General features: G+C 41.3%; 2 protein-coding genes across 5 annotated transcripts; both read right to left on the bottom strand.

Moving 5' to 3' along the window:
- Nucleotides 1–1,478: 1,478 nt before the first annotated feature.
- On the bottom strand, nt 1,479–6,474 carry LOC120761957 (fmr1 neighbor protein-like). Its single transcript, XM_040083763.1, has 4 exons — nt 6,381–6,474; nt 4,722–4,856; nt 4,106–4,202; nt 1,479–1,607 (listed from the first exon to the last, which is right to left on the bottom strand). The coding sequence occupies exons 1-4, from the start codon at nt 6,430–6,432 to the stop codon at nt 1,493–1,495; spliced, it is 399 nt and encodes a 132-aa protein (XP_039939697.1). The 5' UTR covers nt 6,433–6,474; the 3' UTR covers nt 1,479–1,492.
- Nucleotides 6,475–12,595: 6,121 nt separating this feature from the next.
- Nucleotides 12,596–42,436, bottom strand: FMR1 (fragile X messenger ribonucleoprotein 1). 4 transcript variants are annotated; one of them, XM_040083943.2, is made up of 16 exons: nt 42,229–42,377; nt 38,519–38,574; nt 34,059–34,111; nt 33,165–33,258; nt 32,082–32,153; nt 31,656–31,804; nt 30,568–30,661; nt 30,363–30,479; nt 26,807–26,977; nt 26,625–26,703; nt 24,155–24,264; nt 20,789–20,875; nt 19,535–19,730; nt 18,101–18,280; nt 17,062–17,144; nt 12,596–15,357 (listed from the first exon to the last, which is right to left on the bottom strand). In XM_040083943.2, the coding sequence occupies exons 5-16, from the start codon at nt 32,094–32,096 to the stop codon at nt 15,196–15,198; spliced, it is 1,443 nt and encodes a 480-aa protein (XP_039939877.1). In that variant the 5' UTR covers nt 32,097–32,153; nt 33,165–33,258; nt 34,059–34,111; nt 38,519–38,574; nt 42,229–42,377; the 3' UTR covers nt 12,596–15,195. The 4 variants fall into 4 exon arrangements, with proteins under 4 accessions (XP_039939877.1, XP_039939875.1, XP_039939874.1 ...); XM_040083941.2 differs by lacking the exon at nt 38,519–38,574 and having other exon boundaries at nt 18,101–18,244; nt 42,229–42,436; XM_040083940.2 differs by lacking the exon at nt 38,519–38,574 and having other exon boundaries at nt 42,229–42,435.
- Between the last annotated feature and the right edge of the window lie 26,159 nt (nt 42,437–68,595).

The raw sequence follows: 68,595 nt of genomic DNA, 5'->3' as shown, positions 1-68,595 counted from the left end.
TACTGACTTCTACTGACATTCTTTTAGGTGCTCACGCTGCACTCAGCTGTCGAGAAGCGTTACACATTTGTTTCTTTTATTTTTGTTACACTGCAGAGAAATGGAAAGAAATTGCATTTTGGAATCACCTCCTTCGGGAGACAGGTCAATAAAAGATCAAAAAAAGTCTGGTGCAGTGATAGCCGGTGGAGAGAACAGCTCCAGGGACAACACTCACACAGTTTCCTTAAGTACTTTGTATTTCTGGCAAACATATCTTTAAAGCAATTGCCCAACAACAGCTTTCCCAAATCCTCTGTAGCCTGGTAAAGAATTAGCTGTTCCCCTCACTACTGTGCCATGGGGCCATCCGATATGGAACCCAGAGCAAGCTTCCTCTCAATCCCAATTTAATGGGTGTCAACACTCCCTTCATCTTTTTGTGAGACTGACCGCAAAGTTGAGGTGGACACGTAACTGCTATTTTTATATCCCTCCACAGGGGTGCTACTGTAAGAAAAGAACACTGAATTCACCACTCAGGGGTTGCCGTGAGCAGTTTGCCTTTCAGTGTTACCAGGGTTTTTTTGTTGTTGTGTTGGTTTTTGTTTTGTTTTTTTTGTACAGGAGGTATGGAATGAGTGCAAGAAACTAGAATGAAAAAAACTTTTACTGCAAAATCAATAGTATTATCGAGGGTTAACAGCTTTGTATTTCTTCAATGTTAAAATAAAGTGTGCCATTTTCTAGGAGATAGTCAAATAATCCTGGTGTCTTCTGCTCGATCTTCAGGATCAGGTGGATGTTCCTATACACCAAAGGGAGAAAAAAATCCCAAACATGAGTGTAACTTGATTTAGGGACACCTTTACATTTCTGCCCAATCAACACTCTCCCTGAAACATTTCTTTATTGCCTAACGACCTCCCTGACACTTTTTCTATTTCATTGTGACCTTTACTAGGCTATAGTTTGGCGTGGTCACGGGAAGTAAATAGCATTTCACTCTCAGATTAGATTTATTTCAGTAGTCTATCACAGCTCTTCAGCACTGAGGAAGAATGCCAAAGTGTGGAGCTACAGGAATGCCCCAGCTACAAACCACCCCTACCCAGAAAAGAGAGGATTTTCAGTGCCTGGAAATAGATCTGCCCCTCCTGAAAGCAGCAAACCCACTGTGTTTTCACTTTCTCACGCTACAATTTGCACAGGAGACAAGGAACACTCCCGTGGCAGAGGGCTTTAACCTCAGACTGGCTCTGCTGTCAGCTGGCAGCCCAGGACAGCAGCTGAATTCCTGCAGTCGTTACCTCTCCCACAACAGAAACTGAAGGTGATCCCTGACAGCAGCACCTTGGGACAACGCCTACTGCACTGGCAGGCAGCAGGTATTTGCTAGTGGATATCTCCAGAATTCTACACAGACTCAACAGAACAACCCTAAACTTAGAACAAAGGAAGACCCCAAAGATAATTTACCTTCTCTTTTGCATCCTTTTGGCTCTTTCTCAAGTCAGTCCAGCAAGTGGCGGATCTCTTCCTTGTGAATCCTTTCATCATGTGCTCTTTTTTCCCGCACAGCTTTCTGTACTTTTTTGCTTATCTTTCGTAAAGGATTGATACATGGACTGCAACATATTAAAACAGCTGAACTTGGTTGTGTTCCAAAGTATGAATTTAGAGAAGGTCACCTAGACTTCAGCCATGAAACCCTCGCTCCAGTGAAAAAAACTCAAAAAGCTAGAGCTGATTTCAGGGGCCATCATAAGATCCATGACCGGAAGAGGCATTAAGGTGAGGAGAAGCGTTTCAATGCTTTTCCCATTTCTTACATTTTCCTCATGGATTTCACCTTTCCATTCATACAGAATCACTCAGGATAGAAAATACCTGTAAGGTCATCAATCCCAACCATTAACCCAGCAGTGCCCAGTCCACACAAGGCACACCCAGGTCTGGGACACCCCTCACTGCCCAGCTCTTCCTGAGAGAGGAACTCCTGCAGTTCTGCTTGTCTCATCCCCAACACGCAAGGACGGGGACACAATGCAACCACCACCAGAAATCTCCCCAGTAACAAGTCAACAAAATTCTGTGAGCTTCTTACCACAGCTGTAGTAGGGATGTAGTGGGCAGGGATGAAGGCTTTTCTATTCTGTTTTTAAAATCTACACAACATTATTCAAAAGTAGCGCTGTTGAAGTGCACCTGCATTTTTCTAACCTTCAATGTTTTAACCTACCTGCCCTTGCATGTGGTTCTAAAAGAGGACCAACAAAAGTGAGAGGAATAAGATGGGCTGGCACAGTTATGGACACAGCAAAAGCATCAGGGCACAGCTCCAGACAGGAGATACTGTGCTGATAGCACATAAGGGGAATGGCCAATTGGCAGGGAACAGATGTCTAGATTCTGCTTCCTGCATGAAAAACACCATTGGAAGGAGGCAAACACACAGTTTGTCCATGGGGATGTGGAAAGTAACAAAGCCTCACTGGCTTGGGAAATCAGATCAGCTAGAATTGATCAAGTGTGGCAAGGAGAGGAGCACCCAGCTCCCTCTCAATTTCACAGGAATTTCATGTTCCTACTTTTTTTTTTTTTTGTCTGGTCATGGTATAGAAACCCTGCAATTTGCTCTAGAAGAGGCAACAGTGGAGTTAAACAATTATCCCAAATTTCATCAGCAAAAGTAATCTTGGTTTGGTTTTTTTTTGATAACTCTAGAGAACCACCTTTACTTTTGTCCACACCAGTTGCAGTACAGATTTGGCACTGTACCTAGGACTCTCTCAACAATGACTGTATAATGTTAAAAACAAAAGAATTTCTACCCAGAGAGGCTTTTGGCTTATTAAAGGAATGTTTCTCAAAGCTCCATCAACTGTCTCTAAAACTGGTAAAACTCAAAGTTACAGTGTGATAGGATTGCACCCTTCGTCGAACTTAAATACGTGATGTTGGAAATTTAAACCATTTAGCATCTGGTTAGTTACTGCATTAAAAAAACAAAGAAAAAAAAAAAGTCATAGCACAAGAGCAAAAATCCTAGTTTCACTGGCTATGAAAAAATACAGCAATGATCATTTAAACACTAATGTGAATTCTCCTGAAATGAACACATATTAATTCATTTTCCAGAAAATTTATGATAATTTCACATTGATTCTTTGCCTCCCGCTTTCAGAGCCACTGATGACTCAGTGCAGCTATCTGTATGCTGAGCATCAGCTGTTGAGCACAGTGTAAGATGTAATGTGGAGATTTTCACAGCAGGTTTTGTCAAAATGTGGAACTCCACAGCAAACAGCCATCTGCCAAGCAGGCTCATTAGTAAAGTCTATGTGTGTGTGTGCTCATGCACGTATACGATCCCACACAGACTACTACATCTTAGAAGAGCAAAAGTTTAACACTTGGAGAAAAAAAACCCCTCCACTAAAGAGACAATTCTGTCATATTAACCAAGCTGTAGCACCAGCCATTCAATGTGAACTACTACCTAAGCAGAATAAAGCAGGGTTATGTTAATTCATTCCATCAGTTTAATGACCCTGATGCTGTGGAGTTTACATTTTCCCTGCATCCTGAGAACACACACACACATGCTGAAACTCCTCACAGTATCAGACACCAAACTGCTTGCATAGAACAGGCAGGCTGTAAAGTGCCCTATACATTAAAACCCCACGCTGCATGTTAGAAATATTAGAGATAATTAATTCCCAACTCACAGCCCATCTCTCTTGCTCTATTCAGGCCTCATACTTTGCTCTTCCCTTCTGTGCCTTACTGCACAGCTCCAGGTCTATCCTGGAGGGAGTCTGCTTTGGTGTTTTATGTGCAAATTCCCAAGTAAGGGAAGTGAGATTAAGTCCAAGTCTTTTATATCCAGATCTTCAGAAAGAGTACTGGGGCATTAAATAACCTTTTTTTTTTCTTTAAGCCAAATTGACTCTCTGTTTCATGTAGCTTCAAAATAGGAGGACTCATCTTTTATGTTTGAATATTAGTTTCTTGCCCTTTTTTTTCCCCCTCACCTAGTTAAAAGATGTCAGTTCTCCATATTTTCAACATTTAGAAGCATTACTTCATAAATTTGGTCTGGTCTTGCTCTAACACTTACCTCCTCTGCAAAACAGCACAGCAAACGATTGGGAAAAATCCCAAAGACAAAAATCCTCCTCCCGTAAGCAAGATCACTCGAATGGCCAGCTGCACATCTGTAGAGCCAGCAGAAAACTGCATTAATTCTGAATAATTCTGATACAGACACTGAGGGTGAGGTGACAGGATCAGCCTCTAAGACAACTTTGCTGCCGTGAAGTCACAGCCATGCTGCCACTGAGATGTTTTGTCAGCAAGCTCTGACAGTACTCACACCTAAAGACTTCAGTAAATGCCAAGGAAAATTGTCATTTCCCTCAACCAGGACACCCCACTTTCAACAAAGCCTTTACTTCATTCTCTGTGCTGACGTATTTATTTGTATGGCACTTGTTCTTTGCTTGTGCTGGGCTTGACAATATCCTGAAAAATTTTCTATCAATTAATTGCTTCCTTTCTTAGTATGATGTAGAAATGAAGAAGATGAAGAAACAGTAGATGAAGAAATACATGCAAGCTGACAGTGACTTTGAAGAGAGGGGTGTCCTGGAAAGCACAAACAGCAAGAGAACTGGATTGTGTGAGCAGGATTTGCTGGGTTTGCTCTGAGCAGCAGCCCAGAGCAGCACACTCACCATCCCTCACCGGCATGTAGCACTGCTCATCATGGCCAATTCTGAAAGGACAGCAGCGAATTTTTGAGCATTCAGACATGTTCAGGCCTTCTACAGGACAAGGAGTTAAGAGTCGCTGAGTGCTGAGGCGACAAGCTTTAAAAACAAAACAAAAAACCCCAACATTAGGTAAGATTTCTGTCCTGGGAGCAATGTGAAACAGGAAGAAGTCATCACTTTGGTGTCTCTAGCATGTTTTGATTAATTAAATCTGCCAGAAAACAATATCATTGACGTTCATGTATGCTCTTTCCCAAAACCTAACCAATTTTTATATTGGAATTAGCAGAAAAGCTGAATCACCTCATAGAAAATCTTTTGTAATTTGCTTTGCTTCTGTAAGGATCTATTACAAAGCAGAATCTAAACACCATTGTGACACTTCTTTGTACTTAGGTTTGTAAAGTAAGTGAAAAAGACAAACTCAATTTTCTGACTATTCTGTTTCTAATGAAAAACCAGAAGAAATTTAAGGCCTTTTTTTTTTTTTTTTTTTTTTCCCCTGAAGGATTGTATTTCAACTAGCCATCTCTGTTTGGCACTTATTATTTGTTTCCACAAGCAGCTGAAAATCAGCTGCTAGGAAAAAAAAAAACCCAGCAAAACACGACATCCAGTTAATGAACAACATATTTAAGCAATTTTTGAGATTTCCCATTTTATAGCAGATTTATTGATAATCATGAGATGCCCTGCCTAAATGTGTAAGATAGTTATAAATAGTAGATGTCTCTGCATATTTAATTCCTATAAAACATCTTATCTCACCCCTTATGTTACACAGCAGCTGCAAAGCATCATTTGGTTCCAACAACTCCCCCAGGACTGGCTGTATTGTCAGTCTCACATTTATCAGAGACATTACTGGTAGCCAAATTCAGTTTATTAAAGGGGGGATCAGGATCTTCACCACTCCTCTGTGTTTATTTAGGGCTCCATGTGAGCAATAGTGGTGGAGGCACACTGATATTAATGCAGAAAGTAAAAAGTAGCATTTCTCCTTCCTGTTAGTCTATGGTCTGGTTATGGAACCAGGCTGGCAGTTTTAATATGTAACAAATCTTTTCTGTACTGGTATCATTTTGCTTTTTGATATTAGCAAGTAAGCATTGCGATTTCCAGCTCCATAACTGTATGAAATAATGTAGTTCCTGCAATTTCACTTCAGCAGTCCAAAGCTGATCCAATCTAACAGGCCTGAAGCCTTCCTTAGCCTTAGAAGTGGAGAGACACCAGTGTGGGACAAAATCCCTCTTCATTTTACACCAAATTCTCTTTTCTCTCTATGTGTACATGGGAAGATTGGAAAACCAGTTCAGATGTGACACAACAAAGCTCGGTGTGGTGGATCCCCTGCCAAACTTTCGGCGTAATTTCAGCATTTGCAGCACAATCACATCCCTGGTGATGGAGGGTTTCGCAGGAGGGTGGCAATGCAAACAAATCTGTGGTTGTCCCAAAGAGGCACTTAGCAACCCCAGTTTCAGGAGGTCTAGTGAGTTTTACAGCATTAGACCGAGGGTTTTAGACAAATGGAATGCTGACAGGTAGGGGAGGGAGGGTGGAAGTGAGGCAGAAGTGGGAAGGGAAGAGAGAAACAAGTGGTGATGGGACACTTACTCATTGGTCTGAAGAAGCTCAAGAAAGATTCGAATACACCCTTCGTTGTCATGTTGGGTTTGCTGGCTGCCTCTGTGTTCTGTGCTGAGCCAGGCTGAATCGGTGCTGCAAGCACTGAAAGCTCATAACGATTAGCTCATTACCATCAAAACTATCCGTAATTAATTAAAGCAATGACATTTTCATACTGATTATCACTCATTAGGAAGGCATTTACAGTCATCAGGAACTGTGTCTACTGATGGCTAGCAAGGTTAAGCACAGGTGTCTTTCTGTTGTATTCACTTATATTGCTTTAAATTGCTTCATGAACCACAATGAGTAAAGAACAAAAGCTGTAAAATTTAAATTAAAGAATCCATCCAGGTGGAAATTGTCAAGGATAAAAAGCCCTGCTGCTCACCTATGAGGTGCAGGTTACATGAAAATGCTTGCTGCATCTATAGTTGTATTTCTCCTATGCACACAAGCAGAACTTTCAGCTGTTTAGATAAAGATCAGAGCCCAGTTAAAACACAGAAACATGGTGAAAGGCACCTTTATCAGACACAACCGAACATGCACCTATCCCAGCTTCTTGTTTCAGACAGTGACTTGCTGCAGCTGCACAGAAAAGAGCAAAACAACCCTAAATATAGAGGTACTGCACTGTTTACACAGAAGCTCCTGATTCCTTACTCTGGGACTTCCCAATCACCTTTCATTTACACTACTCAAAAAAAAAAAAAAAAAAGGGGGGGGATGAGCAAACCTTGCTGCCTCCCTGCATCTTTTTTTCATTACACCAAAAGTGCAAAGCACAGGACTCCACTGACAACCAACCACTCCCCAGTGAGGGGGAAAAAGAGAGACCCAGTATTCCCACCTGCTTGCCTTTTTCCCTCTCCATGAGAGAAACTTACACCAATCACCACTCTGAAAGCTTTCAGTGATGGAGTTTGCTGAAAGCCATTTCACGGTGTTAGAGTCCTTGTGAACAGGAGTGAGATCAAAGCCTTACCAAAACCTAAAGTATTGAACAACTTCAGTCTTTTGGATGATTTTTCAGCTAACAGCATCGGGAGCATAAATTAGGGAATTAGGAAATTATTTGTCTTGGGGCACAACTTGCCTCTTCTGTGCCATACAAAACTCCTTTGGGGGAAAAAACCCCCCAAAACAAAAACCCCCAAAAAGCACACAAAAAAACCCTCTCAAAACCCCAAAAAACCACAAAACCAACCAAAGAAAACAAAAAAACACCCACAAAAAAACCCCACAAAACCCCACAAAAACCCAAAAAACCCCCAAAACAAACAAACAAACAAACAAACCAACCCCCCAAAACAGAGTAGAGAGAACTGAAAGTACTGTCAAAAGAGATAATCTGAAACTGTGGTGTAACAGAAATGTGACCACCAGAGCTCACACTGACAGTTATGTCATGGGCTCCCTCTCCCTGCTAGTGAACAAGACAGTACAGCAAAATTTAAAGACTTTGTAATGATTTCATGGGAAGTTCATGAGGTGAGGTTTCCAACATTCAGTTTGGTAAGAATGATCTGAAAACCATGGCTGCCCTACACATTACACTCTCATGTGAGGGCTTAAAGAGACACGAGCCATTTATACAGGTTTCATGGCCATTGCTGTATTAGATATTCGTATCTGTGCTAGAGCTCACACCACTCTGGAAACATTTTAAACAACACAACGACTGCCTTTCACCAAGAGCTGAAAAAGCTCTGAGTTCTGGTTTCTCAATGCATTAAGGATCAAATGCAAACATGTTTGGATGGATCCTTTATACATGTCAGATGACCAAACTCAACTTCTGTTAGTGCAAGTAATCAGATGGAAACCTTTCCAATTACTTTGAGTCATCTGCTGTAATAAGCAAATACATCAATTCTCAACAGACTATAAGAACACCTTTAACAGTATGCTGAAAAAAAAAAGTTGAAGTGAGGGAAAAATAGAAGAATCTATAATTAGCAAAAAAAAAAAAAAGAAAAATCTATGATCAACTGTGGAATAAAAGCAAGCTGCACTGACAGTGATGAAACAAGCAGCAAGTATTCCTTGTACAGATGCACAGAGGGAAATACAAACTATAGCTGCAGGGAAAAAAAAAAAAAAAATTCTCTATTTAAGTGTCAGAACAAATCAATCCAACCTGAAGTAATTGCTTGCAATATTTCTCAGTATTTTCCAATCATTTCCAAGACACTGCCTGCCACTTTGAGAGTGTTTCTGGCCTTGCCATACTCACATGAAGGGATGCTCCAAAGCAGGAGCAGGACCATGAAGACCCACGTTTGATGGGTGCCAAAGGGCAGCATTACTGCAATAAAACCAAGAGCAATAATGGGTACAGGGTCCTGCATAAAACAAATCATTGACCTTAATTTCGTATTTATGGATTTGAGCAAACCTGACAGTTGATTGCTGCACAGAGCAGGACTGCCTTTTTTTCCAAGAGGCCAAAACCCATTGAAAATATATGTGTATGTATTTGGGAATAAATGATTTTGAAGAAATTACTCATTTAAAGGGGGCAAAGAAAAACAAGATATAGAGAAAATTCTGATTTTTGCCATTACTTACCTCTTTTGCTGTCTCCTCCAGCCCTGCTGGAGGAGGGCATGAGCACCTCCCCAGGGTGCAGCAACAGCAGACTGGCCCCGACAACCGTGGAACCAAAGCACGTCACAGTCAGCACCCCCAGTTCAGGTGCACACAACAGAGGGGCCAGAAAAAGCTCAATGTTTTGGGAGAAATTGGCCCCTGCTCAGACTCTTGGAAAGCCTCTCAAATCCTCTAATTCACCAAGTTAAAAACAAGTTCATACTCCTACCAGTCACACTCCAGTGACACAAACATCACCTAAATCTGCAGACCAGGTAACAAGTAAGAGATCAAAATACACTGCTATCAAATTGGAAAGTTCAGTCAGAATGCTTAAATTAGAGCTTCTCACTAACCCATGAAAGGTGAATTAATTAGGCATTGCTTCACCAAATATTTGCACACTTGAAGCACAAATCTGACACGCATCTTTCTTAGACCCCAAAAGCCAATCGTGTCCTGGGCTGCACCAAAGGGAACATGGCCAGCAGGGCAAGGGAGGCAATTCTGCCCCTCTACTCCACCCTCTGGAGACCCCTCCTGGTGTCCTGCAACCAGCTCCGGAGATCTGACCTGATTTCAGCTGGGACAGAGTTAAATTTTCTTCTTTGTAGCTGGCACAGTGCTGTGCCTCAGATTTGGGATGAGAATAATGCTGGTAACACGCTGATGTTTAGCTGCTGCTAAGCAGTCCTTGCTCTCAATCAAGGACTTTGGAGTTCCCAAGCTCTAGCAGGCAGCAGGTACACCAGAAACCAGGAGGGAGCATGGCCAGGACAGCTGACCTGGGCTGGCCAAAGGGAAATTCCTCACCATGGCACAGCAGGCCCAGTGTACAAACTGCAGGAACGGCAGAGAGATGCCAGACACTGCCCAGGGATGGGCTGGGCATTGGTCAGTGTACTGAGCAACTGCATTGTGCAGCTCTTGCGTTTCATTACAATTATTATTATTATTGTATTCTATTATCTTTCAATTATTAAACTATTCTTGTATCAACCCATGGTTTTTACTCTTCTGTTTCCCCTGATTCCCATTCCCACTGGGAGGGTGGAGGGGGAAGAGGGTCAGAGTGAGCAGTTACCTGGTGCTGCTGGCTGCAGTTTCACCATATGAAGGACATGGACCTTTTCAAACTTGTCCAGAGGGTCATGAAGGTGACCAGAGGCCTGGAACAGCTCTGCTCTGAAGACAAGCTGAGACCTGGGGTGGTTCAGCCTGGAGAAGGCTCTGGGGACACATCAGGGCTTCTCCCAGGACTTAAAGGGGCTACACGAGAAAGATGGGGAAGCAGGGCCTGTGCAACAGGACAAAGAATAACAGTTTTAAATAAGAAGAGGTTCAAATTAGACTAAAGTTGAAGTTTTTTACAATGAGGGTGGTGAGGCCCTGGCACAGGTTGCCAAGAGAAGCTGTAGCTGCCCTGTGCCTGGAGGCATTCCAGGCCAGGCTGAATGGAGCTCTGGGCAACTACCAAAAGGTGTTCCTGCCCAAAGCAGAGGTTGGAACTAGAGGATCTTTAAGGTCCCTTCCAACCCAGACCATTCTAGGATTCTACCACTTACGTTCCTTTTATTAAGGAAAGCCTTTGAATAAACTGGGAGCAGTGTTTTTAAAATATTCAGCAGTCTAAAGTAAATGCAGATGCCATCAAAGCAGCAGTTCCCCTAACAGATGAGCTGCCTAAAGCAGTTGCAGTTTGCTACAACAGCCATCTGAACTGTTAACTGAGCCTGAAAAACTTATATATCCACTTTTTTCTCCCCCCTCCTCATTTCAGCTAATTGCAAAATGAGTTTAAAGGGTGGGTCTCTTTAACCTCGTTTGTATGCAGAACCAGCTTGCTAAAATAAGCAACAATGCACATTACCCTCAGATTCATGGTTTCACTTTATACCCAGACTAGCCCCAGCCACTCTCAGCAGTTCCAATACTTGGACATGTCTAATCCCCAAGCCTTCCTTTTCTGAAGCACATGATTTACATCAGAGTGAGATTTTCCACACTGGTTTATCTCATGGAACACCCCAGACAGCATGATGCATTTGTGACATGGGACTTTTCAGACTGCTAAGAATCACAGAAAATTGCCCCGTCCATTTCAAATAGAACACTTAATTGATTTGACTACATTTAGGAGCATTGATTTCTCTTGCTGTAGCTGTAGTCTACACCTGATGCTCAGCCTCAGTGCACCAGGCAAAAAAGCACATCCAAACCCCAAAGCACACCTAATGCCTGCTACACCACTTCTGCAACAGCCAACTTCTTAGCATTTACAGACTACATCCATGTGATCATTTTTTGCTTTAAATTAACTGCTTTTATTGGAAACCAGTTTCCTAAATTCAGTGCAAAACTGTCAGTAAACATATTCTCCAACTGAATTTTCAGCAGATACACAAAATTATCTATGATTGTTGCTCTTTCTTATAATCCAATTCCATACAGTACTCCAAGTGCACAAAAATTACCACTTTAAAGTCTATTGTAAAGTAACTTTTAAACAACGTAAAAAAAAAAGAGTAATTATGGCAAACTGACTCATCCAGGTTTAACAGCAATTATTTCTCTCTATCAAACTGTTTGAGATGATTGACCATCATAACTGTGAAAGCACAACTGACAGATGTGCAACACATTTTAAAAAATCGTTTATAGAAAACCAGATTCATCCCCTGATGCAGGCAAAAGATCCACAGTCCTCTGTTAGGGACTCACACTGCCAAAGAGTGAAGAGCTGTTCCTGTAAATCACAGCATAAAGATACAATGTGAAAACCACACTGCGCGTAAGTCTAATGAACCTCTGGCAAGGAAAACCCTGTGATCAAAGTGGAATCTATTCAGAACACAGCTCAGGAGGTCTAACCTCACTTTTCCTAACGTATATTAAGCTGCCTTAATACCTTTAACAGTGCAAACATCCCAGCCACCCCAGTTTTCATGGATACCCGGAAGAGACTCTTTGACAAGCATCTTTTAGGGTGAAAATCTGTCAAGTTCAAGTGAATGACAAACAAGCTTAGTGCACACTACTGTGGAAACAGCAAGCTCAGCCTTGAAGATTTTTAAAAAAGCTTTTTAAAGAATTCTTTTGAGTAGCCACAAGAACCAGCAACACATCTCCCCCACCCCTTAACACAGGTATTCCACTGCAAGTCTCGCTGCTTCTGTAAACAGACAAAGCCTTTAACAATACACAGGATAAAAATATTTGACACCCACCTTCTCTTGCAGATTAGCAGAGAACTAAACAGAACTGTACTGCAGAACTCCTGAAAGGAGGAATTCCAGTGAGGAATACTCACTGGAAGCTAAATGTTTCCCTTTTAATCTTCAGTACTGAAGGGTTTTGCAGGGAAACACACTGCAATTCAGGAAAACAAGCTGTAAGCACTCGTAGGAAGAAGCAGGGTCTGCACTCACAGCACTCAATGCCCTTCCTGGACATGGTACACAATATTTGATATTAGGGACAAAGAAGGGCTGAAAAAGCTCATCAGTAATTGAGTCAAATAATTTCTGTATGTACCAAACTAAACCCAGTATCATCTTGAACCTTATGAGTGCCCTTAAAGAGATTCTAAAAAAAGCTGAATAAAGAGATTTTTTCCTTGACAAAATTTTAATAACAACTCTGAAAATCTTAACTCCCCACCATCATTAACAAAAATGCATTCAGTAAACAACAGAAACACATACTTTCTATTTTTTTTTTTTTTTAAGCATTTGTTAATTCATAGGCTTTGAGCTTAACCTTACTGAATTTAGACTTTGGCATGATTCACAAATACCTCTCACTCTTTCAAAGAACTTTATTTTAAAAATAATTTTAATTCATTAGATGATACTTTATAATAGTTACCAATAGGACGGACCTGAACTCAAGCATCAGACATTTGTTGCACTTTCAAGTTTTGTAACAACATGACTTTTCAAAATAAAAGTATACATTTAGATTCACAGGTTAATCTGTTGAAATTTAATAACATTTAAAAATCACTGGAATACGAACTGAAAGGGATATATGTTAAGCACACAAATACTGGAAAAGGTCAGAGCCCCCAAACCCACTTGGAAATGGAATGCAGCCAATTAGTCCGACTGTGGTTTAGTGATTTCACATTTACCCGGGTTAGCACCTTAGTGAACTCAACCACTGATGTGAGAAATGAGTGCAGAAGTGTGACAGGTACTGTACCAGTCCATGAGGAGACTGTGTCTTCTTGAGCACTTTGTGCCGTATTTTTGAAGTGCGGTAATAGCTGAGACTTTTCTAAAACGTGTAAATAAACAACGGGTACAGTTAAAGTCTAAACAAAGAAATACTTTCTACTTTCTGTCAAGCTGAGATTTTTTTTAAAGCAATCATTCATAAGGATTGCATCAACATCAGTTAGCAGAGGAAGATCAAACTTTATTGAAACTGCTTGCATACAAAATATATTGCACTATAACCAAACAAATGTCAACATAAAATCCAATCTGTTGTAGCTAATATGTACAGAGAATATTGCCCAAGAGCAGTTACATTACAAGGTCAGTCTACCTTGGTTAATTATCTACAGTATTTTAAACCAAACAGCTTACAGATGATGTGTGCAAGGTACCAATTTCTGTTTTCAAATACTATACATTCCCAAAATAAATAACTAGAAATCAACATTAATGTTTGGCAATACTTTTTAAGACATTTTTATATTTGTTAAATCATGTGCAGTTCGTTGCCAGTTTTAGTATGCTCACCTGTATGCAAGGAAAAAAAAAAAGAATGAAGAAAGCAAAGAAACAAAACTCACAAAATACATCAGAGGCAAGGTCAAGTTTGTACAATTCTGTACATAAACAGTGGCTCTCCTTCTGGAGTAATCTGAACAAAAACAGACTAAAATGAAGGTCCTTAATGCAGTTGTGCCCAGTAAGTTTAACGTGAGATCAGAAATGAAAGAAAGCACAGCTCCTCCCACCACTTCCCACCCTTCCCTGGTGTACAGCTGTACTTTGGATCAAATCCTGACACCTTCATATTGGCTGGGAATTGGAATTAGGACCTTGCAGCTCAAAATATGAAGAACTTTTGTTTTACCTTCAATATTTTCAACTACTGTATCTGTACTTGCCAGGGCATGACACGTGGTGACTCTCTTCTTACCTCTCCTGAAATAGCCTCCAAATTAAAATAAGCAATTCAAATATTTTGGGAGGATGAAAACCATCAATGCTTTAGGCTGGTCATCTGGCCAAACAGCAGGCACACATTACTAGCTTGTGAACATGTTACACTTGTTCCCTCAGTAACAATGAGTTTTTTAGTTTTCCACAATGGAAAGATTTTTTTTTTTAAAGTTTCCTTTTTTTTTAAAAAAAAGCTTCCGTACTGCCTACAAAGAAAAAAATTACACCCCTTTTTCAATAACACTATTTGCCAAATCTTCAGTGCAAAATAAATTTCCTATTCTTATAACTGCCTAACTGAATGTTTATGTAAGGAAAAATTTATGGAAAGCATGCACTTGTCTATAAAGTACTAACATCTGACAAGGATTGCTACATATATTTTACATTTAGTGTTACCAACTCATCTTCCCTGATTTCTGCATCCAAATATAATATTCCTACCTGCCAAGATATAAAAAAGGCACAGATCATACAACTTTTTTGCTAATGAAAATGACAATTGTTACATCACACAGATTTCAGGGTCCACCAAAATATTGAAAAAGGTGGACCAGAATGTGAACTGACACAGGACATAAAACGACATAGCATTTCATGAAGAACTGGTAAGTTAGATTGAAAACAGAAGCCAATTTGATTACTGCAAACACTATTTATTCTGAAAATTGAAATTGAGCAGTGAATTTGACCCGATGTGTTAAAATGGTACAACTGAACAGAAAGTTTACCAATGCACAGCTCAGTATTTTTAAAACAAACAAAAAAGAATCTTCCATCGTTTGAACTGCAATATGTACTTGGAAGCGATTTTCAGAAGTTCAGGTATTTTTATGCAAATATTCGAATAACTTCTTATTCTGAAAACAACTGCATACTGTCGATGTTAAAAAAGGCTAACAGAGAACATATGTTCATTTCATGCCCTGCGCCATCTCGCCTACTATTTGTCTTTGGCCTAACAAGTTTCTCTAACATGGAATAGGAATTACTGAAACAGTATAGGAAATATGACTTCAGAGTTATGCAGTTTAGGGGACTCCGTTCACCAGGGGCTGTTGAGCGTCCGCGCCGTCCGTCTTCTCCTTCTTCGGGTTCCGCTCCTTGCCCGCGCGCAGCCGGCTGCCTTCGCTCGAGGTATTCTGTAAGGTTTTAGTGTGGACACTCCTTTCATTATTGCAGTCAATCCTGATCTGGAACAATTCAGAGTTATATAAAGCATTCTCCTCCTTTTTTCCACCCCTGGGTGTGAGAGGAGCAAACAGCGGCAGCCCCTCATGGTTTCGTTTAATTGTATCCAGCTGCAAGGCAGGGTGTAAAGTTCTTTTCTGTTCAAAAACGCCACATAGCTGTGACCTAAAAAAATTGCTCTCCCATCTACCTAGCCTTGGAAGCTAAGAGAAAAAATTCCAGTTTTGTCTGTGCACGAAAGAGTTGAATTAATATCAGATGGATCTCTGAAACATTATTTCAACTTCTAGTAATTTGACTTCCTACTCTTTGTATACAAAAAGTCCTCAAATGACATAGTGTCATTTCACAGCAGCTTTTCTGAATCTCAAAAAAATTCTACTCAGACCTTTTGTGAATCTGAAGAAAAAAGATACATTTAATACACCCAAAAAATTTCTGCAGCCTTTTTGAGTGGTCATAAAAACTTTCAAGACAGTATGCTGAAAGCATATTTTTATGCTTGTAAAGGGGGAAAATGCTTATTCATTGATATATAACAAGATTTTTACAACTTGATCAGCCAGATTTCAACAACATGCAAATACTTATTTTCTTGTAACATGTCATTGCATCCAAATCTTGGAGCAACAGATAAAGCCCCCCTTGATTTAAGTGCCTTATGGGTTTTCTTTCAGCACCACAATTCCTCACGGCCTACTTCAAACTTCGTAAGGTAATTACTAATTAATTATAAAACTCACGTGGCCATTATTTATTTTTTGTTTTGCCAAGTTAATTATTTGCATTTCGGATGCATATTCAATTATTACACCTTTAAGTTCAGCACTCCCATTTCAAAAACTAAGCATGTGGTCACTTGTTCTGTTTTATCCCTTCTTAACCAGGCTTTCAAAAATCCGAGCCAAAAGTCATGTCTGTGTCCCACTGGAACTGTGACTCCTGCTAACACCACACAGAGGCAGCAGATTGCAGCTGCTCTTTGTTTCTTCCTCCCCAATTAACTCATCCTATGCACACTAAGAGATAGTAGAAGGTTTGCAAGCTACCATTTGAAACAAGAACAGTTTCCACATGGGGAAAGGTAAAATATATATACATAAGGTATCAGCTTGATGATAACTTCATGAAATACAACATTTAAAAAAATGTAGAAATATCTTTATAAAAAGCTTAAAAATATTTAAGGTTACAAGGCATTTCAAATCTGTTACTTGAAAAAGTTTCTTGATGCTTATTTTTAACTTGCTTTCTAGACTGAATAGCCTTCAATTGCAAATGTTTCATTTAGTAGTGAAGGTAGCTTCTGAAGTTTAATCTTTCTTTCTCTGAGGATTCTGGCTACAAAACCCTTTTTATATAGTGTTAAGGATTTTCTTCCCTCAGGTACATAGAAGGTAGACAACAATACAGCAAGAAATAAAAGCTTAAGCACTAGGAAGAACAGACTGAAATCCAGCTGTTAGTAATCCTTGGGACTTGTCACCAGTTTTTCACCAGAGCTAAACGGCATTACAAAACTGCATCTTGACACAGCTGGATATATTCAGAGTCCTGAGCGTCTGTGTGATTTTGTAACACAACTTTTGCAGATGTGATTAGGGAGACAAAGAATATGGAATCACAAGGCTACTGCATCACTCACAACCTTAGTGTATGACAGGATGCAATTTGTAGAGGACACACTTCCCATATTCAAGAGTTACCTCAAGAGACCCGTCTGCTGTCCTCCCCTTCGCCTCTCTCGAGTTACGCTGACGGTTATCTGTTCGCGACTGTTCGTCATTGCCTGCAAGAGGAATTCAGCACCTCAGTTGATCAACAAAGACAAGACCTTCTGCCACTTAGATCTTACACGAGCACAGCAGGGAATTCAGAGTTTTCTGTATATTATTATTAACATATAACAACAGGTCTTAAACTGGAAGTGGGCCAGGAATCACTGAAGAAAATGTGATTCTCAGGGGATGATGCAGATAAAACCTCAGTGTTTAAAACCACCACAGTTTAAGAAAGACTGACTAATGACTGAAAAAAACCCCACTTCTCAAAATGATTAACCACAGAAGAGAAGTACACAATCAGCAGAGTTTAATACCTTCACATTTTTCAATGGCTTGTAAGCTTCCTAAATTATACATTACCTTCTCACAAAAAAAGACTTATTAAGCAGCACTCATACTATGAAAAAAAAAACCCATTTCAAGAAATAAGCAGAGCTGCAGAAGAAAGTATTTTAACAAATAAGTATAATGAAGCTACATACGTAAACAAATAAATATAATGAAGCTACATATGTTAGAGTGTATATAGACATTAAACTTTTTGAAGTTTTCCCATCTTACTTTTGCCTGGTCCTTTTCAATGAACACGTAAATTACAATATTATCCTGTTCTATGAAAATCAAATGTAAGATGTGCATACAGACAGCAGAATGAGTAATACAGATTTTTCTGTACCTACTAACAAACTAGAATTTGATTCCTTGATGTCCAAGTGTGATGGCACAGGCCACAGATTTGAGCCAAAGAGGCATTTTAGGAAAACAAATGATAGGAAAAACTCCCCCAACACAAGGCAGGTCAAAAGAAAGCTCAACACACCTGAAACAAACACTCCACTTAAGAGGCTGACAAAGAGAAGTCAGGAGAGGCCAGCAGGTGTGGAGTTGGAGCAGGTGAGAAAAGGAGCAGCAGTGAGTTTGCTTTAGGACTCCCACAGCCACGGAAAGGAGCCTGGTTTACCTTTGAATCCTCCGCGGCCCCTCCCGCCTTGTCCCCGGGTGCTGCCGCCGCGCCGCCGCCCGTCCCCCCTGCGCAGGTAATTGTCCCGCTCCTCCTCCGCCGGCGCCGCGGACCAATCGCTCAGCTCGTCTCTGTGATCAGACTCTGTTTCAGAAGCATTTGATGCTTCAGAATTAGTTCCTATCAAGAGGATGAAAAAAATCCAAACACGCCAGTGTAGCTTAGCATGAAATTACTATAGTAGAATGCAAAATGTATATATTTAGATTTTCTCTTCTTTTTTGTTGTTAATAGACCGTTTTGGGATGTTTTTGCCTCCCAAACTCTATAGTATACGTAATACAGAAAGATGCATAATATATATTACTTCTGCAAAAGTCAAGACAGACTAATAAAAGTTGTGTGTTTAAAGCTAAATAATTAAGTGTGCCACATGCTTAAAATTGGAGTTATCGGTATATCAACAGATTACTGAACATAGTACAAAATGTAAAAAAGTCTAGTGAAGCGTAAGTTTAATAGACTAGACTCCTTTGTATTTCTACAGCTGAAAGTTCTGAATATAACCTGTCCTGTCTCCTCTCACCACTGCAACTCATCTATGAAAAGAAAAAAAGTCCATCACGAAACAGCCTGTAACAGACTACAAAAGCAGAGAAAGTCAAAATGGTAGAAATGTATCAGATCAAATAAATGGCCATTGCGATTTTTCCAATTAACAGATCACCTTTATTGACTAAAGCTGGTTCTTTCCCCATTTTCCTCCCCCATAATCCATGTTATTAGCAAGGTGAGCATCTTCTAAAAATAGTAAGCATCACAAAAACATTAATTCTGTATTATGCAGAATGTAAGCAAAGATTTTCTTATAAAGCTCACACTACAGGCTTTTCAGTCAGGACAAACACCAGCTGACCTAGATTATGGATAATGAAGTAATAGATTGCTCTGAAGAAGCACAATCTGGAAAACTATTCATTAATGAATTATCCAAGGTTTCAAAGAGTAACATGCTATTTTGGTGCATACGGTCTTCTAGTAAAAACATAAAAGTTCAATTTAATATGAAGAAAATAGTTTTTCTGTAAATTGAACTACACAGTACTTCCAGCTATAAATATCTCTATTAGGATAGACTCACACAGGCTTAAATGAAAACTGAGACTTCACTATCAGGAATTGTTCAAAATATAGATAAAATAACAATCCTCACCCTAAGGATTTAGGGAATAACTAGATATGCCCCATAATGTAGAAGACAGAAGCAAGCTGAAAGAAGCAGGAGCACTTTGAAGGATATTCTTACAGCATAAAGCTCTGTATAATCTTCAGACATTAATACTCAATATTGACTGTATTTAACAGCTCTAATCCAGTCTTCTCCAAGAAATCACGAGCCCAGGAGGGCACTGTGAGAAGTGCAAGTGTCCCTACCTGAGGCATAGCCTGGCCCGCGCCGGCTGTGCCCGCGGTTCCGGTAGGGGCGGCTGCCGCGGCCCAGGCCCGGCCCATCGTCCGTCATGTACCCCTTGTCCTTGTCCGTACGGTTCGGGGGGGGCCTGGAAGTAGCTCCGATCTGTCGCAGTTGCTCATCAATCTGCAATCTTTCCAAACGCAGCTGGTCCACTTCCTGTGCAAACACAAGCCCAGCAAGTCACGAACAAGCACGGCTTAACCGCGTGCCTGCGTGACCGTGGAGGTACGACTGACACCGAAGGAGGCTCCAAGCATCAGCACCTTGTCATCTAAAATTCTCTCATACCTTTTCTGTGTAGCCTCCCATGGGCAGCTCCACGCGGCTCTGGCTCTTTTTCTCCTTCTTCTCTCTTCCTTCTGCAGTTCTGGCTCGCTCCTTCCTGTCCCTGGCACGGCCACCTTGCCCTGTCTGTCCCTTTCTGTCCCTCACACGACCTCCTGTCCCTTCCTCCTCCCAGCAGACTCCAGCTGACTCTCTCCCAGCTAACTCACTCTTTTTATCACACCCATAGCTGTGAGGGCAAGGCTGTTCCCATTCCTTGGTAATTAACACAGCTGCAATAGATCAGGGCAAGAGTGCCTTCAGCACTGTCTTCCCACACATGTGCACACGTGCAGGTCTCAGAAAGAAACAACACTGAAATATTGCAACTGATCATCTATTTAATACTCAAACAGCAACTCAGCTTTGAGAAGAACTTGTTTAACAGTGAGACTTTCAAATGTTCAAATCCATGTGCTACCAACACAAATCCTCCTGTGGCACCGTCGACAAGGTTAGGTTTGTTAAAAACACACATCAAGAAAAAGCACTCAGATCGGAGCACAAGCTCTTTACACTGCTGCACGTAACAAATATCAAAGTTATTAAAGAGTTGTGATGTAAGAGTACTGCTTCATAAAAAGGCACTCTGCTGTTAAACTCTACATAAAGACAATGAACAGTGTGGGGAATGGAGGAAGGATTAAAGCATGCAGAGAAGAGTGCTGTAACTCAGGCATAGAGGCACGAGCACACAGCATCCTCACCGTACACAATTAGGTAAAAGACACAGCAACACGTATTCATGGCATATCTTTGACAGGTTCAGATGTTATAATACTAATTTTTCAACAGCCTCAGAGCCTGAACAGATTATCAGCATCACACTGTTACTATCCTAAGTATTGATAGAAAAAAAATCAGAGGTAAAACAGCATTATTATACTCACCTTTAAATAATTAAGATGATAATCCAGAAGAACAGTTGCATTAGTGATGCTATCCTTGGTTCCTACAAACACAAATGGTACCATGCCCTAAAACAAAGTAACAATAGGCTTTGGTTATTGATAAGGCATTGAATTCTAAGGAGGACCACGCTTATTACTGTAAAACTTGAAAACAATTCTTACACCATGCATAAGCAAAAACGAAAAAGTGAGACAACAGTGTATTTTAATTCTGATATTGACTACACCATGTAGTCTTAGTCCCTTTATGCAAAGAGCTTTCTTAAATAAGTAGATATAGATAATTTGCATCACAAAGTCAGTATTTATTTCTCTAAACAAATGAAAAAGAGTCCATTTAGAACACATTATGTTTCCTCCCTTCAAAACAATACCACCTTTGCTGACTGCATCCATTCTCTCATACCAGCTGCTTTTGGTCTACCTGTGAGCTTTTAAAAAATAAATCAAATTAACATTGTGTCACAAAACAAAACCTGATCCTTCTTGAAGATCCACAGTTGGAAAAAAAAGCCAAAAAATATTCAAGAAAGAATTAGTACTTCAGGTGATGATTTCTAACTTACAGTTCTTCTACCCTTCAAGAATGTTAAGAGACCCAATAAATATGTGGCAAATATAAATCTGGAATTTTTAAATCTCTAATTATGACATCAGGAGACAAAACACAAAGATTAACTTGAGCAGCCAAAGGAGGTGAAAAAAAAATCTACCTAAAAGGGCGTCACTGAGTGTGGAGAACAAAGTAAACTTTAGCAACACAAGGATAATTTCTACACCAAACCTTCTGACACTAGGACAGGTCCATGCAGCATTTTGGGGGGGTGTGAGTGCAGCCCACACAGGACGAGGAGTGAACCTGACTGCTCCAGCAGCTGCAGCATCATCTGGGCAGGAGAAGCTTCACTGGGGACTGCAGACCTGAGCATCTCCAACACCCAGCTGCTGAAGGCCACGCCACTGCAGACCAGAGCCTGGCACACCTGCTGATTATCTCAAATATTGTTTTGCTGTCTCATCATTACCTCTAAAGAAGCCTTTAATTGTCACTCTACAGAACTGCATTCCAAAGGAAGGTTTGCTGCCGAAGTGAAATGATTTGAGACACAAATGTCTTAAAAATTAAAAGCAGATTATGCTGAGGTTGCCCAGGAGTTCCCAGTCTATAATTTGTTTCCACTTTCAAGGTTGTGCTTGGTTTTCTTCGCCCCTCTCTTTCTTTTGAAGACAAAAACCTTACAATTAGACCTTACACATCTACAGGAAAAATAATGTACACACAGTCCTCTGCTCCTAAGGAAGATCAACATTAACACTGACTTTCATGAGCATTAGAAATTCTTTAGCCACAGGCATTGTTGACTGAAATGTTTTATTATCTGGGGTATTTTAAGTTTCATAAATATTTTATACAACCTGATAAAGAGCAGCGAAATTTCTACTAAACTGGCATTAACTAGCTCACAGTATCAATTATTAAATGATGACAAGACAAATGATTTAAAAAGGCATTTAAGGAAATGCTTGCTGTTGCTTTTGGCAGCGGATTCAAGGTATAACAAAGCCAGCTATTAAGAATATGAGCTGGTAACCACGTCAAGCAATTTCAGCTGTACAAAAGCAGCAAAGTGCTTATTTATTGAACTTTATTTTTGTCTTCAAAGCAAAAGTACCTATGTTCAACTTAGCTGCAGCACGGAATACTGAGCAGTGCATAACAAATTTAGAGATAAAAGCAATATATATTGCTGTAACAAACAGCACCTATCTCATTTTAAAACATGAAAAGCCTGAAGATAGCCTATTATAAAACTATGGGATGTCTAAAACTGCACTTGAAACTAATGGGCAGTATTCTAGCATCTCAGTCGCATAAAAAGAACCAAATGCTGTATTCAAATTTAACTGAACTACTGTTCTACCACAAGAAGAGCTGCAATCTCCAAATTCACACATGGGAAGAGTATCTGGATTTTGTGGTTGAAATGGAGCTGCATTCAATTTACAAGTACTAACTCTTACCTGTTTAAGTCTGATCTCAGGTGTCTGTATTGCACCTGGCATGACACAACTAACACATGAAGCAGCGCAAGCAGTGCCAGTTTTAGAAATGTCATTAACAGGTGAAACAGAAGTATGAATGCTGAGCTTGACAGGTAAAAAAGACATTTAAAAAAAAAAAAAAAAAAAAGGCCAGACATACTCCCTGCAGCTATAAGTAGTGGCTCTTTTACCCTTCTGTGATTCTCCAGCCTGCAGCAATAGCAGCACCCTCTTGCTTATTAAATTAATTCCCTTTAATGCTGCAGGAATTTGTCTTCAGAAATGGAATATGACAGACAAGTGAAACTTTTAGGTCTAAATATTGACCATTTACCTTTTCAGACAGATGTAAAACCAGTAAAATAGTAAAAAAGCCGTCAGTTAATGGCTTAGCCATTCTGTACAGAAAAATGGAAATTGGATTGTGGATTTTCAGGAAGTCTTACAGTGATAAAACAGCAGAGGAAATAACTATTTAAGCAAGAACATAAGGGTTCCAGAAACCATATTTCATAGCTTACTGAAAGCAGCAAAGGTTCTTAGCTGGTACATATTTGGATTTTGAGGTAAACGAAAGGCAGTTCAGTTTGCTTTAAGCAGTTCAGTTTGCTTTAAGCACATTTCACATCTGAAATCGCAGGGAGTCTTTCTGCACTGAGATGCTGCAAAGTTTTCTGCACATTTCAACCTTGCCCCTCGATGCAGCCCCACACAGAAGTGCCTCAAATTACAACGTTTGAGACTTCATTCAGGCCCTTTACAAGGCTGACAGCCTTCCTGTGCAAACCTGGAGTTTCACAACGTTCATGCTTGGTTTTTTCATTGGGTTACAATTTACAGGCTCTTGTGAAGCTAGGTAATATTTTTTAAAAACAGAGATTTAACATAAAGCACAAGTTTTTCATTTCAACAGAAGAAATTGCTAATGAAAAATTAAACCAGGTAAAAAACCTAAGAAATCAAACTCAAAGCAGATCAAAGAATGAAACCAGCAAGTTTCATACATATGGATTTATGGCCTAGCACATGGCTGGGAAATGTCATTGCTTCCAACAGGAACAACATGAAATCTTTAAAGAAGGAGCACCACCAATAAATTTCACAAAGTGTTTTTCTAACATAGAGAAATTTATATAAAAATTCCCCTCAGCATTAATAGGAAAAGACAGAATCCATCAGAAAACATACATTAATCAACACTTTATCTTATTACCACTACAAAGATACAAGGAAGAATTTATTTTATCATTGCGTAGAATATAACCAATTAACAAAAAGAAAAAATATTAACTGAAAACCTACCTCTTCTTGTGGAATATTTTTATCATTTTCAGCCTCAATTCTCACTCTTACAACGCCAGATTTGTCCACTATCTCCTGAATCAGTTTTCCATTTTTTCCTATTACTTTTCCTAGAGGAAGAACACACAGAACATTCCACCTTTATGGTTTTTCCCCCAAACCTGAGAGTATTTCTTTGCTTTAATTAGACAAGTCTATTTAAGTACCAGAGCAAGAACTTGTCCAAAATGCCTTAATCCTGTAAAACAAAGATTTAGCTAACAAGCCACAAACTAAAATCATCACAAGCTTGTGGTGTTAACTTATGAAACACATTGATCACCGAAATATTCAAGTACCTTGAATGCTTATTTGGCTTTGCTTTGGTAAGTTTAAAATAACTTCAGGGCATTATAAACATTTCTATTTGCTTTTAAAATATCCAATCAAAACAAACAAAAAATTCTTAACATTTGCAGTAACTACTTCTTGTGTAAGCAAAACTCAGTTAATTTACAAAATTTTAGTTTTTTAATATTTACTACCAAAAATACTGTCTGAGGTAGATGCAAAATTCTCTAGAACTGAGGTTTTTGGACATTTTTGCCAATAGTTTATAAGTCACTAAAAATCCTAAGATAAAAAATAGAAATAAATTATACTCCAATGTCAGTAAGCAGACACATATCTTCTGAAGCAGACATTCTAGTGTGAGACAGGGAAAATGAAAATTTAGTTCTCTCCAATCTCAGCAAAACAGTGCGCTGTCTGCAAACTGGCAGGAAAACAAAGCTGCTTGGGATGTGATGAGGGAGGGCCACATCCTTCCATCACAGCTTTCAAGAAAAGCTTAAAAGAGTGATGCCAAAGATGCTTTCAGCACGTAACAAAAAAAATTATTTAACAAACTGCTGGAAAACTTAAAACATGATCTTTTTTCATTGGCATGTCACTAAAACAGAGGTAAAAAAACCCCAAGTGCATAACAGCTACTGTTTGTCTGACACAATTAATCCATGAAAAAGGAATTAAACACCACTTTTAGTCACAACAGACTCCTACTGCTCCTATCATGCAAAGCTATATAAATTTTCATTTTTCTTTCAACTTTTCTGACGTGAATACTTGCAGAAAACATGACAACATACGGCCAGTAAGTTCCTCAATGACAAAGACTCTTCTGAGTGTCAAAAGCTACTTCTGAGTACTTAATTTCATTCTATATTACTGGCAAATACAACAGCACCTGACTAATAAATGTAAAAAAGGCTTGGTAGTGATTTAAAAATGCAAATCACAACAAAATCTCCCAAACTTCTGCAGCTTACATCAGTTACTCCAATCAAAGTTTTTGTGAGGATGTGGATGTGGCAACACACACAAATATTTTCAAATAAAAATGTCCATACAGTCTTTAAAAAATAAATAACATCTTGGGTGGGTTTTTTCTTTGTTTGGGTATTTTGTTCAGTTTGAATTTTTAAAAATATAATTAAATAGAAGAAGGTTGTTTGCATTTTCTTTAGATTAAAAAAAAAATCAGTATATATATATCTATCTATCTACCTACCTATCTATCTATATATATATCTAAAAAAGTCTTCTGCATTTTTAAAGCAAATTACTAGGAATTTTAAAAGCCAAATTACTAAACATAGCTTATTTCAGACATAACATAGGGCTCAGCCAAAGTTATATTCTAAAGGATCCAGGTCAAGATTAAGAGCAGAAATGAAAACCTGCCAAAAAATATAATTGCTAAGTTCTAAAGAGAAACAGACTTTTAAGAACTCAAATTAAAATAATGATGGCAGGCTATCATTTTCACTTATCACCAGTAAAACCTGGAGGGAATAGGGAAGGGAAAACTACTGCTTTTAATCAATTCCAGAGCTGAGCTGCCACATGTCTTAGTACCTGTCCAACTGCAGAATTTCACACTGCTTCAGCACCAGCTTTCATACACTCCCTGACAGCCTATTAAAGCATTTGCTTTCAGGCCTATGTTATACCATGAAGTATTTTCTCTGCTCTTTTCTTATCTGCTGAATGAAATCATGTATTTTTATTTTGCTTTGTGGCATCAAAAGCTCATTAAAAGATTTCTCCATGTATACAAGGGCTGCATGTGCTCTTAAGGACTTTTTAAGTGTTTGGCAATGGAAGTATTTTAGATTTTCCTCATCACTGATGCCTAACTCCTAGTTCATCCCACAGTGCTGTTTCTAAAAACACTGTAAAAGGAAAAAAGGACAAACATAAATCAAAGAAATTATTCAAAATATACTAGGAAAATATGAGACTGCAGATTCATCTCTTGTTCAGCTGAGCTGAACACTTGACATGTTTGGGGGAAGCAAACAATTCTCTGGCTCAGTCCAGAAATTATTCTGCCTTGTACTTCAACATCAGCTTATTGCTTCTCTCTCAGCGCAGTTCTCAAAGGCAGTTTTCCTTACTAGCACAGAGGCAGCCTCCAAAACTGACATACCTACTAAATTCCTTGGGACTTGGATGACATCTTCAGCAAATTCAAGGTAACTTCTTGCCTTTTTCACCGCATCTTGATCCTACAATAAAAAGATGTGTAAGAAACAAGATTCATTTCCCCAAGGTTGTTGTTTGTTTGTTTCTTTCAGGTTATTTGCTGTAATGATAAAGAAGGGGACTCACCTCTCCATAAATATGGAATGTACAAGTATCTTCATCAAGATCAATGGCAGTCACTCCAGGGACTTTCCTGGCTTGCTGAATATTGGCACCATGAGTGCCAATGGCCAAACCCATTAGGTCTTCACGTACTACAAACTGTTCATGGAACCGTGATGCAAGTTGCCTAGAACTCTGAAGAAAAATCTAATGTCACTTTGATTGTCTCCCCAGTACACTGGAGAGAGAAATCAACAAAAATTCCAAGCCTATTTTTCAATCAGGTGCTTAGCCTACTTTTTATTTAATCAGTGCCTTTACTACACTTATTTTAGAATTCAAAAACACCATGGAGTCTCCTTCAGAAGTCTTTTAAATATTAACATAAGGCTGGCCTCTAGCTGTGTTGATACTTCTATTCTGAATTACCCTTTAATAGCTACAGCTATCAGGTGTTACTAGGTAAGACAGAACTCACAAAGTAGTAAAATAGTAACTGTGGTGACTATTAAAGCAAACCTTACGATCTGAGAAAAATCTGCACCAATTTCAACAGGTAGATGAAACCATAATAACTCAACCACTGACACAAAATTATATATAAAACAGAGCAACTGTGGATACCTACTGCACTTTAAAAATAATGAAGAATCCATGCCTATGCATGACAACACAAAAATTGTCTGAATTCAGAGAACAAATATGCTCAGAATTTAATCCAGGAATCACACATCTACTGAAACAGAAGGGTCATACTGAGCACGCACAAGCGTGAGCATAACAGAACCCAGGAAAGGAACAATAGTTTAATGCATTGTGGGTAGACAGAGAATCTCCAACTGTGATAATCTTTTAAGGAAAGAGTGTTTTCCAAGGAAGAAACAAAATAAAACCCAAGATATATAATCCTGTCCATGTTTCTGCATTGCAATCAAAGCTGTAACTACTGTCAAGACATACATGAGCACACTTCGAATTAGCAGTTTAATGTCAGCAAAATGAGACCCTACAGATGTTGAGAAAACATCAAGGACTTGCCACAACAAGCACTATACTGTTCCAGCTGAAGCGGTACTGCTTTCTGACCTGCTCCTGCTAAAGCTGTGGTAAATATCCTGTGCTACATCACTGTTTCAAAGAACTGGTTACAGTAGACAGTGGTGTAAGTATCCAAGTGTTATGAATACTCAGATACTCTGAGAGTCCTGCCAAGCACTTCAGTAGCTACATTACAGACAACGTGGAAAGCAAAAGTTATTCTTAATTGCTCACATTTCTACATTTCAACAGATAAACCAAATGCTGATTAACTCGTTGACAGTAATCTTTTACAGACAGCCAAACAAGAGGAGAGAACAGGATGACCAAGACAATGATCAGTTGCTAATTATCTATGACATGCGGAAAAAATGAAGCTACATCATCACTGAGGACCTTGGCTCTGACAGTCAGAGTTTTACTGCCTGCACGAAAACCTCATTATCTTTTCTGCAAATTATTACAGAGCGTGTTCTAGTTAAGCATCAGAAATTCAGTATTCTACTTCCCTCCAATACATTAATAAGAAACATCTATGCAAGTAATGTATTAATGCCTACACAGCAGCCATAACTGAATTCTACTTAGATACAGTAAAATACAAACCAGAATGCAAAACACTGGCTTTTTAGCATGTGAAAGACACCCCAAACAGCTAAGTCACACTCACTGGGAAAGAGAACGTAAACAATAAATAATGGGTTATTTTACTTGATGCTCTAAAAGCCATGTCTGAGAAGTAGAGCCATGCAGGTCAAGAAGATAATAGGCAAAAAGGTACAAAAAATAGAAAGAAAAAAAACTCCATTGAACGTAAGAAGCCGATCTAGTGATAACGACTCAGAGAAAAACTGCTAGAAGAAAAGAAGTGGCAGACTTTAAAAGTTCGGTGACTGTGAGACACATACAAAGGTTTATGTGATGAAAACAGTGAGCTGCTATTAATAATGCAATAAAGCCCACAGTGTTCACTCAATATTTTTTTCTGCAGATGGACATGTACAGTCTATTGGTATGCCAGTGTCTCAACAGTAATCAGCAGTATGATTTTTATTATCTGAAGCTCTTCCTTTCAACTTCGGATTAAACTGTTTTTATATTTATTCTAAGTACAAGAAACGCAAAAGCCAAAAAGAAAAATATCAGCCAAATTTGTCACACAAATTTTAACTGTATATACTTATCTCACAATCTTTATCTAAGTACTGCTTAGGTAGAAACTGAAGTTCAACAATGGTTTTCTAGTGAGAACCAAATCAAGTTTGAGACTCTCACAGCAGCAAAAAATCTCAGTGTTACAATGACAAGAAGAATCCAAGATCAGCCTGGGAAAAGAATCAATGACAGAGTTGTTGGGGCATGCATTTGTGGAGGCATGTAAAAGGAATTAGCTCTAAAGAGGCTGTTGTTCTTCCCACCTCCAAAATAATACTTTGCACTTAAGAGGTAAACTGCCCACACAACTGTCAGTTCTAGAGGATAAAGAAGAATTATTACTGAAGAGCTACAGTGGGGTGCTCAGTAAGGAACACAAATGAGGAAAAATTGGTCATCTTGAGAAAAAGCAAAACCCAAACAAACTGTGATTTCAGCTCTGAAACACAGAAATCAAGACACTAAACAGAGAACAACAGAAGTGAGAACCTCTTGTAACAGTGAGTATACCCACTGGATAAACGAGGCCTGAACATGACATCCACTGCAAACAGATGTAACCCCGGGGAAGGGGGGATGAAACCACTCTCTGCAGAAACACTGCCTGCATACACCCCTGTCAAACTGAGTTACAGTCCTTTAAGTGGTACCTCTGCTTCCTGACAATCAATTTAGAAAGTTTTTAGAAATACTGCTGTTTTTTCTCATTTGTAGATAGAAGAAAAACCATGAAGTAACGTTAGTTCTAATGTATAAAGAACCCCTTATTTCCTAGCCTACTCTTTTCCTTTTTTTTTCTTTTACCCATGGACAAGTATGACTCAAGCTCCTTGCCAGTCAACACCCACTCACCAGTCACAGGAGTATCAGAAGCTGTATCTGCTGTAAGATTATTTCCTAACATTTTATCTATAGACAAACTTATCCCTTCATACATTCTACCAACATGAGTTTTCACCCTTTCCATCTCATTTCCGCTGTGTTATTTTGCTAGATCCAGTTCTAGTCCTATCAGTATCATGATGTATTTACTCCCATTTATTTTTAAAGCTACTAAATATGTGGCATTATTTGTGCAATGACGGCTAACTACTTTATGCTTCAAAATATGAACGAAATACATGTGGTATATGTGTGTCTACATGTCTGTATTAAATCCCCCACAAAATCCTGCTGATAAAAATGAGTCTTTGAAAGAACAGGCCCTGTAACTGTAAATGTCTTTGTTGGATGACACTTCCATCTGCCTTTTTTACCACCTAGATTATTATCAGCACATCATTACTTTCACCTCAATGCAAGTCCTACCAGCTAAGAAACGCACGTGGGACTTTTTAAATTTTATTGTATTTCACTCAAATTACTTCAGGGAAAACAACCAACGTACCTCCAGCTGTTTGCTGGCTTCTTCATTCCTCAGGATCAGGGATAACTTGGTGCGAAGACTCCGAAAGTGCATGTCAATCAGCATGTTGGCCCGCTTTGTGGTTACATCGTTGATTGACTGAATTATTAACAAACAGAACAGAGCTTTACACGTGGACTCTGGAAACAAACCACTGCCAACGATACAGTAAAATGTCTGTACTTACCAAAATAATAAGCTGGTGGTTTTCAGAATCATATGTTACAGAAAAAGCTCCAACTGCCTTTTTGAAGTCCTTATGTGCAGATTCTTTGGCACACCTAGGAATAAAAATGTAACAAAGTTAAAAATAGCAACCACTGCATTTATGGTTAACAGCCAAAAAGTATAATTCCTTAACACAAAGAATGTAAATCAAGATTTCCAAGCTGTCCCTTTCAAAGCAGGTGTTATTTTATTCCATTATCACTTATTTTACTCATTTTTCTTTCGTTTACATGAGTAGGATTACAAATATTTCAGAAATTTTCTGTATGTATATCTGTGAAATGACAAGTTAAGCAAAACTACATTAAAAAGCTCAAATCACTGTAATCAGCAAGTTCAAGATTTCAAACACATCATGAACCATTAAAATGTGTGATTTCATCGTAACCCCTGCAGCATTCCAATGACCTTATGCTGATCTCAGGCCGCGCTTGGCTTCTCCAGGTTTCCTGTGTCCACTCACCACCAAGTGAACCTGTGTATGCTGTAACACTAACTTCAGCAAGTTTTAGTCTAACCTGAATTTATAACTCATTCCACACTGAGGCAGTAACATGCATCTCAAGGAAAGCAGAAAGTTACCCGAAGGTAAACAAGGGGAGTCAGTATTAATCTGATTCTTAGAGCTATATCTATATGAGAAAAATATGTCCAAGGTGTAGGAGAAAGCCAGCTGGTTTTGTATCATACTCTGGGAGGTTTCATTATTGTTTAACTATTCCCAGAACCATCACCAAATAATAAAAACTGATTAAGAATGGATTCAGATTAACCTGTGCACATCACTGAACAGCTCTAAGAGTAAAAATCTAAATCTGTACCACACACAAAACCTTAAAATTTTGAAGAAAGTGTTTCTTCCTCCAGGACTAAATGCTATTCGAAAATCATCTTTTCTATTTTTGAAGTACAACCATATCAATATTTGTATTTTTTACATTCTTATATTTCAGTTAAAGTAGTAAAAAGCATTTTAATTTCGCTTGTCTCAGGCTTAAGAAGTTACCCATATTCTGAAACAAGTTATAAAGAAACGCTTGTACTTACATTTGCCTTAAATCTTCAGGAACTGCCAGTTTGATTTTGTGAAAAGTATCTTTTGTTGCGGGTTTATTGGGGTTCACAGATCTCAAACGCTCAATTGTGACGATTTCGTTGTATGTAGCATCACAGGCTGCATATTCTATTACGTAGAACTGATATAAAAATAATAAAATCATCCAAGCCACATATTTTATGACATGAGTGAGCATTACACTATTAAGGAAAAGGCACTGGTGTTAACTGTACATGTCAAATTTAACTTCTCAGGCTCAGGTTAATGGTAATTGCAACTGTCCTACTCAAGAAATTCTTAAAAAATGAAGAGATATTAGTTCAAACCACAGTGAACATCAGTATATAAAAAGAAAACAAAGAAGAAAGTGTAAGTAAATACAAAATATATATATATGTATATATGCATACTCCTACCTCACCCTTTATCATTCTCACTTTAGCCAACCACCAACAGCAGGGTTCTTTTTCATTTGCCCTGGAATAAACCTGAACAAAATACATACATTATATTCTTAAAAGACATCACAAAAGCTGACACTAATATGATCAGGAACTCCACAGGAACAAAATGCAGCAAAGCACCTTAGTACATAAAGTATCTGGGCACAACACAGAAAGCATGGAACAGCAAGATTGTACAGATAAATAATAATAAATAGTACAGTGTCCAATCTACTGCTTCAGTCTTGCGTGCAGTCAAAAGAGATAATTCAGACTTTTACACCTATTAATATTAATAAACAGTATTTCTAATTGTGTGTAGGTCTGATGAGGTCCTACCTGTGGGTGACAGGGAGGTCACACATCTACACCTCTTTAGCACATATATGCTATCAGCCACATCCAATCACAGAAGTTTTGCCATTTTCTTATCTTTCAAATTAAAAACTTACGGAGCATGCAAGCAAAATGCAATCGTGAAATTTCTTTAAATTCATTACAAAAATAAATGTATACAATTTTACAAAATAAGGAGGTTTTAGGAACACGCTGCTTTCAAGTCCATCTCTTTGCATATATATTCAAGTATTTACATATACACGTATATTTCCATGCTTTTATGTATACACACATAAAATGCAAATTATCTGATTCAGCTTGAAGCTCTGGTAATAGAGACATTACCTTACAACTTAAGAACAACAGTTCATCACCTATTTCTGAACTAATCCAGCCCTACAAAGGACTGATCTGTAATCAATGCAACACTGATCATGTTTGTAAATCAGCCTATTTGTAACTCCCATGGAGGTCACGATACATGGAATTTTACAGGGCCTTTGGTGGCACATGGAATTTGCATGGTTTACTACTGCCAAACTCTGGGTTTGGTGATGTGCCTGATCTGTACTGATCTGTACTGATGTGTTTTCTGTAGTACTTGGAATCAAAAGGCTGGAAGCCAATGGAAGCAAACCTTCCAGTGGCTTGGCTGATGTTTTTCACCATGAGTTCTCTCACTTCCCGAGACAAGAGCTGTTAATGGAGCATACACACCTCTACTTCATCACTTTCATTGATGTCTTTATTATAGCCTGCAGGTGGTGGGAACCTCACATCATGGAATGGGATTTGTCTCTCTGGTTGCCAGCTGCAAACAAAACCACAGTGAACTGTCTAAATATTTTCATCTTCTCTGTAAGCAGAAATCAAACATTGTTAATTCATTAATTTTACAGTTTCAAATTCTGTGGAGCTTTTGTGCATGTATGTATTAAAGGTAATGTGATCCAATAGTAAGAAAAAAACACATCTAAATGACAATTAAGCATCTTCAGTGAAACCCTGATGCCACCTGCAGTCTTTTGAAACCTCTAGCAGAAGTTCTTCTTCAATTTATAGGTATGGTTTTTAACCCAACACTAGAAACAGAGATTTAAAAAACATGTCATAACACATTTTGAAGGAAGTGAAGGACATTTCCTTGAAAACAAGCCTGGTATCTTCTTTTTCTTTGGTTCTACTACAGGTTATGAAAAGTTGATCAGGATCCAGTCTGAATACAGTTTTAATTTTCAGTTCCTTTAATGGAGACTGGATAAATTTGGTTTCTAGATCAGAAAATTGGTATTCATGACTTATCTATAGAAGAAATTTTGTAATAATGTAATCTTCTAAAACTAAGGCAAGACATTTACACGAGAAAGAGTCAATGATGGTACAACTGTTGACTTACTCAAACATGGGTTGCACTTGAAAGTATTTAAGCCATTAAAAGCCTTTATATAGAAATGTCACTAAATAGTAGATACTAAATGTAACTTTAAAACATGCCAGCAGCATGTTTAGTGTATCTAATATACACTACTCCACACTAAGCCATATTTATGCCAATCAAATGCAAGGCTGATACTCTGTCATTTACAGGTACAACACCAGCAATACACTTACTTGTTTTCAAATGAAACTGTTATTGAATCTTCATGCACATCCTTTACAAATGCCTGTGAAGGAAACAAAGTATGATTATGGTATGCTTAGGGACACTTTCAAAAATAATTTTAAGGCTGTAAAACCTCTCCTTTTCACAAATATTAACGAATCTCACAATAAAAGTACGTTTTAAAGTCAGCCTTTTTAATTTTGCAGTAGACTTATATAAAGCACATACTGAAAGCTGATAACCTCCTTGGGCTCATGACCACCAGTGCACTGATAACATAACCAGAAAGCCTCAGATACGAAGATGTTATTTCTACTTTTTAGAAGCAACAGGGAAGGTTAATAAGAAATGACCAGATAGTTCAAGAGTGTGAAACGTTTAATTTTATAATCACAATTAATGTATAGACAAGCATAGAAATTAAGCATCAGTATTCCTCAAAAAACAAATGAAACCAAAGCCCATAAAATGCCCAGGTCCTGTCTCTTCCCTTTACCTCAAAGTCCATTTGAACATTGCACTAACAAAAACACACCTATATCCATTTCAGCAGAATCTTCCCCATACTTACTTCACCACACTAAGTCTGCAGAGCACAAACCTGCCCTGGGGTCTTCTTTTCCTTTTTTCCTGGGGAATGGACAGCAGTTGTGCTCTCCATGCCACCACAAAGCAGAAGCCAGAACCAGAATTCAGCACTGAGGGTTCCTCCTGCCTTATGCACTCCACTGACTGATTTTGATTTGATCAACATTCAGCTTAAAACCCTAAATGTGTCCCCATTCCCCATCTACAAAACAGCAAGACCAGTACTCAAACATTTTGCCATTTACCAATGAAAATATTTTTCTTAGCCTGAAACAATGGAGGTCACAGGTTAACCAGGGATGAAAAGATTGTGGTGGTTTTTTTTTTTTTTTTTTTTTTTTTTTTTTTGTTTTTTAAAATACCTCTATGAACTTCTGAAACAAGCTGCTAAAGTTCTGAGTATACCACTAATATTAGTCCACAGATAGTATCACGGCAAGGTAGGTAGATAAAAGCCCAAGAACAAGAAAGAATAGAGAAGTTTGTTCTACTAATGGAGATCCACCTTAGTAGATTAAAAAAAATTGCCTTTTAATTTATGGCCTCAGTAAATTGAAAATAATTTAGGAGCAACTGCCACTTCTGTAGAAGAATTAGTTAATGAAGTATGGAACATTTTATTATTATACATTTTATTATTCTTGCCCTTGCAGGTTTCCAAGACAAGAAGAGATCTTATCTCTCACAAGAAGGAAAGAGTCTCTCTTATATAGAACCCAAATGGTTTTCAAAAAAATCCTTTTGCTATTTTTGCTTTATAAAGTATTCCAAACTCTTTCCTGAGTTGCAGCAGTATCTGAGTATCAAAGGTGAGCAACACCTGACGACTAATCCAGAGCTCCAAGAAGTGGCTATACTAAAATTAAGCGGTACATGCACATGAATGTCATCACTCAGAGTCATTCAGTACGAGGAAGAAACCATCCCAGTTGATAACTGAAACACAACCGATGTCACTGTGAATAGAAGTCAAAGGAAAGCCACAGTGACAACAGCAAGAAGTTATTTTGCACCTTGCTCACCCCTCAGTATTCTTAAGAACAGGACTTTATTATTGCCAGCAAGCCAAGGAGACTTAAAAAAGCCTCCAAATGTATTTGCATAATTATGAATTTCAAAATTCCATATTCCTTCAAAGGGGATTACAAGCACAGCTGATGCTTTTCAATGACATGGTATAAAGAGGACTTAAGACCACATCTCAAGATCATGCTCATAGCAGTAAAGAAATGGTATTTACAGAAAGAGGCAACAGAGCTCTCAGTTGATCATTATGGATACTGAACATTTAGCTTATGTTTCATATTGTGGTGCATTCTGAAAGAAGATTCCAGAACCGGATATGCATTCAAACAATACAATGGCAGTCCTGACTCATTTCACAACACTACACACATCACCTTCAAAGGCTTCACCCACATTTCTTCCAATGGTTGTACTGTACAACTTAGAAGCACCTACTCTTACCAGGTGCACCTGAAATGGATGCCTTTAGTATCTGAAAAACACTGTGATCACTGCCAGATATTAGGAATGGCTCCTCTGTGCCACAGACTAGACAAGGATTAATAGTAATACTTGAGTATGTAAAAGGAGAGATTATTTTACAAAGTAAATTCAACAGAAATGATACCAGCAACACTTAATAGCCTTCAGGAAAACAGGTAAGAGTAACACAACCCACAGCCTGAGAAAGAATTTGTTGATATTTATTTTTCTTGTATTTATAAAAGTAAAAAAAAAATATCACTTTTTCTTGTACAAGATACTTTGGGCAAAGTCATCACCTCTGTGGTGATGAAAACGCCAAAAGGTGTCCTAAACAGCATTCTGAAAAAATGACAGAAAATGGCAGAAAAATTCACAAGCACAGCAGCAAAGAGCAGGACTACATGTCATATCCAGAGAGAGATGGAAGAGAGCTCCTAATATCCAACCCACCTTGAGCAGAATCCGAGGGACTACAGCAATATACCTCAGTAAAGGCAATAATGCTAAAAACCTACCATTAATAAGCAAACCAGATGTGCAACAAATAATACATCTAAGTTAAGCTGAAGACTGGCATGGACCTTCAAAGAGTTTAGCAATTATGTTATCTGGAAACAGTAAAACTTGAGAGACACAGCTGGCTGAAAGAGGAATGAACTACACTGTCCTGTTCCAGCTCTCCATTGCTTTGGTCACAACCCAGCCACCGGAGGGAACCCGAACCAGAACACAAGTTGAACCGTTCACCTGACACAGGCAGCATCGATACAGACACTGCCAGGGAAGATGACAAATCTGAATTCCTTTAGCTTACACCCAGTTCAGAAGAGAAAACCACAGAAACAGATGAATACCTGGTTCTCAATTCAGTCTGGCCAAAACCACTGATGTCGTAACACTGTGGTTTGTCTTTTAATTTATGGTTTCGCAAAATTACAAAAGTTGGTTGGAATAAATTTTTAATTAATTACGAAGTGAACAATGCCTTGCCAAATATCTAATTTCAAGTATGCAATATATGAAACACTTCTGCACACCTCTGTGATATTTATTATGCTTAAAAACAACCGAGTAAAATGTATTAATGACTGTTAATACAGTCCTCAATATTTGGTTGTCTAATTTTATCTATCCCGAGAAATGGGGTTTTCCTTGTTTTTCAGTTACTTGTGACACAGAAAAATGATCACATCAGTTTACCTTTGTTTGGACCACAGCATTATGTGAATTTTCCTCCAATATAAATATTTAAATAGATCTGTAGTACAAAAATATGTTTGTACTCTCCAGCACTATATATTTCAATCTGTACACTTCCGAGTACAAACAGAAAAGATCCGAAACGTTTCTAAATTCTCCTTTAAAAAAGCCCCAACACTTAGCAGCAATGCCTTTGGAAAACCAGAATTAATACTTATCTGAAGTGTGTGGTAGTCTTGTTTTTGTAATACTTGTAAAATGGCACAAAATGCTAAAGAGAAATGAAGACTTAAACACCATAATCCAAATTCACAGACACAGCACAGGCCAGCCCCAGATGTCAGTAAAGACAGAGAAGAGGCTCTGATCTCACACAAAGTATCACAAGAAATACAATAATCATTCACCAGCCTTTTTTAGATAAAGAGTGTAAGTAGGCATGGAAATTCAAACATAAAGGTGCAGATATGTGAGTTTAAAACCCACCCCCATGAAGGGACAGAACAGTGGCTCTGATCAACCTGAACACAAAGATGAAACACCTTAAAACCAAAGTGGAACTGGACAGAAGCAAAATGAGGTAACAGGACAGTGAAAGACTGAAGCAGCTGATGTACCACTATTGCTAACAGCAGAAAACCAAGAAAGGGTACACAAAAAACTGTGAACAGAAGCACACTTTATAATGGCAAAGGTTGCTCTTCTCTAATGTGGAAAAAAAAAATCAAACGTGGTAAGTTTTCTACACCAAATTTGACTCGGAGTCACATAAACCATCTCATTTCTCTCCATGCTTCAGATATAATTAAGTAAAAAAGTTTACAGCATGGCATTTCTCAAACACATAAGCATTCACATTCTAAGAATGGTTAAATATATGGCCTAAAGTTAAAAAAATATTTTTTTTTAAAAATAAGAATTATTGGAAACACCAGCATATTTTTATTTTTATGCTACATGGAATGACAGACACTTCAAAGTAAAAAAAAGGCTTCAGCTGCCATGAAATTTTGCTTTTTTTAAAGTCTGCTCACATCATCAGATGTGAGCACTGTCAACCATTTTAATAAAGGAGGATAATAAACTCTAAGAAGAGAAAGTAGAGAAAATATGCTTTTTAACATAAAAAGCTATGTCAATAACAAACGTGCATCTACTGTTAGTGTAACAGTTCTGTAACATTTCATACCTGTTGGAAGGAGAATGTCAAAAGGGAACTCGGTGGATAATCAAGTCTGAGAAAGGCTGGACATACAAAGGAACAGAATAGGGAAAGAAAAATAGTCACAGAAATGGTCACCAGACGAGGGAAAAGGGTACAGGCAGTCATCCTCAGAAGGACTGAGCAGACAGGCTCATGAATGTACAAAGAGACTGGAAATATTGGCTGAAGGTGTCTGTATGGAACAGTGAAAGAAAAAAAATGGATACAGAGGACCACAGGAACAGCTGCTAATAATGAGACCTGGAGCAATAGAGTAGTAAAGAAGATGAATTATTTTATCAGTTGTAGCTTCAATGAAGTTATCGATAAAACCAAACAAACAACAGCAGGGTACTGAAACTACTTGGATAAAGTGGAAGATTTTCACAAGGTTATAGAGCAAGAAGTGGCAAAAATTGGGTTACAGACAACATATAGATGTTAACAACAAACACCATTCCAAAACTGACTGCCTCATAAACAGGATGCTTTCCATCTTTAGCAGAGGACACAAGAGAGACTCACTCCCAAACTGGAAAAGAAAAATCAATCCCATGTTGGAAAGGCATCAGCATGTCCCCTTTTAGAGGGAAATACCTAAAGCTAATCCCAAAAAGATTTGGCAAAGGCTGAGTATTAGTCTTCTGTGAATGAGATAAGAACTTCAAAACCCAATTTACTACTCCTATACAAGAAAAGATATGAGAAGATAAGTTCTAATCCTGCACATCTTCAAGATTTAGTTACTAGGCTGTGAGCAGCAAAAAGGCAGCTTCCTCCCCTTGGATTCATAGTCCTGGTGGTTTGTTGGACCAGTCTTCACATAATAAGTAAGGAAATCAAACATTTTCTTTCCAAGGATTCTGGGCCCAACCACATAGCAAGTCATGACTAAGCATCTCTAGGTACCAGATTGTCAATTATCCCTGAATCATGCCCATTTACTGCACTGTGCTCTCCATGGAATAATTCATCTTAGGCAAGGAGGAAAAAAAAAACCCCATCAAAGTACAAAGTATTCACTAAGCAGCATTTTAATTCCATTCAGAAAGATTTAGCCTGCACTACAGCAGTCACATCGACACACTCCAGTGTTCCAGTGCACCTCACCAGGATGAAATTTTAATTCAAATCTTGCAGCTGGCTACGAAGGCATCCTCAAACCATCTCCTGTGTTTTGTCTCTGGATATTTCTCAGAAAACACTGGTTAATTACTTTCAGCAGGGCTTAGGTGGGCAGTTTTGTACTGTCAAGATCCAGATGCTGCTGGGTACAACTCAAAAATGCTCAGGTCCTCAGAGAGACCTACAAGGAGGATGTGAAAAGCTGAAGCCACAATTAGGTGCCTGCTTGAGCCACTTGGTCCCATCCTGACTACAGCAGCCTCATACTCCTCCCCCTTCCATGCCTTAGCATCAAGAGAGGTTATTTTTCCAAAAAATTTATACAGTCTCATTAACTCAGAATCATTCAAAGCCAATGAAATCTTCACCAGTTATCAGTAAATCATGAGATTGGATAAAAGAATTGTTTTGCTTTTGTTTTGTGTGAAACATTCCTTCTGTAAATCACTTCTCAGGAGGCTGCTTAAAGGAACTTTTAAAATGAAAAAAATAAAACCGTCCTGCAACTAAACTCACGCTTGACATCACTGCACACCTCTTGTTATGCTGGGTCAACATTCATCTTTTACAAACTAACCGCCAATCTATAGGATGGGCATAAAACTCACAAGAAAAAAAATTAAATATATTACTTCATAACAGAGTGATACTCAGACATCATGATGAAAGAAAAACCTGTAACTAGAATTCAAGTAATTCAAACTAGGGGAAAACTAGAGGAAAATTGCTGATTTACACTGAACATTATTGCACAAGGCTGGCAAAACAACACTTTTAAATTATTTTTTAAAAAAAGTGCGTTGTATTCATCATAAGTGCGATGCTCCATCTAAAGAGATAATTCAGGTGAAGACAGATAAATTCATATGCCCATTTTTCCCTTTAGACAATTTAACCAAATCTTCTTGGTTAGTGCTAAAGAGGAAGCAAATAATAATAAAAAAAAATCCTGTCAAAATTTCTAAGAGTTAAAGGACAAACATAACCATACTGCTTGGGGCAATGTCTGTGTTAGAACTTGGGCAGACTAAATCATGAATAAGCTTCCATGAACATGTGCTCAATTAATCTTTCACCTACACACAAGGGGTACCTTGGTGTCAAACTTGAACGTAAACAATAAAAGTTTCAGAAGCTTTCAGTTCTCCCAGGTTTATTCAATAATATTTGTCAATAATGAAGGAACCATGTCATTATTACCATCATCTCTTTCACATCATTGTGTAACTACTCTAATTTGATAAAAGCCTCATTAAAAGTTCTACTGTGAAATGCATTTACTCCTCCTGCTTCTTTCTGACCAAACACTGTACCTTTAAAAATGTAAAACTGGGTTTTAAAAGTGCTAGATTATCTAATTCTCCAGAACTTTGACTACAGCACTATGGGCTCACATGATGCTTATTTACCCCTGATTTGTATCACATAATTTTTTTCGAAAAAAAATTAAAAAATAAAATTTTCAGAATAGGATGCTAGCTCACGAATTCTAAAAATAAGCTTTTAAGAGGTCTTTTTTTTGTTAGAAAAACTCGGAGGTGTTAGAACTGTATCATTTGGATATCTACCTGGCTTACCCCAGGAACATGTGAGTGTGAAACTCTACCCGGTCCTTCATTGCTGACATAAATATTGGATGTCGCACAATAACTAGGCCCAATTTTTAAAGTCCTAGGAGCATTTAAACCATGGGAGACTTGCAGGAACTGATCCATGGCTGTTCCTGGTGTGCTGATAACAGGTCAATGAGAGTAGGCCCAAACCTACCACATCCGAATACTATTTTCTGTAAAACTATGAAATTATACCCCATTAATAAGCTGATTAATACAACCCAACTCATGCAAAGCCACACAATACTACACGGTATTAATAAAACATATCCAGTGCTCATTTGTTCAAGGCTCAGTGATGGCTTTATTAAGCACAAGGGCTTGGAAACAAACATGCAATGCCACTAAGTAATTTCAGTAGGAAATACACTTGATATCTACATGTATTCAGAGACCCAGCACTCGGCCAAGCAATGCTGCCTTCAACATCACCGGGCAGCTTCCCCTGCCACGGCATTAGGGGCAAGAATCCACCACAGCATTTCATCAGGAACGTGTATTAACGAGGGCCCCCCCCTCCTCCCCGCCTTGCAGGCCGTGCTCATGCAGTGCAGCTCTCCTGGAAACCTGGACGGCGACAGAGACTTTCCTTAAGTAGCGACAAAAGCTGAGGATTTAGCAATTAATGCCCCATCCCGGCGCTGATCCTCGCTCAGCGCCGGGACAAGGCGGCCCCGGGCTCCCCTTCCCACAAAGGGGGAAGGCCCGAGGCCTCCCGGCTCTCCCTCCTCGTCGGGCCTCGAGTCCCCTCAGCCCCGGCTCGCTCCCCGCGGCCACCGCGAGGGACCCGCCGCGGCCTCCACCCCTGCCCGCTTCTCCCTCCTCCTTCCTGCCCCGGGGCCTCCGCTCTCCCTCAGCGCGGGGAGGAGGAGGAGGAGCCGCCGCCGCCTCCTCCTCCTCCCGTTGCCGTCCCCGCTCCCTCCCCTGGGGCCCGGCCCGGCCGCGAGCACCCGGTACCTTGTAGAAGGCCCCGTTGGAGCCCCGCACCTCCACCACCAGCTCCTCCATGTTGTGCGCGGTGCGGGAGACCCGGGCCCGGCACCGCCTCCCTTCCCTTTCTCTGTGCCGGCGCAGGCGGGGGAGGAGCGGCGTGTGTGTGTGCGGGGCGGGGGCGCTCGGTTCACGCCGAGCCCGGGGGTGTGGCCGCCCTGGGCGGGAGAGGGAAGGCAGCGCCGGGGGCTCCGCCGGGCGCCGCCGCTCCGGGCCCCGGGGGCGGCCGGAAATGAAACCGAAACGGCGGCGGGCGGGTGGGGGGGGGGGCGCGCGCGCGCCCGGTTCGCACGCGAGCGCTCGGGGCCCGCGTCACGTGACCACGGGAGGGGCGTGGCGGGAGCGGGCCCGGGCCCGGCGCGCGCCGCTCGCTCGCCCACCCGCCGCCGCCTTCTATAACGGCCCCGCGCGCGCGCGCGCGCAGCCGCAGTGGCGCGGGGCGCGCGCGGAGCCGGCAGTCGCGGGGCAGAGGTCCCGCCTCCTTCCTTTCCCCAGCCCTGGCGGCCAATCGGGGCCCGCGGTGCCGCGGAGCGCGCCTGAGTGACCGGCGCCGCCGGCCAATCGGATGGCGCGGCCCGAGCGCCCTCAGGCAGGCCCGTATGGCGGGGCGCCGCGTGTCCGTGCGCGTCCGCGGCCCGCCGTCCGTGCGCCCGCACCGCTCCGGGGCCGCGCTCAGGCGGGGCCCGTGCGGGCGGCGCTGAGGCCCCAAACGGCGCCGAGTAACGACCCCGGGGAGCGATGGCAGTGCGGGGCCCGGGGCGAGGTGAAGGGAATGACGGGCCAGCAGCGCGGGGGCTGCTGGGATGGAGGGGGACATGGCGGCCGGGCCTGTGGGGTCTGGGATCTGGTCCTGAGGGGCTGCCCGGGCCGGAAGAAGGCTCAGCTGTGCAGCGGGCTCTGCCATAGCCAGGATTTAACAATAAATGTGAATTGGGCACACACCTTGAGTCATTTGTGCAGTTCTGGGCGCCACAGTACAAGAAATAATCAAAGCTCCTGTCCAAAGGAGGCCCCGCGGATGGAGAAGGCCTTGGGGGAGGCTGTGTGGGGAGCATCTGTGGGCACTTAGGCTGTTCAGCCTGGAGGAGACTGCGGGCTGCAGCTTCCTCGCAAGTGACAGACGCTGCTCTCTGTGGTGACCAGTGACAGGATCCAGGGAATGGCCTGAGGCTGCATCAGGGCAGGTTTAAGTTGGGTATCAGGAAAAGGTTCTTCACCCAGAGGGTGGTCGAGCACTGAACAGGCTCTCCAAGGCAGTGGTCACAGCCCCAAGACTGCCGGAAAAGATGTCCAGTATCACGGGCTTCAGCCTTCTGCTGCATTTAAACCCTCACGGTCATTTCAACAGCACATTGCACATACAGTTCACTGTAGGAGCTGGTGGTGAATAAAGCGCTCTGGTATGATGGAATATCTACAACTCACAGTGCACTGGCACAAAAGCTGCTTGTTCAGCCTTAACACTAGACCTGCACAAACATTAACATCTTCATGTTTTCTAACATAACTACAAAGAATCAGAGAAGGAACAAAAATCCCAACTGTTACCCATTTATGCTCAAAAATCACAATGTATTACTGTGGCTGTGATTGAATATGTGTGTGATGCTTTCCTTACGTGAGTTGTGAAATAATACACCCATTGCACTCCTCAGACAAGCAGTCACAGGATTGACCTGCTTGGGGATGGCAGAGGGTCCAAGAGGAACTGAAGCAAGAAGAATTTGAAGATGGAGAACTGAGGAGCAATGACAAGTTTTTTGTATGGATAAAACCCCACCAGGCAGAGATTAGATCTTACAGAGTCTCCATGAAGGATTTTAGATGCAATGGGTCACTGTTGTGACTTGTTCATGTTAGAAACACTCTGTTAAAAAAAGCTGGAAACCATGTAAGAAATGTCGAGTTGAACCGTTTATCTGGTTTCCAGTTTCATATCTTCACTCTTTTAAAAAGATGATAATCCAATTAACTATCAAAGTCTCTTAGGGGAATTTTGTACAGTTTCTTTACTTTCAGTCCTATTTTGGACTTCAGTCTTGACAAGATTCATAGGGATTTTAACTTTTCAGATTTCTGTCTGCTGGTTTTCCTTGTGCATCACTTCACAGGGGAGCCTTTCTGGCTGACTCCTTGTCCCCTCCACTGTGATCTGCAGCGTGTCACACAGGTGACACTTAGACCTCCACATTTCCATTTAAGAGTGATGGTCACAATAGATGGATCTTTTTTTTGACACTGTGCTACTGAGACAAAGTGATTTCTGCATTCATGTGGGATACCCAGGATTCTGAGTTGTTTCAATCAGACTCAACAATTCAGACTGTTGTCCTGTCAGTTTAAAGCTGTAGCCAAAAGTTTCACAGGGCAGAAGACTATTACACTCTTTTAAAGGTGTTTAGATGTTCTTTTCTTGTTAGTTTGCATGATATTCTCAACAAAGGCTTTTCAGTAACCTCACTAAAATGCTGATGTTTTAATAACCAGATCAGCACTTGGAAGAAGCAGTTACAGTTAATAGAGATACAAAGATGAAAAACTTCTTGGGCATTGCTTTATGAATAATCAATAATAGCTGAAGGTTAAATATAACCCAAATATTGCAGTTTTATTAGCTTGTCCTTGGCTGAAGTGATACGCAGAAATGACAGATATCCCAGTCAGGGTGTAGAGCAGTGAGTGTTCCCAGAACCTGTGAAGACAAGCTGAACTAAAACAGGGATGATATGGATGATATGAAGTGTTACTGTGTGTGGACAAGAAATCAGATTATGCTATGCCTGTTCATTCAGTTCTTTGAATAGTTAATGTGGACTTTCTCTGGGAATGCTAATAAAATACTCTGTCAGGTAGTGTTCCTGTGGAGAGGCAAGAAAAGCATAACAATTTCAAAAAGACAAACCTGAATATTGCAAAATGATTAAAACAACAACAAAAAAATCCTTTGTTACGTATATTAGGATGGTGGGTAATCTTTAACCTTGTAAAAATATATTAGTGAGAAGAGCCAACTAGGATATTGATTTTCTGTCTTAATTATTTAGGCTGACCTTCTATGAAACATGACTGTTTTCTGTTTCTTTTAGAAGTCATTAGTTCACCTCTGCCTCTGAATATTTCACTTTCTGTGTAGTAGCCAGGGAGTAGGGATCCATCCAAGGCTCATTTTTGCCACAGATTCTACTTTAGTGTAGATATGTGTTTCCACGAGCGGTTTTCAGTTTCTGCGGTATACTGTGTCTTCCTGACCTGAATATGGAAAGAAGGCTGAGGGATTTAAGACTACTTTGTGCCAGCAGTACAGAAGCCTCCCAGTTTCACAGAGAAGAGTCAAAGAAGTAAAGACTGGAATCTGAATTTGAGGAGGTTATTAGCATTTTTAGCTTACGAAGATATAATTTTCTAAAAATATGTGGGTTTGAAATATGACCTGTTAAACTATGAAGCTCTAGCTCAGTTTGCTTATTCAAAAAACAACACTGTCATTCAACTCACCTGTGAAATAATTGTCTTGGCGGGTAATCTCTTATTTGCTTCCTGTTATGTTATTTGTTGGAATAATAGGTCTCATTTAAAATTAATAGTAATTTCTGCATTCTTGCAGAACAATGGCTGTATATCACATTGTTGGTCCGCTACTCTCAGCACCAATTTCCCTTCTTCTCATGTCAGTGAGTTTGAAAATGAACCATGTAGCATTTTGCTGCTTAATTATTCAGTTTCACCTCCCACTCATGAGTTTCCATCCACTTCTCTCGTAACCCCACAAATACATTTATCATTATATTTCCTCTGCAGAAGCATATTGGTATTGTAAACAGTTCTTTTTAACAGACAGCACTCACATTCATATGTCTGTTTACTCAGCTAATTTTTTTTTTTAATCACTAACCAAATAACATGGGATGAAAGTGAAAAGATTCCCTGAATTATGCGTGCCTTGAGAATGAATTCATTTAAACAGAGAAAAACCCTCAGAAATCCTGGGATACAACTGGTTAGAATGCAACACAAGAGAAATGTTCTGCTGTTTGCAGGTGGTTGGACACATCCATAGCCACCCCCGTGTGCACAGTGTGCATGCTGCCTCACACAGCAGCCCTCAGCTCAGGCCAGGGGCTTCCAGTATGAACACACAGCCTTTGGATAAGGGCTTTTATCTCTGAGAACTAGAAACTTAAAATTCTATCATCATCATCAGTATTGGCATTGATGCTGTGATTAGAACAGGAAAAATTTTGGTGCCTTAGGAGTTGATCTGCCTGGGGGGGGCTTTCCTTCATGGAATTAAGATTTGTATCCAAAAGTTGCTGGCATCAAAATAGCAAAGATTCTCTTTTCTACGTGGAGAGGGAGGCGAGTGCAGCCCTGCATTGCCGTGGCTGTTAGCAGAACCTTGGAGAGCGATGCAGATGGAGATGGCTGTGTGGCCAGCCACGCTTAGATGGACTCCACAAGGGTCAGCCACACTGAGATGGATTCCACAAGGTTCAGCCACACTGAGATGGATTCCACAAGGTTCAGCCACACTGAGATGGATTCCACAAGGTTCAGCCACACTTAGATGGACTCCACAAGGGTCTTCACTGAGGTTTCAGCCAGCCCCAGTGTTAAAGATGAGGTTTTAACACTTGGATGGACTCCACAAGGGTCAGCCACACTGAGATGGATTCCACAAGGGTCTTCACTGAGGTTTCAGCCAGCCCCAGTGTTAAAGATGAGGTTTTAACACTTGGATGGACTCCACAAGGGTCAGCCACATTTAGATGGACTCCACAAGGGTCTTCACTGAGGTTTCAGCCAGCCCCTGTGTTAACGGGCAGCGTTCATCCCTGTGCTGGGTTTGTGTGGCCGTGTTTGGTGGGGTGTGGGAAGGGGATCACAGGTGTGGCAGGTGAGAAGCTGCCAGAAGCTTCCCCCGTGTCTGAGAGAGCCAGTGACGGCCGGCTCCAGGATGGACCTGCCACTGGTGCCAAGGCCAAGCCTGTCAGCAGTGATAATAATGCTTCTGTGATAACAGATTTAAGAAGGGGAAAAAAACATTCTGAGTGGGAGTAATTGTGGCCAGAGAAGAGAGGAGTGGCGGTGTGTGAGAGGAGCAGCCAGGCAGGGCAGGGCAGGGAAGGAGGGGCAGGAGGTGCTCCAGGTGCCCGAGCAGAGGTTCCCCTGCAGCCCCTGGTGCTGCCCATGGACAGGCAGCAGCTGTGGGGGTCCATGGGGAGCAGGGACCCAGAGCAGGGGATGCTCACAGGAGGCTCTGGCCCCATGGGAGGGCTCTGCTGGAGCAGGCTCGTGGCAGGGATCTGGCCCCATCACGTTTGCCAGCAGGACTTGTGACCTCACAGAGGACGCACTCTGGGGCAGCCTGTGCCTGGAGAACTGCACCCTGTGGGAGGAACTCATGTTGGAGAAGTTCTTGGAGTGTTTCCCATAGGAGGAACCCGTGCTGGAGCAGAAGAAGAAGTTGTCCTGATGGGAGACCAGCATTAGGTGGACTGATCATAACTCCCGTCCCCTGTTCCTTGGCATCTTCGGGGGCAGGAGGCAGAGAATTGGGAATAGTTAAAGCCTATGAAGGAAGGAAGGGTGGGGGGGTAAAGTGTTTTTAGGATATTTTTATTTTTCATTTTCCCAGTCTGATTTTGACTGGCAGTACATTCATCTCATTTCCCTAAGCTGAGCCTGCACAATCGACAACAACATTAAAGATGGAACTGGTGAGCTTAGAGAGTCTACACTGACATTTCTAGAATCCTCATCTGAGTGTATAACATGGAACATGGACATGCTTTTCTAGCACCCATCATAAATCCATTGGGTGACCATCAGGCCTTTGTTTTGCTGCGTGCACAAACAGGAGGCTTCAGTCTGAACAGAGACTTATGAAGGTTGATGAATTGAATATGCACTTTTAGCTGAAATTAATCTGAGAACATCACATGGCTCTTTCCAATCCATAGCGGAGTTCCCAGTGATGTTGAGGAGCAGTAAGTGTATTTCAAAGTTTATATATACCACTACACTTATATGGCCTAAACGTTATTTGTATTGACCCTGATGGGAACTGCTATGGAACTATATAAAATGTCATTCTCCTGACAGGCTGTGATATTTAACTTCCTATTAGAAGCTTATATAACTTAAATGATTTGTATTTCCCCCCTAAATTGTTATAGAAAACAATACCGTAACCTTATGCTGTGGCAACAGGTGAACTATGTGGGGGAAAAAAAAAAAAAACAAACAACAAAACCAAGCAAAACAAAAACCAAATTTACCCTGCATTAGTAATCTTTTAGTTATGCTTTTTGTTTTAGTTGGGGTTTTTTTTGACATAGCTGACTTTTTTTTTCCCAGTAGCTAATGTTTTATCCTTCTCTAGCTCGAAACGCAGTCTTTGACGTACCACTTTATACATTTATACCCTGCCTAGAGCTCTATAATAACTCTATATTTATAGCGATATTTATTGTCCGTCCCTCGTCACCCCCGGGGGGGCTGCTGCAGTACCGGGCTGTGGCCACACGAGGGCGCCCCAGGACCGCTTTTCGCTGCTTTTCGCTGACTTTCACTAAATTTCACTGAATTTCACTAAATTTCAATGAATTTCACCGAATTTCACCGAATTTCACTGAATTTCACTGCACTTCGGGAACAAGACACCACGCCAGCTCCTTAAATGCTGCCTACAGACCGCCTTGGGACTCGCAGTGTTTCGTATAACCCAGGAGAAATACTTGAAACAAACACTAAGAGCCTATAACACCGTTTATTTTTGTTTTGTTAATAGTAAACTTTGACTCCTACAAAGGGCTTTTTAAAATTATTATTATGCTGAATGTATTTTAATTTTGAGAGCTGTCTTACATACCATGGCCTAGAGTGTTCTTCCATGACTCTCAGGCACTCAGAAGACACTTAAGCACTTGTGCAGTTCATGTGTCAAATCCTGAAGTTCCCTTATGAGCCCTTTAACTGGACTAAACCTGTTTTATTTTAATAGTCCTGTTCTGTTCAGCTTATAGTTCTCGTTCATGTTCACAGCCTTTCAAAGAAAATAGTATGCACTGAAAGTGGAGAGCAAGGTTTTGCTTTCTTGGGTTGTAAGGAAAAGTCAACTAAATTCTCTCATTTGAACAAGTTTGGTGCCGTACTCTTTACTCTTGGAAAAGCTCCACTTCAATAATGTATCAGTTAACCAAGTCAAATGAGATTTTCAGCAAAACCATCACGATATTAAAGGGAAGGTTGCCAAAGCAGAGTTTTGTCAGAACTCATTTGTCTCCCCACTTTATACATATTCTGCTTTTGTTAATGTTATTGTCAAAACATGTAGCCTCTACTAGATGTTAGATTAACAATTCACACCTTTACAAAAGATTTGGCAGAACTCCAATGTTTTGATGTCAGTTGTGGTTATGGGTTTGCATTTTGAAGGGGTGTGATTCACTCGGTGCATCGGCTTTCCCTTTGTGCATGTAACATTTTTCAGAAGAGATGGAAAACAAGACCAGTGCATTTATTTTATGAGGGCTCTCCAGATCTCTTGGAATAAGAAAAAAAAATTGCTGAGCCTGGGAGCTGGTGAAAGGAATGTTTTAACTGTGGAAGGAGTGAGAGACAGGGCTCCTCTTGCAGGGGTGTTGCACAGCACCAGCTGCAGGGGCTGTTCTCGTTGGCTGCCTGAGAGCGTGGGCAGCTTGGCATCCCCTGCTCTGAAAAACAAAACCTTGGGCTGGTGACATGCAGAAAGTCACCACTAGGAAGCCCAGGTTATTTTCTCTCTCTAGAGCCACCAGCTACACCCCACCAGCAGCGCTGAAGTCCTGTGGGCAAGGTTGTTGTGGTGCAGAAGTGCCCCAGAGCTTCCCTACTGCCCAGTGAGGTCAAGGTTCCTCCTGTCAGCTCCTGCTGCAGCCTGCAGGATCTGAGCTGCCCAGCTAAGAACAGAGATGCACTCCATGACCTTCAGACATGCCTTCCACTATGAATTATTCTGGGGTTCTCTAATGGTGCAGTGATGCTGCAGTTCGGGCGTGTTCAGGTATTCATGCTATTTGATGGAACAAGAAGTGATGTCCATGTCCGGTGTTCATTAAATATTAAAATGCCACATCTGTGGTTAAAAATAAAGCTTAAGAGGCACTATTTTTCTTCTTTATTGACTCTTTCAGTGCCTTGTTAAAACTCATCTGCTGAGTCCATCGCAGCAGATGTCTGAGTTGGAAATGACACCCAGGAAAGATTGGAGTGTGGACACAGGCACTGCCACACAGGATTTATAGGGGTGTCAGGTGTTGCTGAAAAGCAGCTGGTGAACATGGAAGGATAAAATAACAGTCAACCAACTGCTGAGAAAAGCATCCCTGAACAAAAGAAAAATGTCTCTGAAATGGCTGTCTAACATTTCCCAGGAAGAGACGAGCGTTATCAGTCAGAATCACAAGGGGCCAATTGTTCTTATATGACATTATGGTGACAGGCATCCTGCTCCCTGAAGGAATTTGTCTTAATGAAGTAGCGTGGCAGTTTCATGTAAAACAGCTTCTGAGTGTTGTAAACGCAAATTTTTCTACCAAAATTCAGAAGAACGAGAAACTTCCTGTAGTAAACTGTAAATTCTATCAAAGCCTTTAGTTACGTTACTCATAAAAGGGAAGAAAATGAAGGTGGTCAAAGCTTTTGGCCCGCTGGAAACTCGTTATGTGCTTTACAACAGCCTGAGGAAGAATAGCAGGACTCTGGTTACTTGAGGAGAGGAAATGAAACAATATTGCTCATCAGGTCGTTCCTCAACTATTTGTTATTGATTGGACAAAGAATAAATAAATAAATCTCGGCCTCTGGGCTAAAGCATTAGGGAATGTGGCTCTATTACCAAAATGGTTGTAAGAGCTTTTCAGACAAGGCAGAGAGAACTCTGGATGACGGAATAGAGAAGGATGAGAAGCCAAAGAGGAGATATCACTGAAAGAGACAAAAATCTGATTCTGTAAAGGAAAATAACTACGTACCGCTGGCCAAGCAGCTGTGTAAGCTCATAGTTTGTTGATGGTGAAGCTGCATGGAGTGAAGAAGTCGAGATACTCACTGAAAAGAGCGATGGCAGGGAGTCTGTCTGCCCCTTCCCGCATGCTGCAGGAGCGCTGGGAGGGCAGCGGCAGGAGCACCAAGCGTGGTCCTGCTGGAGGGCAGCAGCGTGGGCAGCCCGTGGGCACAGCGCCCTTCTGACCTACCCGGAGCTCTGTCTTAATTAAGCACTCCAACCAGACAATTATCAACCGAGAATGATTCCTAATGAAGCCAAGAACAGTTTTTGTTTGCTACCTGAGTAGGAGCAGAGTAGACCCAACAGTGTTCTGTCAAACATCAGCACCCCTGGGTGTGCAGTAATTAGCTATTGCTGATGGGTTCACCTGCTTTGGTTTTAACTTTGCCAGCTTCCCAACGTGAAAAGTCATTAAAAAGTCACTCAGAGATTCTGTCCCGTGGAAAAAAAAAAAAAAAAAGAGGCGATTGAGAGGCTGTTTTTTGTGCCCCTGTGGTTGACAAAATTGTGCATCAGAGCCCATCAAGAGTTATCCGAGGAGAAAAGTGAGGGTCTGCGTTTAGATAAAAATTCCATAGGGCATCAGGAGGACAGAGAAGGAGCCACAAGTGAGATCTCTCTTTTAAGGCTGTCTTTGGTCTAAATTAAGTAAACAGTGATCAAATTAACATTGTTGGTCCTTCTGCCAGTGAGAGATTTCCAGCTCTCAGAGCCTGAAGCACGTGCTGTGCAAACCATTCAACCCTCTCAGAAACTGCACATCTTTGGTTTCTGCAGACATGAAGACAAATCCCACTGATTTTGATGAAAACTAGAAAGGCACTGAGGAAAAAAAAGGTAGAGAAATACTCAAACTTTACCACATAAAATAACAGAACTTAGATTGATAGGATTTGGTGGGGGGGAGTTTTTGTTTTGAGGATATGAAGCTGTGCAGATGGAAGAAAATCAGCGGGATGTTCTTTCTTAGGGAAATTCATGTGTTAATAAAAATCTGAGCTCCCTGAAAACTTTACTTTGTTTGGTCTGTGTCAAATGAATCACCATTAGGAGCTTATCCAAACTGATTAAATTTACAGCAATGTGTCTGTCAAACCATGAAGCCTTGGAGTCTTGGTGTCTTGGAAGGTGGGTTTTTATCAGATGATAAAAATAAAAGAATAATAGGTACTCATTTTTAACCCCTCCAACTACTACACAGAAGGCTGTAAATACAGTTTTCCCAGGAAAGCATTTGCATTACAGTTGTTTGCTATTGCCTAGAACTGCTTGCTTGACCAGCTTCCTGTGCAAAGAGAAAAAAAAAAGCTTTCTCAGCTAGAAAACAGGATTAAATTTTCTTTTTTGGTCAGTACTATAAAACAGAGCAGCCTACGTTAGTTCCCATTTTCCCTTATCACACCATAGTTTCAGATGCGCTGCAATGTAAAAACATCGGGTTTCCTATCTCAGTGTGAAAGCCTGTCATTAACAAGTAATTATTCAATTTATTTCTTCTTTTTTTCCCCCCCCTAAAATACAGCATGAGCCTTCTAATCTCTCAGTCATGTAAAAGAGAATAATTATAACTCCTTTAGAAGCATTGAAGGTATTTTGGACTGTTTGGTATGCTAGGAGTGATTGACACGTGGAGGTTTGGGGATTTTTTTTAGAGAATTTAGATTAATTTATGGATTTTTGGTCACTTTCCGCTCTGAGCTTTGATGATACAGGCTAAACACAGGAAGATTTTATCCCTGCAAGGACTGAAAAATGTAAAACAGAATTTTTTCTTTTTATTAGAGTTTGTCTCCTAAGCCAGAGGCTACAGTAATAACAATAAGCGAGATAATTTTGTAAGCATTATCGGTAGGAAATGTAATGAAATAGCTACAAGAGGAAATGTGTTTGGAATTATCTTGTTGAAAATATTATTCAATATGGTAGAGATTAGAAACAATAACATCTTGTTTCCTGTGGTAAAAATGTGCTAATAAGAATGGTTCTATTAATGGCATTGTTGCAGGCAGCCTGTGTTGTTGGAGTTTGACATGCACTAAAAAAGCCTGGGATTTTTTAGAGCTACTTATATTTAGATTTCAGCATTGGAAGAAAATAATCAAGATTTCTTCCTTTTCACCCTGAGTTTTCATTGCAGTCGGTTTTGAGAGCCATAAATGTTGAGATTTCACTTTGCAGGCTGCGTCTGTGGCTGAAATCCTTTGGTTTTAAAACCGTGTTGGTTGATCTTTTCCATCCCACCCCAAGGCTTCAGGCTGCTGTGGAGCCCACAGGAGGCTGGGTGGGTGTGGGTGCTGACTTTGCCGTGCCCCTAACTCCAAAATAATTCATTGCACCAGATACAAGCTTGGTTTTCTGAGCGCGTGGTCAAGGCTGTGGATTATAAAAGAGAGAGATGAGCTCAGGATAAAACAGCAAACAGCAAGCCCTGCTCAGTGGAAAGAATGTAAAAGCCCAAAGAAATAAAAGAATCGAAAGAAACAAAGAGATAGAACTGATCAGTACTGGTCTGCATCTAGAATACTGTAAGGAGATGTGTTCAGCAGATAATTCAGGTTTAACATACTGACTTCCCAGCTCTCTTTGTCAGGTTCTTGGTTTCTGCTGCTTTCTTTGGTCTGTCATTCCATATTTCCCTCTCTCATTAGATTTTCTGGTTTTTAGTTCAGGCTTCTCTCAAACTTATCTGCAAAATAGATTGCCTTTATTTTTTGGTTGGTTTTTTTTTGTGATTTCTGGCTACCAGCTTCTCAGACATTCCCTGCAGCTTCCTCTTCCTACACGTGCTGCCTCATGGCATCGGAGAGAGCCGAGAGTGGGAGCTCACTTGGCTGGCGTGGTAAAGTTGGAGTGCGTTTGTCCTCACTCCAGACAAACCCCTGACAACAGGAGTAGGCAAAATGATTTTAGAGAAAGGGTACAGGGCACATGCAGTGTGAGCTACACGATTTCTGCATCTGTTAAATTCATGCCATGGCTTGGAAAGGAGCTCTGAGCAAGTCTGTTTAAGTTACAATAAACAGAAAGTGGAGGAGAAAAGAGGAGTTGCTAAAGGAGGCAGCTAATAGAAAACCTTTTTATCACTTTTCACAGTTGTAGACAGAAGGCATTCAAGAGACTTTGAGGCTGAGTATGGTGCTTGTGGAAATGGTTGAGTAGAAGCAGGATATTTCATCAGAAAAGACAAGTGGAGAGGAATGAAAGCTGCAAATCACCTTAATGCTTTCCACATCGTGTTCACTAAGGGAGTATTTGGTGTTTTCTGAGCAGGACAGAGGTACACAAAGACACTGGTGGGTTTGTGTCTCTGTTTTGAAGTTTGTAGTCAATAATGAGGACAAGCTTGGGGCATGTGGAGTCAACATTTTAAGGTGCTCTCAACACCTTAGGCTCCAATGTCAGGTAGGCATTGGCAGTGTCACAATGATTACAGCACAGGCATTTTAATTTGAGCACCCCAAGGCCTGTTTGATCATAACAGAGGATTTCTCATGGGTAGCCTAAAGTACATGTGAGGGCTAGAACTCACCCCCTGTTACTGTTTTGCCACCTAGCTCCAAGTCCTACCTCTCCCTGTATTAAAAATGCAGGATTTCCTGTTGGTGCAGAATCAAATCTGAAAAAAACCCCCCAAAACTGAGAACTCCTCAGCTCATGCATGGTCGGTAGGAAAACAGAGGCAGTGTGAGCATTTTAACCCACTAGATCAACCCCCCCCCTGAGTTTGCTTAAACTCTAATTGAAGTTCTGCTTTAAACACACAGGCTGACATCAGGTACTGCAGGTTGCAGGTGCAGCACAGCAGGTAGCAGGACTGACAGCAAAATTGGCCTTGTAGCTAAATGGTGCTGTAGAATTAAAGGCAACGAGTGGCATAGCAGATTAAGAAGTCTCTTAGATGCTCTGTTTGCGAAGACCCAAATTTAAAAATAACTAGTCTGAGCATCAGCTTGTTTCTCGGGCTGAGTGACGTGTTTTGAAATTTCCTCCGTACGCAGAGAATGGAAAAAAGCTGACTAAAGGGTTCCTGTTGACCTATAATGCAGAGATGTTTCAGGCACTAAGTGACTTGCTTATCTGCAAATCCTAAATATCTTCTACTGCATGAATTGTTGAGCTTGTCCTAGAAGGCAGAAAGGAGCAATGTGTTCAGAAGTACAAAGTTAAACAGGTCCTAGAGACTGACTGTAGCAAAAGTGCAGTTCTCTCTTCCAAGGCAGGAGGGGCATTGTGGACTTCAGGGTGATCCAAGCTAAAGATGTTTGTCCAGCCTTTATGTGCGTGGTTTTATGCATAAAAGTCGCATATCGTCCTGAATTTTCCTGCTGGGTTTCAGATTCCTCCTAGGAAAGAGAGCTAAGGCTGTTAATTTTAAATAGTGTGCATTGCTCCTTCTGATTATTCACTGGAGGGCTAGGTGATTATTGAGAAGAATTTCTTTCTAATTCCCTTCCTTTGGTATTCAGACACCTCTAGAATGCAGAAAGGCTCTGTTCAGTAGCATTAATCCTTATACTCGTTATTTGCAGGAATTGCAGCCTTCTCCTGACACGGCTGCACACAGAGACGTGCGAGAAGAACACCAAAAGTCTCTGCACGGTTTCAGCTTTTGTTGCACACTTCCCAAGCCCGTGCTGTTCCCAGCCAGTGGGTTTTTATGGAAGCGAGCAGCAGCTCCCTGCCGGGCTCTTTCAGCTTCCTCTCCCGATTTTGACATCTCTCAGTTCAAAATCGTGCCTTGTGGGGGTGCTGTGCCACCTAAAATAAATTGCGTTGCGTTATGCTCTGAAAGGCTTCTCTAGATCAGAATAATGTAGTGACACGTACCTGAAGACATTTCCTTTCCATCCCCACTACCACCCTTCAGCATATTCCGTTCTTTTGTTTCCCACAGGGTCCTGAGAGCAGATCTACGACTGAGTTGCTCTTCTGCCAAAGAAATCATCAAATAAAATATAGATTTTTATTTTTTTCCCCCCCAGAATAAAGTAGCACGTTTCTACATGTAGGTGAGGAACTTCCCCAGGGGAAAAAGGGAGAATTGTATACTTCAAGAAATGTAATGTTCTAAATCATACCAAGTTTTAACAGATTTCAGAGAATTTACTGAAGTTTTACATCTGCTTGTGTGATTAGCATCCAGCTCTACAAGATAGAAACCTTTTTGGCTTTGATGGTACCTATTAAGGACATTATTTGGAGTATTTTCCCATCTTTTTCCAAGTAATCTACAGTCTCCTTCTGTTGAAGTGATAATTCAGAAGGAGTAAGTCACACTAACAATTCCTAGGACACTTTTACTTCCTAAAGGCACCAGATAGAATCTGTGTAACTTACAGATTTTCCTCCACCATGAGGAAAAGATGCAGGTCTGCTATGGACCTCGAAAACACAAGCAGATACTTCAATGACAATATTTATCTGTTTTTAATGCATGTGCCAGTCAGGAGTGTGCTCATGCTCGGAGCTGGAGTGCTCTATTGATTTGGGAACTGCATTTTTTGCCTTCAAGGAAACTGCAATAAAGTCTTTGTCTATTCTTTCACTTGAATCCTTCTAGTTTTCTTGAAACCTTACCATTTGAGGCTGCACTTTCAATGCCGGGGTGAATTAATTCGAGGTCTCAGAAAAGTGATTTAGATGCTTTGGAACACCAAAACAGAAAGCAGATTTTTTTTATTTAGAGGAGAGTGAAGTTGTATAAGGATTTGTACCGCTGTTACTCTTTATTGCTGCTAACCTCAGACTGGCAGAAATAAAACAAACATTCCAGGGTTGATATGTAGCTAAGAATTGCTTTTTGAACTTGGGAGGAGAAATCTGTGTTTCATTCCATGCACTTCCTAAGATTTTAAACAGAAGATAATATCTTGCTGCTGCTGTCATCCTTTACTCTCTCTCAAGCAGCCTGAGAGAGAAAAGCTGCTGGTTTCAGGTTGCTACTGTGAAATGCAGAGACCTTACTCAAAGCAATAAAGCAACGTCCTGAAGAAATTACTCAACTTCACTGAGGAAAAAACGTGCAAATAGGGGAATATGTTTTGCAATAAGAACTGTCACTTAGAAAATAAAGGAGTGAAGCAATTTAAGTTTTTCAAATATGCAATTTTGATAATCTAGTATTAACATAAGCTGAAAAATGCTCTTGTCCATTTTCCAGGCAGAAGTATTTAGTGAATTCAGTTGGAATTCATAAATAATTTTGATCCCTCAAAGCCCAGTAGCATAGGACCACGAGGTATTTCAGGCAGGAGGGATCTCAGGAACTCATCTAATCCAGCCTCTTGCTGGGAATGGGGTCACTTCTTAGGTCAGACCACGCTGCTCAGAGCAAATCAAAACCAGGCAAACCTGAGATCAGATTCCTCAATATCAACAGATTTCCTGTAACTAAATGAATCTGCATCTGTATCTACCTGACACCACTGAGCTCTGGATCTAAATTCCTAGCACAGCTCAGCTAAAGAGCATCTCTAGCTGGGGAGTTGTGTCAAGGAGCAATTTTGTTTAGGGAGGTTTTTATTACCTGTACCCTCTAAAACTCATTTCTCCTCCTCAGGCTTTAAATTTACTGGATTTTGAGTGCTCGTTGTAAGTCTTTGCAATGTACTTTAATGGGGGAAGATGATTTCCTTGCTTTGTTGGATTTTCCAGGAATTAATGTCCTGCAAGGCCTGCCCTCCAAAGTGAAAACCATTGTTTCATGGGATTCCAGTAGGTGGTTGTGGAGGTAGGAGAGCAGAGCGAATACAAAATCAATTTTATTGAGTTTACATCTCTCAAAAAAAGCAGAAGAGTGAACATAAATATAAACTGTCACACACCAGACCACAGAAACACTGAAGAATGAAGGGGATGTGGATTTTAACCTGAGAAAAATCTACAACCTTTTTGAGAAACACTGCTATGAATTAAAGATGCTTTTTATCCCTAGAAATGAAAAATCTCCCTTTGCTCCATTGCAAGTTCATCACTTCTGCAACAGAGCTGGTGGAGTCTGAGGAAAATGTATCAGCGCTTCTTTGTGTCTCAAAGCAATGTTCACAAGCCTCTCAAATCCAGTTATTTGTAAAACAATGCCTCGTGCTTCTTCCAAACATTGGTATATCCATAAAAGACTCTGAATTTAGTGTTTTTAAAACCACAGAAAATACATATCACTGCAAGCCCTCAGATGCTTATCTCAGTCTGCAAAAGCTCAACGTGGGAATTTCGTTATTTACTTCTTTGCTTCTTTCATTCCTTATCTTCTTTCTCTTAATCCACTATCTCTGTCTTTGAAAAAGACTATCTTATATATATATATATTTTTTTTCCCCCTGTGGAGTAGCTGCAGAGAATGAGAATCATTTTGCACTTTAGTGTTTAGTGATCCCACCGCCACTTCTCTGCAGGTTTTGTTAACAGGAACCCCCCAGCTCCTCCCTTTGCCTGTGGAAGTTTGGTTTGTGGGGATGCTGGGGCTGCTGGGATGAGCTGCTCAGTGTTTCATTCCTTCCTACGTGCTCGTTAGGGACAGAGTGTTAATTGTGCTGAGATAAATACTGCACTCAGTGCATCTCTGCTGCAGTGGTAGGTGCAGACCTCTACCCCGTAAGCTCTGAGATGTCATGGGGGAGGCAGAGCAAGGATCCTCCTCTGTGTGACCAGCCTGTTTCTGGAGCACCCAGAGGAGGCTCCAGGGTGAATTTTGTTGGTTCTCCAGGTTTCTGAAGGATGATGGCACTTCTACCAAGGGGACAAGGTCGGCAGGGCTTCCTCTAAGGGCAAGGCAGTGCTCCGTGGAGAGAGATCAGCCAGCAGAACACAGAGCTGCAGTGCTGGGGGTGGCCTCTGCTGGTTACCACTGCTGCTGCTTGAAGCCAAATTATTGCCTGCATGGGTTCTTAAAGCGTGAATTTTGCTTTTAAGCAAAGTTTAAAAGCAACAGCCTGGTGTAGCCTTTAGCAGCAGTAAACCTCTGAAAGTTTCCAAACACAGGTAATGAACTGTTAAATCAGAAATGGCAGGCACGCTTTCACACAACAACCACTCCTCAGGGCTTCCTAAAAGATGGACTAATATATTTATTACCTTCCCCCATGACCCCAGGCTCATATTCTGGGATGTGCAGACGTATCGAAGTTGGAACACTCTCAGATCAAGAGATTTGACTTGTTTATCTCTATTGTAGGTCAGCACTAAAGCAGAAGGACAAAGCAGAAAAGCAGGAGAGATTCTGTAAGGAGCAGCTATTCATATGGCAAGTGTCTCTGACTGAGAAGTCACTTTTGGCCAAAGAAAAGAGTTTGATGCAGCACTTACATTCTAAGTGCCCCTCATTCTATCGAGCATTCATGTTTTCTGAGTAGTTTCATAGGTAAAAAGATCAGGCTTCCTTTCTTTCTCTCCTGCCAGTGCAGCTTGTGTGCATTGCTGAGCTTCGGCGCTGCAAGCACATCCTAGACTTCACAACCCCGAGCAATCTCAAAGGAATGGCTTTTGAAATTATTCTCTTTAGCTCCTCAGCTGCCCTTGGTCAGGTTCTGCAGCTGAGGGTCAGGTAAGACAACGCTTGCCTTCCTCCAGATGCTGTGTGTCTGTGTCAGCCAGGCTCCTCTCTGGGAATAAATCCCATTTTCCCTGTCCTACCCGGGAGCACTGACTGCACATGACAGTCCTCAGTGTTTCCGTGGGGCTCTGAGCTCACGGTGCTCCACCTCTCATTCCAGCAGCAAGTTGTTCCCCTGTAAATGAGAAAAATACCAGAGCACATAAATGGTCTGTAAGGAGAGACGAAAGAAAAGTTAAAATTCAGATCAACTTGAAGGTGTTTTGGATGAAAAATATTGTCAGATCAATGAAGTTTTGGGATTTGTACTTTATTTTAAAAAATTGATTTGTACATCAAAGTTCAAAGAAGTGTTAAAACTTTCCAAATAAAGGTCTGTCAAGTCAAACAGTTCATTTAATTTAACCAGAACCTTCTTCTTCATGCCCCAGGTCAGTTATTTGCATAGATCTGATTTCTTTATTTACATAGATTTGTATTCTTACAGCTCCTTCAGATTCTGTGTTATCTCAATGATATACATTATATAAATAAAAACCCCTGGAGTTTATCTGTGTCTTGTCTGGCTTTATTTAACCAGTAATTTAGGGATGGTTCAATATTAAGATATAATCAAGCTAACAGCCCCTGCTCATGCAAATAGTTCCTAATCTCTGGAGAACTTGCTGACATGAAATCTGCATTTCTGTGTTTATACATTTAGTCTTGGTAGGGGAAAATCTTTTGCAGTGAAGCAGATGGTAGGAGATACTGTGAAATTTGCCATTGAACAAAGTGCACGAACATTTTATCATCAAAACTTCGGAGAGAAAATAGCTTTTAATAGGGTGGAAAGTTTTATGAAAAAAACAATGTCTGGGGTGGAGGCTGGCAAACAAGAGAGAGCAATTTTTCCCTTGTCTTTGGCAATAAAATTTTTTTGTGGGTTCTTTGACTGCTGAAGGCACGAGAAAATTTGTTTTCTAGTAACTTGATGAAAACCTCCAGACGTACTGGGAAGAGTTCAAATAACTGAAAAAAAAAAAAAAAAAAAAAAAGAAAAGAGGAAAAAGAGGCAAGACTAATTTGCTTTCAGAGCAAAAAAAGAAAAAAGAAAACAAGCCATCCAGGCTTTTCCAAATCAGTGCACCCGTATCTATTAGGCTGTCCCTCCTCTCAGCCCTTGGGGAGGTTGGTGAGATGGGAGCAGCTCCGGGGGTGCAGCGTGCTCTCATCTGCTCCAAGGAGATGATGGGGAGATGTCCCCACGTGTACCCTGCTACGAGCAGCACCAAAGCCCTGTCATGGAGCTGGCTGTGACCATTCAAACTGCAGGATGGACAGAACAGGCTCCCCTTGGCTCGTCCCAGCTCGTGACTCTCTGCCGTCTCCCGTCCCTGTCAAAGCTGCTGTGACTGAGCTTCTTAGGCTGGCACAAATGAAGAATAATCCAGGAGAGAGCTGTCACAGGCCTGCAGGGCTGCAGCCAGCTCTCTGCAGGACAGCAGAGGGCAGATTGAGCAGCCCCTGTTTCGTGTGGTTTCTTTTCTTACAGTTAGCTCGCCACCCTAAAGAGGGAGATAAGAAGCTGATGGTGCTGGATGTCCTTTTTGTCCCCAAACCAGTGCTTCAGCTGCACCCCCAGCTGGCACTCTGAGCTGGAAAAAGCTGGGATTTTGTACCTGAATTGGTGCACAAGGTACAATTTCCATCCCTCCTAAATGGGGGTCAGAAACTTAACCATGAATTATCATGGGAAGAGAAGCTGAACATCAGTCTTTCACTGACGTGAAACAGAGCCGAAGGTTGTGTGTATTTGTACGTATCAGGGTACAAACACCTTCTAGGGGTTACCAGGGGAGAGCAGGGTGGGGAGACGGGGGATAACAGAGCTGGCAGGGCAGCACCCACCCCAGAGAACCTGAGAGAGGGTGGCCAGGGTGGGCGCAGAGCCCAGATCAGACAAGTCACTGATGGTGAGGCGCGGCTGAAGTCACCCCACAGAGCCAGCCCGTGTGTCAGCAGGTCTGAAACTGAAGGAACCAGACCCAGCTGTGCTGGAGCCCAGCCCTGTTCCAGCAGAGCTCCAGCTGGGACTACGTAGAACCAAGATTACCTGGTCCCAGGGACAGAATCCTGCAGTGGCTCTCATTAGATTTCACACAGGTGCTGGTTGCACAGCCCTCTGCTCTATCCAGCTCTCTCTGTACGGCCTCTCTACCCTCAAAGGAGTCCACAGCTTCTCCTTGTTTGACACTGCCATCAAATTTACCCAGTGTACATTCAATTCCTGCATGCAGATCATTGATAAAAGCACCAGCCCTCCTGAGGAGCACAGCCCCTCATTTCGTACACTGAAGCCGTCTCTGGCATCTCCCGTGAATTCAGACATGCAAAGCTCTTCTCTGATCTTCAGAGCACTCCTGGGTTTTTTATGGGCCTCTTATTTTGTTGCATTTTACCCTGAGTGGAAAGCACAACCCTTGATCACACGCCAAGGGATCTGTGCTTACACACCAGTGCCAGTGCCTTGGATGTCAGCAACACTGGCCAGTGCCTGGGGATCTTCAACTTTATTGAAAATGACAAGTTTGGCAGGTTTTTTAGTGCAAAACTGAACCTGAGTACACGAACTTTTCGTGCCCAAGGATTTGGGGCTCAAGCTTTTGACACAAACAGGCAAAGGCACAAACGGATCCTGAGTTTGTTATGCTTGATCTCTTCTTTAATAGGAATATTTTATCAGGTTTGTGCCACACCTTGGTGTTGCGTTCCATCAGCCTTAAAAACCAGAGCTGGACCGTAAGAAGCCCAAGCAGGCCGGTTCTCACCATTCTTTGGTGCACATTTAGAGACAGACATTCCCATCAGTGAAGGGGGATGTAGGAAAAGGAGAAGTGAATCCATTCAATTTACCAAGGTATTTTAAACAGCCTCAAGGAAGCACTCCACAAACACAAGAGAATAGGAATTGCATGTAAAAAACCCACTATTATGATATCACAGTAAATGATGAGGATTTGAGGTGGGTTTTTTTCGTTGCATTTTAATATTATTGGCTGTGTTATGACTGGTGTAAAACTTGCATGAAACTGTAATATTTTTAAACACAGCATGGGGGAGTGAAGAAACAGAAAATTGATGCTCATCTGAATATCCCACTTAACTTTGTGACTTTCAGTAGCTCTTCTAGAAACAAGAAGATTTTACTGTTGGTCAAAATACTCTGTGTGTGGGTATTTGTGTGTGAGTGGTCAAATTCCCAGTTTGTGGTGCAGAGTTTCTTCATCTGAAATTGCTGAAGCAGAATGCTTTGGTGGATGTGTGAGAACTCCACTCCAAACCAGAAACAGCACAAGGTTTTACACTGTCATTTGATCCATGTTCCCTAGCTTCCAGTTTGAAATCAAGGCTCTCGCTCCCCTCAATCTGCACACGGAGCTTTATTCCCACTGCTGGCCCCAGCCCAGAAGTGAGTCTCAAAGAGCACACACGAGACTGCTGGGTTCACTGGCCAGGTATAAACTGCTGTCAGTGGGTTTAAGAGATGGGGAAAAGAGGCTGAGGAGGGAAGGAGCAGAGTGACACAGGCTATTAGCATTTCCTTTTACAAGACCCATGCCCTCACAATCCCAATTAAGCCGAGCAGAAGCTGCTGCTCTGAGATTTCCCCTCAGCAGATAATTTTGCCCAGTTGCACCGTGGCTCAGGGTGTTTGCTGTGCCTGCTGAGGCTGCCCTGGTGAGTGTAGGAACAGGCTAAAAAGCTGGCCTGTCATTTCTTTCTAAGTGCAGCTAACAGGTAATTTGTAAATTCCCACGTGAAGCTGTTTTGAGGATGAGAAGTTCCTTTAACACAACAATCTGATCTGAGGGCGAAAAATAAGTGCACCAGCAATAACAAGGGATTTGTCCCGTGAGAATCAGTAAAGAAAATATGTAAACAATCAGAGAACAGCTAGATTTGATGGTCAAGTAAAATACCTTTTACCAACCAATAGAATAATTAACAAGAAAGCTATTAACCGACTAAAAGCTGCCCTCGAAGTTCATAAAAACTGTACAAAAGACAGCGTGGGGCCATAATAGAGAGCCTTGTGAGCTTTTCTGGTGTCCCAGCCGTGGGTGAGCCCTGCAGAGGTGCCGTGGCAGAGGTGCTGGGCGCTGCTGTGGGATGCTGCGCCAGGGCTGCGCTGGCAGCTCTCCGCATTCAGGGCACGTGCCCGCGTGACGCCTCCCCCCTGCCAGGGCACTTCGGTTTCCGTGAGTAAAGCAGTACATTCAGCTATCAAAGGGAAAGGGCGAAGGCAAAGAAAAGGCCAGGAAGTTCCCATGTTTAATGAACCTTTCATTCAGCACATCCAGCTTCTCACGTCAGCCCGGAGCGTGCAGGGATCCCATGGAGCTCAGGCCGGGCGGTGTGTGGGCTGAATCGTGGCACAGGAAAGTGAGCAGAGAGCGGGAGAGGCTGATTGAATGATCAAATTCAGCCCGTGTAATTTTGGGCAATCCTGTTCTGTGATCCAGTTGGTAAAATGGTGTACGGTTCACAACGATTTTGCTGTGAAACAGAGAACGGGGGCCAATGAACCTGTTCTGATTTTCTGTATGACCTCAGCGCTTGGCACGGAGGATGAAAGAGAGGATGATTCTTCCACTTCTTCTTTCTTCCTTCCTCTTCTTTCCTCCGCCATAAAGTTGCATGAAGTTGGATGTAATTGCTCATCAGTGTAGACTTCCAAAGGCATGAAGAATAATGATGGTCACCATGAAATAGTGTGTTACTTACCCTGGTTCTTCATTTCTCCCCTGTGCTGCCTAGGAGAATGTAAGAGAGATCTTCTGAGTCTCACTGGGCTTTGAGCTGTGTAAGAATCTTTGGTTCCATAAAGCTGAAAGGCCAGTGTTCTGTGTTTTTCCTTAAATCTGAGTTGAACAAGCAGAAGTTTTTCCCCTTTGCAGAACAAGAGTTAGTGAGAACTCAGAGTCACTACATTATTTATACACTCTGTGTGTTCTGTGAGGATACAGCTGTGAGGTGGTGCCTGGACTGCAGAGATTGTGTAGTGTTACTCATTCTGTGTTGGACCATGCAACAAAAGCTCCAGCCACGAGCAGGTGATCTGATTCAAAGTGAGGGGGATGTGAGGGCCGGTGCTGTGCTTCTGCCTTCTCATCGTGGCACTGAAAACGAGCTGCTTCCCCTGCCTGTGGCTGGGTAGAGCTGTAGAATTTCCCATGTCCAGGGCAAGGACAGAGCACAGTGCCAGAGGAGACCCGAGCAGAGGCGTAATCCCAGTTCTGATATGTGCCAGAGCAGCCAGCCTGGTGAGAACACAGCAGCCAGGGTCCAGCACCACAGCCTCCATCCTGTGCCAGAAAAAGTGCCCTGTGCTGATCTGCAGCCACTGTTTCCACGACTTCACAGTCATGGGTGGGCGCTGGGGGCAAGGACAGGGTGCTCCAGTGTGCCCAATGTGCAGCAAACGCCCTGCACTGCGCAGACAAAACTCTCACCCTCAGCAGAGTGGGTGTCTCACTGTGACACCCACTCCCCCTGATTCTTCACTCCTGAAACTAGGTTTTACACAGGATTTCAGCAGCCCACACAAGATTTTTGCTGGTCCTCCTCCTGGGGAGCATTTTGCTGATTCTGAATATATATATATATAGAGGAAAGTTATTGACCCTGTTATTACTAATGTAAAACACTTTCTAAACCCAAATCGGTCTTCATAAATATTCAGCAGGGGATTTGCTTATGACTGAGAGTTTTACTTTTACACATGACACATGTAGGTGTTTTTACTTTATGTTTTATAACAGCACAAACAGAGCACTGGGTGTAGTGCATGCTCCGTATCAGTGTGGGAGCGGTGCAGCCAGCTCCGTGCGAGAGCCGAATGCCGTGCAGAGACGAGACGTGACGGACATTTATCACAACCAGGAGAGAGAAAGTGAATTTCAGCGTGTTGGGCAAACTGTGCTGGCCTAAAAATGTGAGCTTTTCTGTCCCACACTATCACACCTCCTTAATAACCCGCTGTAATAAGAGCTAATAATGAGGCACCTTATGATTAAATTGACTCTGCTGAACAAATGAAAATGTGGAACTGCTGTGAATGCCAAAGAGTAAATTCAGGTGTGCATTACTGGCTGTTGAGAGCCCACCACTGGGACTGTGAGTGGGTGCCTGATCATCAGATCTGGGAAACAGGCTGGCCTTGATGCCTTGAGCTTTATCTTTCATGTATTTCAGGTTCTGTGCTGCCCAGGTGCAGCTCTGAGCTCACACTCAGGGTCACTCAGCTCTCTGCACACAGCAGCGACACAAAACAAATCCTTTTCCTGCTGCACACCAAGGACAACTTTCAGCCCAAAAGCACAAACAAGGGTGGCTGGAGGGAGGAACAAGAAGGATGAGACCTCACAACCTAAAGGTGTAATTGGACAATTAAACCCCAATATGCAAATGGACCCAAACTTATAAAAATGTAGGATCTTGTGACTGGTTAGCCATCTTCCTTTTGTGAGCACCCTGGGTGCAGCCTTGGTCAGCCTCCTGTCCTGCCCAAGGTGGATGCTCAAAGGCCTTTCAATAAATACTTCATTTTCTGGCTCTGTCCAGTCTCTGTTTCAGCTCAGCCTTCCCAAGAATCAGCCCCGTGCCACTCCTCAGAACTGCAGTGGCTGGGCAAGAGTGTGATTAAAACAAGACCATTGCAGAACCTCGGAAAATCAGTCTGCCAGGCTGTTTCATCCTATAGCCTGAAGACTTAAATTAACAACCTGTGTCAAAGTGACAGACTTTGGATCTTCAAAGGCTGTGGAATCCTCCCCATAGGAGGCTCCAGAGCTCCACTGTTTTTATCAGTCCGATAAAATCACCTTGCTTAGACCGTGGGTGAGATTGAACTTATATCCAGAAATGAACCGATTCAATCTGTAACATTTAAAATGAATAATGAAAATATCTTCGTGGTTAGAAAGAAAAGCAGTGGGTTTTGTTTCTCAGAAATGCATACTGGGCTGATCATTAGCTTCATCCTTCTCTAAGGTGTGCCAGCTTTGTCACAAGAGATCCACAAGAATGCCTAATTACTCGCAGATGATTTGTGGCTGGTGTTTCAAGCATATGTCCATGAAATACAAGGTCTGTTTTATAACACCAAGGCACTAATCCTACTCTCTTTGCTAATTAAACAGAATTACACAAGTCGAAAAGTAAGCAGCATTTGGCTGCTGCAAGGAAGTTTTTCTTTTTGCCTGCACAGAAAGTCCCATATTCTTATTACACGGCACCCGTCTCCTACTTTCATTTCACCTGCGGTGTTGGACTGACTCCTGTTGTGGAATTGTGTTCTCAGCCTGTGGCTGGAGTGCTTCCCCTTGCTGCTGGGAGGTCTCACCTCTGGTTACTGACCCAGTGCCTTGGATGTTCTGTGTGAAGTAAAACCGGAGTAAATCGACGCAAGGGTTTAACATGCTGTCCTCGGTCCATGCTGATGTGAATACCTGTTAGAGGATCCTTGAGGGAGGCAGCAGCTCATTGCAGCAGCGTGTGCAGGCATCAGAGAGGTGCAAAAAATGGCAAAAAAATGGCAAAAAATTGATCCTTTGCAAAAAAATCCTGCCAGGGGAGCCGGGTGCAAATCAGTGGGGAGTGCTCGTGGTGATGGGGTGTGATGGGAGGTGGAGGTCTCCCTTTTTAGGGTCGTGTGAAACAGCAGCCTCAGTTTGTTTATTTACACTCTTCTGTACATGCCCAGCGTTCCTTACCTGAGTCCCCCTGCTGTGGCTGCCCTCAGGGCTGGGAACGAGCTGGGAACAGGTACAAGGCATGAAAAAGCGCGGCACAAGTGTTCCTGGTGTCCAGATGTTCCTTCCCCAGGCTGAGGCACTGGGGACTGGCTAAGTTAGAACAAGATTTCTCAATTTTAGATTTGGCAGCTCGCGCTGATTATTTCTCTCTTATATTCGCTTGTAGCATTTAAACTAAGCAGAGTTTTCAGGTAATTGAGACACTGGGGAAAACCAGTATTAACAAAATCTATTTTTCTGTGTAAAGTGCTTGGCAGAAAATGACAAGCTTTCAAGTGCTGCTTTTTTTTTTTTTCTTTTTTTTTTTTTTTCCTTTATAAAGCACTTTCGGCTGTTATTAGTGAGGGTTAAAAAAACCTCCAGTGTGAACAACTGGAGCACACAATGACTGTGGCCGTGTTAGCCTCTGCCCCTGGGGAGAGCTGCCGAACCCTGGTAACAATATCACAGGAGTTTTGGCCCGTGCAAATGAAAGGAGAAGGCAAAAATCGTAAAGAAGGCTTCTGGCCAGAGATAAGCTTTGAAACTACTGTAGCTGCTGTAACAGGAGCTGCTCCTGAGTGCTTCCCCAGCCTTCTGGCAGGAGGGATATGGAATCACTGAGGGCTTCAAGCTCTGCTGGGAGTCGGGGGACAAATCCAGCAAAGTTTCATTTCCATCTCCTTTTTTTTTTTTCTTTCCCAGCTAAGTGCAATCTGACAATTTTCAATTCTGTTTAGGAGGTGTTTGTGATTGGATGGAGCAAAAGAAAAGCCAAATGATGAATTACTTTGAAATAAACTGATCCTGTAGGTGAAGGAAGGAGACCTGAAGCAGAGCTGGACGGAAATCTAGCAGAGCCACGCAGATTCCAGCCTGGCTTGTGCCACGTTTCCCTGTGTTATTTCCCTGCACTGGATCCCCAACCAAAAAGGCAGTTGTGCCTTTCAGCACCG

Source organism: Hirundo rustica, chromosome 21, assembly GCF_015227805.2.
Source record: "Hirundo rustica isolate bHirRus1 chromosome 21, bHirRus1.pri.v3, whole genome shotgun sequence".
Lineage (NCBI taxonomy): Eukaryota > Metazoa > Chordata > Aves > Passeriformes > Hirundinidae > Hirundo > Hirundo rustica.
The sequence above is the reverse complement of the archived record's forward strand: the minus strand, read 5'-3'. Positions and strand labels throughout refer to the sequence as shown.

Bases quoted from the DNA above. Each gene is read 5' to 3' on its own strand.
- LOC120761957 (XM_040083763.1), bottom strand. From the start codon at position 6,432: ATGACAACGAAGGGTGTATTCGAATCTTTCTTGAGCTTCTTCAGACCA. The intron at 4,857-6,380 runs GTAAGTGTCCCA...TTGTTTTTAAAG, and splicing joins GAGCTTCTTCAGACCAATGA to CTTGTCGCCTCAGCACTCAG. The intron at 1,608-4,105 runs GTAAGTGTTAGA...AATATGTTGCAG, and splicing joins TGTGCTGTTTTGCAGAGGAG to TCCATGTATCAATCCTTTAC.
- FMR1 (XM_040083940.2), bottom strand. From the start codon at position 42,279: ATGGAGGAGCTGGTGGTGGAGGTGCGGGGCTCCAACGGGGCCTTCTAC. The intron at 33,259-34,058 runs GTAAGTGTATTG...TTTTGTTTGCAG, and splicing joins ACAGTTTCATTTGAAAACAA to CTGGCAACCAGAGAGACAAA. The intron at 17,145-18,100 runs GTAAACCAGGCT...TTCCTCTTGCAG, and splicing joins GGGCCGCGGAGGATTCAAAG to GCAATGACGAACAGTCGCGA.